Source organism: Delphinus delphis, chromosome 4 (genome assembly GCF_949987515.2).
Source record: "Delphinus delphis chromosome 4, mDelDel1.2, whole genome shotgun sequence".
Taxonomy (NCBI): Eukaryota; Metazoa; Chordata; class Mammalia; order Artiodactyla; family Delphinidae; genus Delphinus; species Delphinus delphis.
Window position 1 is genome coordinate 20,359,811 of NC_082686.1, and position 72,089 is coordinate 20,431,899.

Sequence of the window (72,089 nt, forward strand, 5' to 3'; positions counted from 1 at the left end):
AATTGCACACCTAGAAATGCATATCAATATTTTGATTTTGTGCTGTCTGCAGTTTCAGTTAAGCCATTTTATAAACCATATTCTTGTTTTAATCTCCCCAATCAATTTTTTAATACCTGAGTGAGTATACAAACAATATGTGGAGAAAACCACATGATAACATGTAATTTTTCCATATAAGAATCCCCTCTCCAGGTATTTTAAAAGACGGAAGCCCAAAAGTAACCCCAGATGAGTTGAACCAGATTTTTTCTTGTTTGTTTTGGGGTTGGGAGGGTTACTTTATAATGATCCACAGTTCATTCTGGCTCTCACAGACATTGAGATTCAATATATTAGAAACAGTTTATAGTGTTGGGGAACAAAGAATTTGAAGGCCAATCATTCCAGGACTCAAACTTTAGACTGAGCTTGGCCACTGCTGAGCTACGTCACCTGAAGTTCAGGGTGGATCAGAAACCGTGACTCTCTTCCTCATCCTTATATCTTCAGGGCTGGTCTAAGGTCTGACACATGGTAGGGTTTCAGTATGTGTTTGTTAAGTGAATTAATAAATAAAGGGGTGAATTGCTTTCTCTTTCTTCAAGAGAAGAAACGTTAAGAAAAAACGAAGGCTGTTTGCTACCACATTTTCCTGGAAAGGACACATATTTGATTGATTTAATGAGGACCAATTTTTGAAGGTCAGATTGTCCATTAAATTCTGTATGAGGAGAGGAATTTGGGGTGTCAAATAGGAGTTTGTTCAGGTCTCCAGTGAGCATTAAAAAGAAGGTTGTGGGAGGATTTGTAAGAAGATGATTACTTCTCCTTGATACCTTAGAAGGAGAGTTCAAAAGGAAATTGACTTTGATTTTCTTGATTTCTTGAGGATATAATGCAAGTCTTTTTCCCCCTCTGAGGTAGCGAAATTAGGTTGCAAGTGTCAAAGACAATGATTTATGGTTGTGGTCTTTGAACTAGGTGTCTTGAATTAAAAAAAAAAAAGTACTGCATTTCATGGTCTTTCCTGATAAACTACAGGAAGAAGTCATACTGATTCAATGCAATGTTTTCTGATGGAGTGTTGCTGGGACAAATTTTATAAGCAGATTATGTTCCAGAAGTCTTAACCGTGTTCTGAAAATTATCAAAATTCACTTTCTGTTTGTTTGTTTGCTTTTGTTTTTGAGGTTACAGCCTTGGGATAAGACCATTTATAGGAGAATGTGTTTCTTAGCTCTCCTTCTTAAATATAGCAAGCTTTGTAGTCAGATTTTGTGATCAAGTGTCAATGTGAAATATATTTCTCTAATTTATAGTTTCTGTGGCAGGATTTGAAAAAAAATAAAATATTGTGTTTCTCATAAGAAGTAGTAGTAACTTTAGGTAAAAATGCTTTGTAAGTAATTTGGACAAATTTTGTTTGAGGTAAATCTATTGTTTAGGTAAAAAGTAAAGTTCTCAATAAACTGACAATTTGCTAATAAGTGGATATCATAAGATGTTTAAATACAGCATCTAAATTATTACTCAAATTTTTCCACCTTTTTTGATGGCTTGGAGTTCTATTAAGAGCCTATAAATAGAGTAGTCTGCATTGATTTGGTAGATAATATTTATACATTGTCAATTGAATTGTACAGGAACACCACTAGTGATTTCTTTATATCTTGACTCAAAATCCTTATGGGGAGCTCGATTTGTATGTTAGAAAATATGGTGGCCTACTCACTGTAGGCAGTAATGCAGATTTGCTGTCTATATGCATTCAGCTGAAATTAAACGGTAGGTCCTTGCTGCTCTAAGTGAGATTCGTGAAACTTGTTAGAAAAACAGTAATTCAGGCCTGTCTTCAGATCTACAGAATTAGAATCAGCATTTTGACAAAGAACTAGGCGAATAATTGGATGCATGTTGAAGTTTGATAGCACTCTTCCAGGCTTTTAGAATGTAAAATAAGGCATCCACTGCATAGAAAATCTAACTCACAGACAAGACCATCTTTTCACTATTGTAAGATTAGACATAAGGAGCAGCATTAGTCTTGGGTTTCTCTACTAACAATTTTAAACCTGTTAGAATACCTAAATTAATATAATCAAATACAGTATAATCTTATATGATATCACATCATATTTTTACATTAGAATTGGATCAAAATTTCAGAAAGTAGATGCCAGTGTTTTCTTTCTACAGGTAAAGTATCTGAGACTTGAGAGGTGAAATGGCACACTCAAGCTTCCACAGCTGGTAAGTGGCAGAGCTCTGACTACTGTGAAGGTTTCTGGAATCCAGTCAAGGACTCACCAAAAAGAGATGCTTTCTTCACTCTTCAAATTCACTAAATATCTTTATACAATTTTTATTTTGAATTTTAAAAATGTATACCTGTCATTCATAAGCAAAAACTATCTGTGCATAAATATGTGTATATAACACATACTATACCAGTATTTAATGATGGTTATATAGAAGAAAAGAAGTTAAGGGTTATTTCAGTTGGTAGAATGAGCAAATATACACAATAAAATATTTGCAACTATTATATATTAAAAAATCAGCTGTGAGTGATATTTTTATGTGGTGTGTGATATATGATCTGACTTGTATGTATATGCATGGTTGTGTGTGTGTGTGTGTGTGTGTGTGTGTGTGTGTGTGTGTGTGTGATAGAGAGCTTAATTCTTATCTTCCATTATAGTAAGTCAATATAAAATGGCTAATTTGACAAAATGAGGGAGAAAGAGAGACAGAGAAAGAGAAACGGAGTAATAAGCATATTACTTAGAAATATAGAGGTAGCTTACCAAGGTGCAGCTAGAAGACATGGACTATGTTGCCTCTGGAAACATAGGTGGACAAGGATGTTTTAATGGTTGGCCCTTTTCCATTAAAAACCTATATTTTGGTAAACCTACCTATCGTCTACCAAGAGCCTGTAATAACTTTTAAACATAGGTTTAAACTTTCAAAAGGAGAGAAAAAAAGGAAATACATCATGGTTCACCTTATGTACAGTTCAACAAAAGAATTCAACAAAACACATGCAGATCAATTGATTCTGAAAGTAGTTGATTCTGAAAATAGTGCACTGTGTTTAACTGGCAATTTCAGTTGGGTTGCAGGAATCTGGAAGTATAACCTGAACTCACTTCTGTTTAGCACCTTGGCAAAGCTCAGATGAGTAAAACAATGTTATTAGAAGATTGCCATAATTACCATAGTAGAAAAATATTTATCTAAAAAGAATACCAGAAAATATAGCTACAAAAAAACATTTCTTGAGTATCAGTAAAGGACACTAAGATTCCACTGAAAGGAAATTAATAACCCTGGAGCGGTCATAAATTGTTTTCTTACTTTAACTTTAAAGGGAAAACATCATAAACTCTATGCTTTAACTTCAGTATGGGGGGGTGGAAATGCTTTTCCTCTTAACCCTTTTAACGCGAAGATGTATTTAACTATTTTCTTTAACTGGAAATTTATCTATTTTTTCTCTTGTTTCCACCTCTGTCTGGTGTGCTTCTTATACAGCATTCAAATACAATGCTAGTTTGCTTACTTTGTCAAAAATAGAGCAATTGGGTTTTTCACAGATAAGTAAATTCCTAATAAATGACCTTCTGCAAGAAGCTCTTTTAAAATGAAGCAAGGGTGTGTTTACTGCAAGTTGGAGCCAAGAAGGAAACTGTATGAACAAAAATAAGATTTGTACAACCAACCCTCCTCACCTGCCCCCAAAATAATGAAAACATCATTCCTCAACTAGGACCACACTAAAAATAATTCTAAATATGAGAAGAAACTAAAACAAAAACATGTTTTGAATGGCCATTTAATATTAAGCTCACAGTTAAAGAAAAGATGTCTTTTAGACATGTGTAATGTCCACAGAGGACATTAGAAAATTAGGGAAAAAACAACATAGGTAAACTATGAAGGGGTGAAACCATATTGGTGGATTTTCATGTCTTCTTCAATACTGATTCCTTTAAATATTAAGAAAACATAAAAACTCTAAATTGCCACCCTAAATTAGAAATAATCCCAGAAAAGAATCAGGGTTATCTGGAAGCAAAAAAGCAGCTTTATTGTTCCCAAGGTTTGCAAACCAGGGATACAAAGGCTTCCTCAGTAACTGAAAGCGTGTTTCTCCTACTTTTTACCCTGTGAAGGGGGTGAGGGATTTTTAAAAGCAAAAACCTCGAAAGTCACAGTTGGGAGACTTGTAAGGAGGTTGGATGGTCCTTGCAGTCTGACCACAAGTCCTTGCAACTAGACCACAAGTTTTTGATGGTTGCCTGTCATCCGAGCTTCTCCTTAGGGACTTTATCCAGGTAGGACCCTTAGCAGCATCATCAGAAGTCCTTATAGTTTTTGTTCATGGTTTTTTGTAAGAACACAGGGTACGTGACTGAAGTCCAGGTGTGTCATGACTGCCTGGCTCCATTTTGGGTCGCTTTTGGCCACACCGGGTTAATTTTCTATGTTCTTTCCATAGGGCATTTCTCTCATTTTTACCTTTCTTTAGGGGATTTTATTTTATTTTTACAAAGTAGAATAATTTTGAAGTATATTGCTAACGGGTGTTCAGTGTAATATTTTGGACCTAGCTGTATATTTTTTTCCCGTATACTTTTTTGTGTTTGTAACTACCAAAAAAAATAAAAATAAAAACACAATTTAAAATGTAGGCTTTCATGTTGGTTACACTGACCATATTTTTAGGTAATTTGTGGATTCCTAATGAATGGCCTGAGAAATGGCATTGCTAATGGATTTATGCTGATTTTGCTTATTGTATTGTAGATCTAATAAACAAGGCTCAGATCATAGAATTGTAGATCTGTGAAGAACTCTCTCAACAACGCTTTTATTTTACAAATGAGAAATCTTTAAGTACAGAAAGGTCACTCAGAAACCTTTAAAAACATAAGTGAATTATTTGCCTTTGTAGCAAAACTGGAAGAAAATTCCAAGTCTCCTGACTTCAATCCAGAGTTACTTCTTCAGGCCATGCTGCCTTTCTGTGTGAAGAATAATTGATTCACTCTCAGAGTAATAGATTTCTTTAGCAACGATTTGGAAAACAACATGAATCCTAAGGAAAACAAGTGAATGTTGATCTTATCTGCATTTGGATAAGCGGCATTGTACTTAGAGGTAGAGGATATTATATGTTGATACAGAAAAATGGATTTCTAAGACCATTAAGGAATGACTCAAAGAGCATGTCACTTATTGGATTCTTTTATTGGTTTTGTCTGTGAGTACAAGTGAAGTGTTGTTCCAAAGAAGCCATATCAGAAATGAGGAAAGATCTCCAGCAAGGACAGATACTTTTAAATAAGACTGATATTGTTTTGTGTCAGAACTCTTAAGAATAGCACAAAAATGAAAACCTCAGCTCTAAACCTAAAGCATATTCCCTCTCCACCAGTAACACAATTTGAGTTGTGTGCCGTGTTTGCATTTGGCTGACTGTGCTGGTTCAGTCCATTTTTTCCCTCCTTCTCTTCAATATAATTAAATCAAATTTGTATGCTGAGTCTGTGATGACTAAGTCTGGCTGTTCGCTGCCAGTAAAATGTTTTGCTCTCTACATTTCATGTTGGTTCTCTTTCTATTAACAAAAATGGAATTTTCAGGCTTCATTACAAGATTAAACTTCTGATAGAATTAAAGATTATTGATTCTTTCTTACCAGTTCCAAAGCAATTTTCCTCTAGGGACCTACCACCCTGAAAACAAGAACCCTAAAACACAATTTCTCCAGGGATACATTTTTTTCTGCTCAGCAGGGAATAGTTTGGTAGTATATTATCAAACTTGGCAGAGGAGTTAAACAATGTAAAATAGAATGATTTGAAATGAATGAAAAAATCTGATATAATTGTGTGTATAACCACCTCAAAATACTTATGAGATGAGCTGCACCTCATTACCTGTGACTTCAGAGACACAATTGTTTAAGATTTTTATAAAATAACACAGAATGCTGTCCCTTTTAAAACAATAATTGTTTTCTTTTGCCTTTTGAAATTGAAGATGTAGTGTAAATTTTCAAGAGGCTAAAAGACTGGTTCCCTTCTCCCTCAATGCAAATATGTTAAGATAGTGTTAATTTTCTTGTTTACACAAGAATTAAGTTTTCAGTCTATTTTTTGTCATGTCAGTAATAGCCACTGATGATAATAAAAGCAATAACTAAATAACTAGATAAATAAATGAAATACTGTTGTCTCTCCTTTCTCTTGTTATTTTGTTCTTTCTTTTCATTTTCCTGTTTATATGAATGAAAAGAGACAGCCTGATCTCTTTTTCAAGGGAATGTTTTAAAATTTCATGCTTAAAACTATGTCTGGAGAAGACCTTTTATCTTACTTAGCTTGAGAAAAGAGTGTTTGCTAATCTAAATGGAGAATATTTATTTCTTATTGTATAATTTCAGTTGAGTGATTTTCTCAAAAAGCTTAATATTGGGCCTAAGAATTGCCATTAGATCAGAGAACTATATGCAGATAACTGAAGACATTCCTCCCCAGCCATCTTCATTTAAGCTTCTTCTTATCAAAGAATAAAGAGCCAACTTAGACCATTATCTGTTATACGTATTCACTGTACATAGAATGCTTTGTTAAACCTCACAATCTGAGGTCAAACTATATATGAAAATGAAATGATTTTGTATATAAGAATGCTCTAAAGAATCCACACAAACAGCTAGTGGAGTTAATAATCAAGTTCATCAATGTGGTAAGATATAAGATCAATAACAACAACAACAAACACCCACATTTTGTCTGTAAGATAATTGAAAACTAAGGCTGGATTGGGCATGAAATTAAGCTAAAGCCACACAGTAGTACATTGCAGAACAGAGTTCTGAGTTCAAATAAGTCTGACTTTAATACACGTTTTTTTTTCCACCCTCCCTCCAACTATCTCACAATTTCTTCTGTGTTCAATTCAATGACTCAATGAATATTTTGAAATAAATGGAAGAATTTTATTAAATAAAAATTACCCCACTTCTGGGCTTCCCTGGTGGTGCAGTGGTTGAGAATCTGCCTGCCAATGCAGGGGACACGGGTTCAAACCCTGGTCTTGGAAGATCCCACATGCCACGGAGCAACTAGGCCTGTGAGGCACAACTACTGAGCCTGCACGTCTGGAGCTTGTGCTCCGCAACAACAGAGGCCACGACAGTGAGAGGCCCGTGCGCCGTGATGAAGAGTGGCCCCTGCTTGCCGCAACTAGAGAAAGCCCTCACAAAGAAACGAAGACCCAACACAACCGAAAAAAAATAAATAAATAAATAGTGTTCCCTTAAAAAAAAAAATTATCCCACTTAAAACATTTGTATGCCATTATAATAAAAAGAAATTTCCATTTATTCATTGTCTGGATCAAAAAAAAAAATTGGAACTCTCTTTGAGGCTAATAGCATAATAAGTGTTGCCTTTTGACCTGTGTGACACTAAAGATATACAGCAAACTCTAAACAAGGCTTTATCCCCTTGGGACACAAGGGATGCTGGCTGCAGTTTATCTCTCAGATTTGGCAGCATCTCTGGTACTGTAACTCTAGGGCAGGCTCTCATTGCTTTTCCTTACCTTTGATTTCTGGTCTTGCTGTCTCTGCTGTGAGTTAGCAGAAGGATGTTATTGCATTAAAGGTGGAGAACTTGAGCTAGGCTGGAAGAAAGTTGGGTTGCAAACATTCTTGGAATCATGAGGAGTTTTGAAGCCAGGTCCTAAAGATAATATTGAGAAAGAGTCAGGAGAAAGTAAAACCAGTCTCTGGGAAGCATAATGGGAGGACAGGAAGGAGGGGTAGGGAATCCAGGATTGGAAACTAAGGTATTATTATAGCTCAACTACTCACTGTATGTGCACCTCTGGTTCTGAAGGCTAAAAAGATAAAAATAAATTTCACTAAAATTTTATCAATGCATACTATAATCAAGCAAAATAATGATCTTTCTCCCTTAAAAAAACAGTATGTCACTTATAACATGTCCTAGGGATTTAAAAGGTCTGGCTTCTACATCTCCCAGCCATCAGTTGTTTGTAATGGCTTAGTAAAGGAAATAATTTTGTTTTAGTTTACTAGATTTATACATTCACTCTCTCTTAGCTGAAATGAAGGGTGGAATTTGAATTCTAAAAACATGCACTTCGTTCCACAAAGTAAGTTAATTTTCAAGTTCATCAGATGTGTATTTATATAGTGATTGTATCTGTCACATAAACATTTTGTCAATCACTGCCTTCCTTCTGTTCTGATACACTATAAATTCCATCTAAAATGTAACGAATACTTTGCTTGTTCTAAGTATAAATTGATTGTGGCAATGACAAGCATTTTGCCAAATCGCATATGCTCTATTATTATGTTGAATTAACCAAAGTAATCATTGAAGTTTTAAATTAAAAAAAAATGTATATCTAAGTCAAAATTAAATCATGAAATGATTTTGCTTTTGCCCTTTAAATTCTTTTATCTTTTGAATAAACACTTGCTTAAAACAACTATAAATATATAAACTAACCCAAGATCTTAAATTATAAAACAAATCAGAATGTGTGAAATAGCAATAGAATCTAATGAATAAATCAAGTTATCCTTCCTTTTTTTGTACTGGTATTTTGCTTGGTTATACTATGTATGAAAGAGATGAACTTTTTCCTTTAAAAGATAATGGCACATCACTCTTGGCAGTCATCACAGTAATAATTCCTTTGAGCAAAAATCACCAGTGAATGACAAAATTAGTGAGCAAAAGTTGAAGTGAAATTAGAATATTTATATGGTCTCAAAGTATCTCTGCTTAAGTACTTATTAATTACAAGAGTATAAATATTAACTTTACAGTGGAGAAACCTAGCAGGCACAGCCTTAACCAAGTGATCAACATTAACATCACCTTAATGGGACAAATTAACATTATATGCCTCTTGACATGATACACTGAGAGGAACACCTATTATTTCTTTGGTATTATTGCCAAAAGTATATAACCTGAATCTATGAAAAACATCAGACAGGCCCACACTGAGGGACATTCTACAAAGTAACTAGCCTTAACTCTTCACAACTGTTAAAACAAAAGCAACCCTGAGGACCTGTTCTATACTTAGCAAACATGGAATTAAATATGTGTGTTGCTATATTGGATCATGAACAGAAACAGACATCAATATGTAATTTTATGACTTTGACCATCATATATTGTTTATATAAGAGAATATCATTTATCTTAGAAAATATACAGTGAAGTATTTAGAGCTAAAAGGACATATCCCTGTAAATTATGCTCAATATTTCCAAGAAAACATAAAGAATGAAAGAGAATAAAGCAAGTGTGTGAAATGTAAATATATGAGGATTTGAGAAAGCTATGTGAAAACGTTTTTTGCAACTTTTCTTGTAAGTCAGATGTTATTACAAAAACGTTTAAAAAATAGAGTACTGGCAAAAAAATTGGAATTTTGAGATAATGTCAAAGGGAAGAGAACAAATAATTAAAATTTTCCGAGTCCCCAGTGAATGCCTGGAGTGTCCGAACCTGCCTCCTGGGTTTCAGCAGCAGTGAACCGGGCAGCGGATTTCAGATACTCAGACTCCACCTTTACTTTCACCTGCATTGGCGACCCCAAAAGTGACTCTCAAGGCTATTGGAGCTGCTACACCAGGCAAGACCTTCAAGATAGCAGGAGAGTAAAACTTGGAGATCACCTTCCTCCCCACAAATACGTAAGAAATATATCTACATGTGGAATAACTCCTACAGAACACCTACTGAACGGTGGCAGAAGACCTCAGACTTCCCAAAAGGCAAGAAACTCACCACATGTCTGGGTAGGGCAAAATAAAAAAAAAGAAAAAAACAGAGACAAAAGCATAGGGATGGGACCTGCATCAGTGGGAGGGAGCTGTGAAGGAGGAAAGGTTTCCACACACTAGGAAGCCCCTTCACTGGTGGAGACAAGGTAGGCAGGGAAGCTTCAGAGCCATGGAGGAAAGCTCAGCAGCAGGGGTGCAGACGGCAAAACGGAGAGATTCCCACACAGAGGATTCGTGCTGACCAGCACTCACCAGCCCGAGAGGCTTGTCTGCTCACCCACCGGGGCAGGCAGGGGCTGGGAGCTGAGGCTCTAGCTTCGGAGGTCGGATCCCAGGGAGAGGACTGGGGTTGGCTGTGTGAACACAGCCTGAAGAGGGCTAATGCACCACAGCTAGCCAGGAGGGAGTCTGGGAAAAAGTTTGGAACTGCCTAAGAGGCAACAGACCATTGTCTTGGGGTGTGTGAGGAGAGGGGACTCAGAGCACCGCCTAAACGAGCTCCAGAGAGAGGCACGAGCTGCGGCTATCAGCGCAGACACCAGAGACGGGCATGAGATGCTAAGGCTGCTACTGCAGCCACCAAAAAGCCTGTGTTCAAGTGCAGGTCTTCTCTACACCTCCGCTCCCGGGAACCTGTGCAGCCCACCACTGCCAGGGTCCCATGATCCAGGGATAACTTCCCTGGGAGAACACACAGCACGCGTCAGGCTGGTGCAATGTCATGCTGGGTTCTGCTGTTGCAGGCTTGCCCTGCATCTGTACCCCTCCCTCCCTCCAGCCTGAGTGAGCCAGAGCCCCGTAATAAGCTGCTACTTTAACCCCATCCTATCTGAGAGAAGAACAGACACCCTCAGGTGACCTACACGCAGAGGTGGTGCCAAATTCAAAGCTGAAACCCGGGAGCTGTGTGAACAAAGAAGAGAAAGGGAAATCGCTCCCCACAGCCTCAGGAGCAGTGGATTAAATCTCCAGAGTCAACTTGATGTACACTGCATCTCTGGAATACCTGAATAGAGAAGAAATAATCCCAAATTGAGGGGGTGGACTTTGGGAGCAATTATATATATATATATATATATATGTATATATATATTTTTTCCTTTTTTTCTTTTTCTGAGTTGTATGTGTACACTTCTGTGCATGATTTTGTCTGTATAGCTTTGCTTTTACCATTTGTCCTAGGATTCTGTCTGTCCTATTTTTTTCTTTTTTTTTTGTATAGTTTTTAGTGCTTGTTATCATTGGTGGATTTGTTTTTTGGTTTGGTGGCTCTCTTCTTTCTTTCATTCTTTGTTTTTTTTTTTTTTTACTTTTTACTATTTTTAATAATTATTTTTTATTTTAATAACTTTCTAAATTTTATTCTGAGCTATGTGGTGCTCTGGTTAGGTGTCAGGCCTGTCCCTCTGAAGTGGAGGAGCTGAGTTCATGACAGTCATCCAGAGACCTCCCAGCTCCACATAATAACAAATGGCAAAGATCTCTCAGAGATCTCCATCTCAACGCCAATACCCAACTCCACTCAAGGACCAGCAAGCTATAGTGCTGGACACCCTATGCCAAACAACTAGCAACACAGGAAAACAACGCCACTCATTAGCATGAAGGCTGCTTAAAATCATAATAAGGTCACAGACACCCCAAAACACACCAATGAATACGGACCTGACCACCAGAAAGACAAGATCCAGCCTCATCCACCAGAACACAGGCACTAGTCCATTCCGCCAGGAGGCCTATAAAACCCACTGAATCAATCTTAGCCACTGGGGGCAGACATGAAAAACAACAAGAACTACGACCCTGCAGGAAAAGGAGACCCCCAAAATAGTAAGTTAAGCAAAATGAGAGGACAGAGAAACACAGCAGATGAAGGAGTAGATAAAAACCCATCATACCGAACAAATGAAGAGGAAATAGGCAGTCTACCTGAAAAAGAATTCAGAATAATGATAGTAAAGATGATCCAAAATCTTGGAAATAGAATAGAGAAAATGCAAGAAACATTTAACAAGGACCTAGAACTAAAGATGAAACAAGCAACGATGAACAACACAATAAATGAAATTAAAAATTCTCTAGAAGGAATCAATAGTAGAACAACTGAGGAAGAAAGGATAAGTAACCTGGAAGATAAAATAGTGGAAAAACTACAGCAGAGCAGAATAAATAAAAAAGACTGAAAAGAATTGAGAACAGTCTCAGAGATCTCTGGGATAACATTAAATGAACCAACATTCAAAATATAGGGGTCCCAAAAGAAGAAGAGTAAAAGAAAGGGACTGAGAAAATATTTGAAGAGATTATAGTTGAAAACATCCCTAATATGGGAAAGGAAATACTTAATCAAGTCCAGGAAGCACTGAGTGTCATACAGGATAAATCCAAGGGGAAACAGGCCAAAAGTCATATTAATCAAACTATCAAAAATTAAATACAAAGATAAATATTAAAAGCAGCAAGGGAAAAAATAACATACAAGGGAATCCCCATAATGTTAACAGCTGATCTTTCAGCAGAAACTCTGCAAGCCAGAAGGGACTGGCAGCACATATTTAAAGTGATGAAAGGGAAAAACCTACAACCAAGATTACTCTACTCAGCAAGGATCTCATTCCAATTTGATGGATAAATTAAAATCTTTACAGAAAAGCAAAAACTAAAAGAATTCAGCACCACCAAACCAGCCTTACAAGAAATGCTAAAGGAACTTCTCTAGGCAGGAAACACAAGAGAAGGAAAAGACATACAATAACAAAACCAAAACAATTAGGAAAATGGTAATAGGACAATACATATCGATAACTACCTTAAATGTAAATGGATTAAATGCTCCAGCCAAAAGACATAGACTGGCTGAATGGACAAAAAAACAGCACCCATATATATGCTGTCTAAAAGAGACCAACTGCAGACCTAAGGACACATACAGACTGAAAGTGAGGGGATGGGAAAAGATATTCTATGAAAATGGAAATCAAAAGGAAGCTGAATTAACAATTCTCATATGAGACAAAATAGATTTTAAAACAAAGACTATTACCTGAGACAAAGAAGAACAAATACAAAAATGTATTAAAGACCTAAATGTAAGGTTAAACACTATAAAACCCTTAGAGGAAAACACAGGCAGAACTCTCTATGTCATAAATCACAGCAATATCCTTTTTGACCCACCTCCTACAGAAATGGAAATAAAAACAAATATAAACAAATGGAACCTAATGAAACTTAAAAGCTTTTGCACAGCAAAGGAAACAATAAACAAGACCAAAAGACAACCCTCAGAATGGGAGAAAATATTTGCAAATGAAGCAACTGACAAAGGATTAATCTCTAAAATTTACAAGCAGCTCATGAAGTTCAATGTCAAAAACACAAACGACCCAATCCAAAAATGGGCAGAAGACCTAAATAGAGATTTCTTCAAAGAGATATACAGATGTCAACAAAAGCATGAAAGAATGCTCAACATCATTAGTCATTAGAGAAATTCAAATCAGAACTAAAATGAGCTATCATCTCACACTTGTCAGAATGGCCATCATCAAAAAATCTACAAACACTAAATGCTGGAGACAGTGTGGAGATAAGGGAACCCTCTTGCACTGTTGGTGGAAATATAAATTGATACAGCCACTATGGAGAACAGTATGGAGTTTCCTTAAAAAAAAACTAAAAATAGAAGTACCATATGACCCAGCAATCCCACTACTGGGCATATACCTGGAGTAAATCATAATTCAAAAAGTGTCATGTACCACAATGTTCACTGCAGCTCTGTTTACAATAGCCAGGACATGGGAGCAACCTAGTTATCCATCAACAGGTGAATGGATAAAGAAGATGTGGCACATATGTACAATGGAATATTACTCAGCCATAAAAAGAAACAAAATTGAATTATTTGTAGTGAGGTGGATGGACCTACAGTCTGTCATACTGTGTGAAGTAAGTCAGAATGAGAAAAACAATATTGTATGCTATCACATATATACGGAATCTAAAAAGAAAGAAAAAAATGGTTCTGAAGAACCTAGGGACAGGATGGGAATAAAGATGCAGACCTACTAGAGAGTGGACTTGAGGACATGGGGGTGGGGGAAGGGTAAGCTGAGATAAAATGAGAGAGTGTCATGGACATATATACACTACCAAATGTAAGTCAAAACTAGTGGGAAGCAGCCGCATAGAACAGGGAGATCAGCTTGGTGCTTTGTGACCACCTGGAGTGATGGGATAGGGAGGGTGGGAGGGAGATGCAAGAGTGAGCGGATATGCAGATATAGGTATATGTAAAACTGATTCACTTTGCAATACAGCAGAAACTAACACACCACAGTAAAGCGATTATACTCCAATAAAGATGTTATTTATTTATTTTTTTCTATAAAGAAAAGCCCAAGCCTAGATAATGTCACTGGTGAATTCTTCCCAAAATTTAAAGAGAACTAAAACCAATCCTCCACAAACTCTTGCAAAAATAAAACTAAAAAAAGAGGGACTATTTCCCTTCTCATTCCATCTGTCCATTATTACCCTGATTTCAAAACTATACAAATATATCACAAGAAAAGAGTATTACAGAACAATATTTCTTATGAATACTGACACTAAAATTTCCAATAAATAGTAGCAAGCCTAGTTCAGCAACATATTAAAAAACAAACAAAAAAATGATAACACAATGCCCAAGTTGAGACTTATTCCAGAAATGTAACTTTGGTTCAAAATACAAAAAAAAAAAAAATCAGTGTATTATAATGTATTAATAGAATACAGGAGAAAAACACATAGTCATCTTAGTAGAGCAAGAAAAACAACTGATAAAATTCAGGATATAACATTTTAACAAACTAAGAATAGAAGGAGACTTCCTTAAGGTGATAAAAGGAATTTATTACAAAAGCTTACTGCTAACTTCATTCTTAATGGTAAAATATTCAATACTTTTCCCCAAGATAAAGAACAAGACAAAGAAATTTGCTACTGTCATTTTACTCAATATAGAAGTTATAGACCAGTTAATTAGGCAAGAAATTGAAGTGAAAGACCTTCAGCTTGGAAAGAAAAAAGTAAAACTACCTCTGTTTGCAGATGACATGATCTTGTATATAGAAAACCCTAAGAAATACACATAGACAAGTACACACACAAGTATGATGATTAAGTGAATTCAGCAATGTTGCAAGTTACAAAATTAAATAAAATAATTAAATGTACTTCTAAATACTAGCAATGAACAATTCAGAAATTAATAGAGCACTTCCATACAACAAATAAAATACTTAAAAATTAAATTAACAAAGAAATGCAACACTCGTGCAGTGTAAACTATAAAACATTAATGAGGGAAATTAGAGAAGACCTGTATAAATAAAAGATATCTTGTGTTCATGGATTAGAAGACAATATCGTTAAGATGATTGCAATAATTTCTAAATTGTGCTATAGATTAGACATCATTTCTACAAAATCCTAGCTAGTTTTTTTTTTTTTTTTGCAGTAATTGGTAAGCTGACCCTAAAATTCATATAGAAATTCAAGGCATTCAAAATAGCCAAAATAAGCTTGAAGCAGAGGAAGAAAGTTAGAATACTCATACTTCCCAATTTTAAAATTTAATACAAAGCTACTGTAAACAAGACAATGTGGTGCTGGCATAAGCATAGACATATTAGACCATTTGAAAAGAATTATGTGTCTATAAGTAAACACAATCATTTATCACCAATAGATTTTCACCAGGGTGTCAAGATAATAAAGCAAGGGAGAAAGAGTCTTTTTAACAAATGGCACTGGGGCATCTGAATATCTCCATACAAAGAGTAAAATTAGCTCTCTATCTTACAGCATTTATAAAAGGTAGATCAAAATGGATCAAAGAACCAAATATAAGTGATAAAATTATAAAAAAAGGAAAACATGTAAACCTTTGTGACCTGGGATTAGGCAACAGTTTCTTGTAAGTGAAATCAAAGTACAGTTAACAAAAGAAAAAAAATACATAATTGACTTTATCAAAATTAAAACCTTTTGTACTTCAAAGGACACTATCAAAAAAACTGAAAAGACAATCTGCATAATGGGAGAATAAATTTGCAAATCATATATCTAATAAAGGTCCCCTATCCAGAATACAAAAGTAATTCTTTCAACTTAACAATAAAAAGACAAATAACCCAGTTTTGTTCTTTTATTGAGTTGAGTTGTAAGAGTTCTTTATATATTTCTGGAGACAATGAGTAGTGACCTTGAGCATCTTTTGTGTATATATTATTCATCTGTATATCTTCTTTGAAGAAGTGTCTATTAAAACCCAATAATTAAAAATGGGCAATAGGTTTAAATAAACATTTCTCCAAGGAAGATATCTCTATCTATATATCTATATCTATCTATCTATCTATCTATCTATCTATCTATCTATCTATCTATATATATATATATATATGTATCTATATCTATATAACCTATGAGCATGTGGAAAGATACTCAGGATCATTAGTCATGAAGAGAATGCAAACCAGAACCGCAAAGAGATACTACTTCATAGTCACTAGGATACCTGCAATCAAACACTAAGTGTAGACGAGGCTATAGAGAAATAGGAATACTCATAAAATGTAAAATGGTTTAATGTCTATGGAAAACAACTGGGCAGTTCCTTAAAAACTTAAACATGGAGGTACCATATGGCTCAGAAGTTTTATACTAATTTGTATACCCCCACAAAAATCAAACCCACAAAAAATCTGTACATGAATGCTCATAGCAGAATTATTCATAAAAGCAAAACAGTGAAAACAACATAAATACGAATTAACTGATAGCTGGGTAAACAAAATATAATATAGCATATGATGGAATGTTACTCAGCCATAAAAAGGAATAGAATACTGATACATGCTACAATATAGACCAACTGGGAAAACACTATGCTAAGTGAAAGAATGACAGAGGAGACCCAACAAGGCCTTGCTTCACAGTACAATTGGGTAGAAAGAATGAAGGCCACAATAACAAACCAGTGCAGGAGGAAGGGTGTCTCCTTGACTCAAGAAATTGGGTACATAATGTTTCACAGATCCAACAACACAGCTTCGAGGCTTGGAGCCACAAAGATTTGGGACCTTGGGTCACTCTTGTGTCCTAAATGGACAAGACTCCGTCTGTTCAAGCAAGGCCCAGCAGTTTCCCCAAGTAGAATGATAGAGTGGTCAGCAGCCTACCTATGTGTGATTTTCTACTTGAACTTGATATTGGAAGAGAAAAAGTGTAGAATAATGTTCCACATTTGTTGAATAAGAAATGCGCACTACTCTTTGAAGATTTGGGGGCCATTTGTAGAAGGTCTTTTTGCCTATGAAAAAGCTCTCAAACTTTTCTGGAAATTTTGCATATTAGACCATTTTGCTATATCTACACATTCTAAATGTAAGCAGGTTGCTACCATATAATAACATCAAGTTATAAAATCACACATTGTAAATGTCCTTCAAAGATCATACAAGAGAAATGTCTTCTCAAAAGAACTTTTGGAAATGAAATTGTTAGAACACCACTACTATAAATAATACCAGAAGCATCATACACAGCTGTGTTCAGTGGGCTGGAAAGGTGGAGTAGTTTGTCAATTACAGTCCATGTTTACCTCCACTAGTACTGGTTCCCATGGAGGTTTCTTCTCGTGAATCTCAGTTTCAGTAAGCCATGACTTCCCGTATTTGCCTGTCTGTCTCTCCAGCCTGGGAGATAGCAGTTGGCCCTGTGTCTTTATCTCTCTTATGAATCCAAGAAGAATTGTTGATTTTTCAGTCTGTTTAGCTTTTTAACTTGTTAGAATGGAATGGTCACTTCTAAGCTCCTTACATGTGGAAACAGAAACTCCAAGTTCTTGACATTTTATGAATATTTCTAAGAAGTTATATGAATTGAATGCTGAGTAAATGCTTTGAGCTTTAGATCTCAAAACTGTATAAAATAATGACCTAGATAAACTATCCTGAGAAAGCTAATCATATACACTTTACTCTGGTTGACTTAAAATTTTCTGTCTCTTGGAAATGTTCTTCAGTCACTAACATTGTACTTAACAACTTACAGAGCTTGTCTCTAAATTGTTGCTTAGTGCATGCACTATGTTGTGATAGACACATAAAGCAGCTGGAATCTTTAAACCAAATGACACAAAACATGATCCCTCATCTAGAAATTTTGGCAAGTAATTAACTGACTTCTTTGTGGGAATCTCCATCCATCAGCTAGATCTTTTAGAGACCTTGTTGATAGACAGATAAAATAATTTTTCCGAACACTCAAGAGGTAATAAGCATAATTTTTGAGTCAGGAAATAAAGAAATAGGACTTTTCTTAAATATATGCCATAAGAGAAATATGCACATTCATTAAGATGTAGCAGAATACAATTTGCCTCTAAAATAAACAGTTTATCTTGGACCATATGAAATTGCCATATCTGACCAGTTTTGACTTATGAAAATGTGTATTTTATGCAAAACCTAAAACATACATAGGAAAGCTAACGTAAAAATTAAAATGTATTTTTCTACCATACCAACAATAAAGGAGTTTCCTGTTAATGTTAGAATCTTCTTAAAATATATTAAATATATTAAAATATATTAACTACTGGATTTTGAAAAATATCATGCACATTAAAAAGAAAAATTGGGGCTTCCCTGGTGGCGCAGTGGTTGAGAGTCCACCTGCCGTTACAGGGGACACGGGTTCGTGCCCCGGTCCGGCAAGATCCCACATGCCATGGAGCGGCTGGGCCCGTGAGCCATGGCCGCTGAGCCTGCGCGTCTGGAGCTTGTGCTCCGCATCGGGAGAGGCCACAACAGTGAGAGGACTGCGTACCGCAAAAAAAAAAAAAAAAAAGAAAAGAAAAATTGACAAAGTAAAGATAGACTCTTTAAAGTTATGCAATGGTATTTCCATTTAGCATTTTGACTCTGGGAGAAAGAGTACACAGAGATATAATAGCCACCAGATGATGTTAGTGAGATGAAGGCATTCAAAATAAACTCAGACATAAATAGGTAATCTATGCGTAAGGTATGGGGGCAGAGTGTATGAATGCAATGGAAATCAGCATAACGTTTTCTTACAAAGAGTACAAAATTCCACCATATTGCCTCAGCACACCATAAGCATTACCAAATTTTTTATGGTATTTCTAATTTTAATGTAGTTTTATCGAGAGAAATACACATACATTATTGATTCAGTTACATGAAGTATCTGAAAAGTGCTTCAAAAGTAGATGTAATTTTTTTTAATTATTTATTGGCAACATATGTACAATTTCTTAGTAAAAAGATTTCTTAGTAAAAAAAATGAGGACAACAAGAATGACAATAAGGTAATCTCCAGCTTGAAACGAAGGGTAAAATACAGAGGTGAATTTAACAAAAGTCAACTCATAATGTGCAAAATCAGGTGGCAAGACAATGAGCAAAAGTCCCTATCTGCCATCCCAGCCCCAAGATTCCCTGATATCACAACATTTGTCTTCATGGGAAGCAATGTGGATAACAGACCATGGTCATTGCTTTTTTAATTAAGAAAAGTGTGCCAAAGCGTCTGTCGACTTTCTACAAAATAAGCTGTGTATCCGCAAGAAAAGAGAAACAAAAGTCATGTCTGTAGACCATTATCATATCTTTTTGTTTAAACTAACATTTGATTTTTTTTTTAATAGAATATTTTGAAACCTTCACCACCCCTGTCAGTTAGAAACTCAAAAGAGACAAGGGGAATACTTGATCAGTCATTTCTGTTTTGAACAGAATAAGAGGAGAACACCAGCTTCGCTCTTTGTTGGAAGCTGCAGATAAAAACCTCTGTTCTTGACCCCAGTTCTCACTATAAGCAAAGCTATATCTTAGCTTAGGGATGTTATCTGCCTTAAGAAGAGATCGAAGCATTGCCTGACACTGCATTTGGTATGGAATTCTGTATTTGAAATTTTTAATCCCACTTTAGTTCCATTTCAGTTTCATGGTTTCCTGAAATCTCTGATCTATTTTAATTTACTAAGAACAACAAAATTAAGTATGTTCTGGTGCTCAAGGTAAAGCAACCCCTAAGAACTTATTCTTAACTCATGGCATATGAATTAACTTCAACATATCTGTCAATGATTTTAAAGAATATGCAAAATTTGTGTGGATGTAATATGTTTATTTTTCTAGAGAAGAGGCCAATAAAAGGAAAGTTTCAAGATAAAAGGAAGATGTACTTAGGTGGTCAGTGACAGGAAATTTATAAAATAAATGAACAAATTTGTAACAGATTGTACTGTTCTCTGTCTGAAGAAAATCTGTGTTACTGTTCTTGAAAGTGGAATCAAACAATGCATAATTGGCCAGTAGATCTCTAGCAAGTCTAGGAGAAAGCAGACCCTAATTCAAGGACTCAAAAATCTATTTATAAATGGTTGCATAAAACTCTTTGTTTTATAATGCTAGACTGACCGCCTAATTTTTGCCCTTCTGTGTCAATACTTACCAAAAGTTCTTCTGTATGTTCCGTTTTATCAAAATAAAATGATGCAAAAGAAGTCATGAAAATAGTAATACAATTTATAGAAAGTTTAGAATGTGTATAAAACATGTAGACCATATACTATATTTTTACTATATTTGACTACATTTAACATAGTTATCAGATCTGAAGAACATATGGCCTCTGATGTTGAAAGAAAGAGTCCTAGTAGATTAATCTACAATTAATTGAATAAAAACTTTTTTATCTACTCTGAAATTTCTCGTGATTCAACAGAAGGTATTTACAGGGAATTGTCAGATATCTCTAAGACTCCATAAAATCTTGATTTTATATGTATTCTATATATATAGAGAGAGAGAGAGAGAGAGAGAGAGAGATAAAGTGAGGGAATACTAACTTCGGCTGAATGCCGTGAGTTTTCAGTTATTTGAATAAAAAACAAACAAACAAAAAGTGTTCCCTGTGGTAGTGGAATTTAGTAACAAATTTAATCACGTGCAGATAGCAAGGTAGAAGTAAAGCTCAAGTAGGCACATGTGAGACAGCAAGCAGAGTCTAGTGACTACTACAGTACTACAATAGGACAAGTTTGTGCTGTGTCTAGTGGATGTCATCTTAAAGTACATAAAGTGTTTGAGAAGAAAATAAATTCCTGTTTTAATGTGGTTGTGATAGAACATGTATCTATTTTAGATTTTAAAGAAAAACCTTATCTCTGACCTAGTTTCTAGGATTTCCTCAGAATATTCCTATTGACCAGATTTTGATTACTTCAGTTTGGTTAATATAAAAATTTAATGAACTAAAAATTAAGGGAGCCATTTTAACAATAAATATGCAAATAAAAATCCAACATCAATTTCTTAGGAAACATGTTTAAATTCTTTTTGTTTGTCAGTGTCCCACTTTTATTTTCTGCATTTGCTTACATTTGAAGAGGAGGTGTAATAATGACATAAAAATGTCACATAAGTTAAAAATCATGTGGTCAGTAATGGACCCCATTACAACTTTGGCATCAGTTGGAAAAATCAAGTATTTCCTATTCTCCATATGTTTACAATATTGTCTAGTTATTCTTACATGGTGATAGTTGCTAATAGTAACTTTTATATGTATTGAAGTGTAAAATATACCAACTCATGCCAATTTGATACCATTATGTTTAAAATATATCATAGTAATATTAAGATTATATAATTATTTAATATCAAATAATTTTGCCTGTTTTAATCATTCAAAACCTATACCTGGGTCCCTAATATATATTTATTTGGGGTACCTGAAAACTGGCTATTTGGAGAGCATTTTTTTAAATTTGCATGAATTCCTTCAAAGAAAAAATAGTTCCTGTGATATTTGGGCTGAAGAAGACTCTTCTGTAAAGCTTCTGAATGTTAATAAGTTCTCAGTCTCTGAGTGGCAGCAAAAGGAAAGAAGTGTCTGCCTTATGGATGGAAAATAAAGTCACACTCTTGGATCATGATCCATTATGAGAAGGGTTAGGAAAATGAAATATCAACTATGTCCACCACCTGCTAATTTTGTAGCTACTTCTTTCATTCAAAAGTTGAGTTTCATCTTCTGTTCTGGAGTCAGTAGTAATAAGGTCATCAGCCATGTGAAAGAATGATGATTTTCTGAAAGAATAGGTGAATAAAATGTGGAAAGGGAATGAGACCTTAACCTGAACATATTTATTAGGTTATTTTCAATACACTAATACAAGTCATTAACTCAATTATTCAACAGATACCTGTTGAGATCTAATTATACAGAAGGCTCACATCCCTTGAGTTATTAATTTCTAGTGGGTAAGTTCAAGAAAATCCCATTTTGCAATGACTGGTAAGTTATCTCATACAGTTTTATTGATTATAATGATAAAAATCATGATGCAAATTGCAAACATTAAAGATAGTGATTTTCTTTCATCCATAATGTAAAATGAAACAGAAAAGAAAGTGAAAATAGATATCAATTTTATATCATTTTTCAAGAAAGGAAATAATTATGAATAACTGATAGATCATTTATAACAGTAGAAATCTTTAACATCAACATTCAGAAACTCTGCAGAGCTCAACATATGTGCTTAGCATGTCCACCCTACGTGATTCAATATGTAATTTTCCAAGTATTTGGGCATAATTTACTTACCTGGGGGCTAACCTTCTCTGAATTTGCTTCTCTTCCAAGAGTTTTCTCCTATTTTCAACTGATGTGCCAGCCTCAAACACAATTTCTGAGTTCTTATTTTGGATAAGCCAGTTATCAACACAACTTAACTTTCACACCCTATAATTAAAAACAAGTATCTTACCATGTCCCGTTACTATAGGCAAACTTTGAAAGACAGAACAATTTTTATTAAAGATTCAGTTAAGAGCTTATGGCTCTCCATTGAGATTACCACTTAGTCAATTTAATGGTGATATCAAAAATTAAACTTGAAAATTTTCTTCAAAAAATATCTTCTAATATCAAATGTTCTTCAAAATTTGAATATAGCATGACTTTAAGTGAATAAATGCTTGACCTATTTTTGTACCTATATTTCTATCTTTCATGTTCTAGTTCACTGAGAGGGAGTTTAGGAACTTAAACATGAAACATGAAACTTATGACAAGAAAATTGGAAAAAAAAATCACCAGAATTCTTGCCACATTAAGCAGCACAATTGTTAAAGATAATTATGGCAGGCTGGCTCAGGAACTAGCAGAGTTTGGCTGTAGCATTCTAACAAGAGAAAGAGAAGATATCTCTCACAATGTAAACTTCTGTCAACAAAGACTTTTAAAATATTTTTTCTATATTTGTAAAATCACAGATGCAGATATACAGAAGCTATGGAGACAGGAAAAAGAGCCAAATATATAACTTTAATCTAGTTTCAGAGATTGAGAACTTCAACATATTTTCAGTTGCATTTCACATAATGCCATTCTGTCACAGAGAAAGCAGGCAGCACTGACATATGAGCTTCACATCACATCACACAAAGAAGTGGAGAATTTGAAGGTCATTGAGCACTGAATTTTCCCATTGTACTGCAATTACACCTGTGCTACTTAACTGTGCACAGAGCCCCATGAAATACAATGTTCCAGAACTGTCAAAATGTCTCATTTCTTGCCTTCGATGAAGAGGCCTAATTGTGCTGGATCTGGCTCTTGTGTTGGGCTATGTTTCAGTTACAGTCATAAAGAAGAAGATCTAATGATTTTTAATTTAACAGAAGATGCAATTGTAAACATTCAGCTTTGTACCATTCTTTAAATAATGCTTTTGGTTACTTATAAAGAAAAATATGGGACTGGCTGTGATATAAAAATAATACTTAAATCATGAGAATGTTTTAACAGAGCTATTGATCTGTAGTCATCTGTACAGCAAAGTTTATATATATATATATATATATATATATATATATATGTATATTCTTTTTCATATTCTTTTCCATTATCACAAGATATTGACTCTAGTTCCCTGTGCTATACAGTAGGACCTTGTTGTTTATCCATCTTATTTATACTAGTCTGCATCTACTAATCCCAAGCTCCCAAATGTTTCTATATTTAAATAAAAATGTTTAAAAGTTTAGAACTTCGTGAATTATTAAAAGGCAAGTACACTTTTAACAGCTACTAGATCAGAAAATAGAAATTCTTCATATATATTCCACTAGCCCCTTCCAGTTGCATGCTGGCTTTTATGATAAACACTCTAATGTTCTTTAAAATAACTTTATTATTCCATAGTTTTGTTTCTTTTCAATTTTTTAAAAATCTATGTGTTCCTCCTTGATCTCTTTTATTGTTTAATTTGCTACCTATTTGTCTAAAAAGTCAAATAATTTTTTCTGAAGTTTCCCACAATCCAGGTTTTGCTGGTTGGATCACGATGTTGTAATTTAATATGTGTCTCTGTCGTTTGTAATTTTTGTTAATGGATAATGGGATCCCTTGTGTAATTAAATTTAGGGTGAATGTTTTAGCAAGTCTACCTCATAGATAACATGTTTACTTCAGTTAGGAAGAATATACTATTTGATTATCTCTTATGTTGTGATATTAACAGCCATGAATTTTCAATTAATTCCCTAGGGATTGCAAAATTAATTTGTTCTCATTCTAAAATTTCTTCTTTACAAAACTAGAATATATTTTTAAATATATATTTCATTTCTTCCATGTCTTAGCTACCTAGTGACATAGTTAATATAAGAAAGGCAGAATAGATTTTCTCCCTTCTTTACCAACTGTTAAAGAGTTGATTTTCTAGAATCCTCAAAAGATAAGCAATTAGGTTTTTTTTAAGTGTTATTTAAAACTGGTGAACTTAAGTATATTTGATGTGGTTTGATATATTGTACTTATTATCCTTACTGATGTAAAAATTTGTCCACATTTGGCCATTCTACATCTGAACTGGAAGCAGGTAATTCACCTATTTATTTATTTTGGTGGGAAATTGATTCCAGGACCTCAATCTGGATATTAGGAGTGGTCATTGTTTTTAGAAATATGAATATAAATCCCCAGGAATTCTTACTGACTGACATTTTCCTTGTTTAATCTCCAGATAATTGTCTTGAATTATAATTTTTAGTATTTACTTTATTCTCTTGCTTTGGTGTTCCTTAGCAAACTTATTTTACATAAGCTGTATCTTCTTTGACTAGTTTCTATATTTATCACATTCTCTTGATCCATTTGCATCCTTTTCTTCATTTCTTTTGGATTAATTTTTTACATTATTACTCAGAAGGCATTATCTATTTTGTTTGTTTTCCCTGTCTTTATTCTGATCTTCTTATTTTGTCTTCAGTTAAGAAATATGTTTTCTTTAATTTTATTGGTTCTGAGTTTTATCCCCTCACTTCTTAGCTATAAAGTTGTGTCTATCATATATGTATTATTTGTATAATTCTTTTAGCACATTTAAAAATGTTATAGTTTTTTTTTTTTTTTGTGAGTGTTTCTTTCTAGCATGCTTTTTTGTCTCTAGGAGTTATTCTAAGGCAACCAGTATTTTTAATATTATATTTTAAATGAGAAGAGTGGTTCAAGATTGCTTTATAGCTCAAGATATCCCTTTAGTTCAAAAGAATGGCATCCTGCTTTCTTAATTCTCTTATATTCATTTTATACTTTTATCTGGACTTTATTATTTTTTCTATTTTCCTTTTATGCTCAATATAGACTTCATTCTAAGAAGTTTATCCTGTGTGGGGCTTTGTTTGGCTGCCTAGTTTTGAGAGTTCAGAGGGCTTAGACTTCCCAGCCCTTTTAGATCTCAATATGGAGATATGTTTTCACTTAGCATTACGGTGAGTAGAGCCCCACTCTTGTTTCAGATGATCTCAGATTGACCTGTTGAGTTTTCAAGGAAGTGTGGCCCTTTTGAATTTCACAGGTATGTAAGGCATACCCTTGCTTACTTCTACCCTCTGCATAGTGCTAATACTACTCAGATCAAGTGGCAACCAATGGTTTGTCCACATTCACTCATATTTAAGGATCATCTACATTTATTGCACATGTTGCTCAGGAATTTTTAGTTTTGCTACCTAAATTGCACTGTCAGTGATTCAGGGGGAGAGGGTGGTAGATTTGGGGAATACTTGAATGTATGTCTCCAAACATTCTCCTAGAATCCTTCTCCAACCATTTTTGACTATAGAAATCTCACCTATAAATCACGCACATTAATTATTCATTTACAGCAAGAATCTGATGACCACAATATAAGAATCCTGAAATAAACAACATAAACCAAAGAAATAGATCTGATTTTTCATTAGCTTGAAGGAAATATCAATTTATTTATTTAATGTAGGGTAATCCATGTAGACTGATTTGAAAGTCAAAGTTAACTATATAAATGCTAAATGAATTATTTACTTTGTCCTACATGGACACAAGTAATAGAATAAAGAATATTATTTTATTCAACCTATGTTAGCCTATTTGGGTGACTTGATTACAAAATTAGATGAGATTGTTAGAGGATATATAAAGAGCGTGTTCATTCATAAATACACCAAACATGTTGAATCTTTACTCTGAGTTAGACACTTTCAAAGTGAATATATTGGTGTGCTTGCTTATATCAGTATCTGTAATCCTCATTATCAGGATAAAACATAATATATGTTAAAGATCAGTTATGGGACTTGTTCTATATTAGGAAATTTTGTATATCTTTTTTATTTAAAAAAAATTAACGTCTATTGAATTTGTTATAATATTGCTTCTGTTTTATGTTTTGTTTTTCTGCGAGGCACGTGGGATCTTAACTCCCTGACCAGGGATTGAATCCGCACCCCCTGCATTGGAAGGTGAAGTCTTAACCACTGGACCACCAGGGAAGTCCCTGTATATCTTTTAAACTTAATATTTACAGCAGTTCAATAGACATGCAGTATTATTCACTATCTAATTTAAGGAAACAGAAGCTCAGGAAGTTAATAAAACTTACTGACTAGGAGAGTAGAAACAGGATTTGAACCCAGGATTTCTAGTAACAATGTGCATGTTCATCCTTAAAACTAAGTCTCTCATGCTGAAGTATAACTTAGCTTTCTCTGCCTTTATTTTATCATAGTAATTATCATTAATTCTACAGACAAGGAATGTTACCTGTGAACAGTGTTAGTTAGCTATTCCTACGGAAATGTAATATAGCAAGCAATCCAAATATCTCAGTGGTTATTAACAAAACACATTCACTTTTTGTTGTCCAGGGGTAACTCTCATCCATGCTGCATGTTGAGTTCTTTACCAGAAATATGTCTCTTGTTTCAAAGTCTGGTTGAAGAACTTGAGGCTACCTGGGCATAGTCTTGTCACTTAGTGTAAGAGAGGAAGCTATCCATGAGAGCATTTGTAAAGTCTCTTGTTAGAAATAGTATGCCTATGTACACTTGCATTCTTTAACCAAAATAATTAGCATGACTAAGCCCCAAGTCAATGGCACAAGAACAGAAGAATTAATTGAGAGAAAAGTACAATAAATCACATGCAATGAGACTGAATTCAAATCCCAGCTGTTATTCAGTAGTCACATGACCTTGGGCAAGATATTGAACACCTCTGAATCTCAGTTCCCTCATTAAGAAAGAAAAAGAAAGAAAGGAAATTTGATTATTTTCCACTGTATGAGCTTGTTATGAGAATTTAAAATGAGGACAAATTTAAATGAATTGTCATTGTTCCTAGTGGAAGCTAAATATTTAATAAATATATGTGCTTGGACTCACAGGATAATATATATATATATATATATATATAGGAAATATATAATTTATATGATATAGGTTACATATTAAATGTAATATAAATAAATGCATATTATATAATTTAACATATTATATGTGCATATATTTTAAAATATATATAAAATACATTCTATTTGGATATGTATACCCACCCCACCCTGTCATTGTCCATTCCATCCTGTTGTGGAACGAGTTTATACTTCTTAGAGAAAAACTAGAACAGGGTCTGTGAAACTTTTTGGCTTTCTGTAGTTACAAAAAAAAGAGGTCCTCCTCTATTCACTGTAATAATTATTTTAAAAAAATCCCTCATATCAGGGATTGATATATCTAGAATACAAAGAGTGAGGAGGGAATTGTAGATTATGTCTGGGAAGCAGTGGGAGGAGAGATAATACAGGGGTTCATAGCAAAGTTGAACATATAGATTGCCATATATGAGAGTTTTTCAGTAAAAGAGTCACTCTATCTGACTTTGGGTTTTATAGCATCCCTCTAACTGCAGTGTTGGGAATACACAATAGAAAGTCAATTTATGAGTCTATTGAAATAATACAACTAAGAGATTGAGGTACTTAGACCACTTAGTTGTGGAAATGATGTAGAATGTTTGGAATTTTGATATATTTCTAACACAGGCTACAGGAAATTCTGATAAATTGGACTTGTGGTGTGAAATAGAGCAAAAGAGTAAAGAGGACTCCAAGTTAGGGGTTGACCAAATGCAAGAATGACATTTATAAACATGAGGAAGCCTTGGGAAGAGCAAGTTCAACAAGAGAAAGGAATAAATTATTTTGGATATGTAATATGCTTATTAGACATTCAAGCAGAGATGTTGAGTAGATTGTTGGAAATATGAATCTGTGGTTCAATTTGAGATGTTGGGACTGGAAGCACAAGTATGGGAAGTGTCAACATACAGATTTCATTGAAAGAAACTGGGCTATAAAAGATTTAAATGTATATATTGAAAAAAGGAAGAGGGCCAAGAACTGTAATTGGGACTCTCAAACAGGTAGAATTTGGGAATATAAGGAAGAATGAACAAAAGCAATAGAAAAAGAATTGGCAGCAGTTTTGTCACAGGAGACACATGAGAGAGGTTATCTAAGGAGTCAGGTGAAGAAAAAATATTTTAAGAAGGCTTCCGATTAGCTGTGACAGATGAAGCAAGAAGAAAGCTGAGAATGGACCACAAACTTTGACAATGAAAATGTAGCAAATGATTTTGATGGAAACAGTTTCAAGGGAGAAGAGACTGTGGAAACTTGATGATAAAAAACAATAGTGAAAGAGTGGAAAAATGGAGATAGAATACAGAAAACTCTCTTGAAGATTTGGCTGGAAATAGTGAAAAGAAAGGTCACTATCAAGAAGTTGAATAAGTAGAAAATATTAACATGTGTGCACACTAGTGGAAAAGTTCCAGCAAAGATGGAGAATTTGATAACACAGAAAACAAGAAGGAACAATTACAGATGCGGAGTCCTTATGTGAATGGGATGGAATAAATCCAGGGCATAAAGAAAGAGCCTACATATATGCAGATGCACATAAGCTGATAACATTTGATGTGAAATTTCTCTAATGGCTCCTATTAAGCAAACTTATCAACTGAGTGAAGAGTGTGAGGATGCAGTGTGACTTTAAAGAGAGAATAAAAGATGTGAAATTGCTTAGGAAGGTACAAACTAAATTAACTAAAAATAATAAAATAAATAAAATCAGGTTTGTAAGGCAAGACTAAAAGCCCATCATTGTGTGTTTTCTCCTGTCATACTCAACACAGGTAAAAGTAGAGAGTAGGTGGGATACTGTATTTCAACAACATTGTGTTTTTGCCTAGAGAGTGAAACAGGGAGAAAATCACAAAGAAGGAAAATATATGTAAGAGGAGTGGTGTTAATTACTGCTTATAGGGTAAAAGTTAAGTAAGAAGAGAAGAAAAGAAGAGAAGAAGAGAAGAAAAAAAAATAATTGCAGCTCTATTTACAATAGCCAGGACATGGAAGAAACTGAAGTGTCCATCAACAGATGAATGGATAAAGAAGATGTGGCATATATATACAATGGAATATTACTCAGCCATAAAATAAGTGAAATGGAGTTATTTGTAGTGAGGTGGATGGACCTAGAGACTGTCATGCAGAGAAGTAAGTCAGAAAGAGAAAAACAAATACCGTATGCTAACACATATATATGGAATCTAAAAAAAAAAAAAATGGTCATGAAGAACCTAGGGGCAAGATGGGAATAAAGATGTAGACCTACTAGAAAATGGACTTGAGGACATGGGGAGGGGGGAAGGATAAGCTGGGACAAAGTGAGAGAGTGGCATGAACATATACACTACTAAACGTAAAATAGATAGCTAGTGGGAAGAAACCGCATAGCACAGGGAGATCAGCTCAGTGCTTTGTGACCACCTAGAGGGGTGGGATAGGGAAGGTGGGAGGGAGATGCAAGAGGGAGGGGATATGGGGACATATGCATATGAATAACTGATTCACTTTGTTATAAAGCAGAAACTAACACACCATTGTAAAGCAATTATACTCCAATAAAGATGTTAAAAAAGAAAGAAAGAAAGAAAGAAAGAAAGAAAGAAAGAAAGAAAGAAAGAAAGAAAGAAAGAAAGAAAGAAAGAAAGAAAGAAAGAATGAAAGAAAGAAAGAAATAAACAGAAATGAGGCTGATGGGCAGTCCTGGGAACCAGCCCAAACACTAACCCAATGGTGCAGGCTCCAGCTACTCATCAGAAAACTCACGAAAGAAAGAAAGGAGGTCCTCGGAGACAAAAAGGATGGTGGTGGTAGATTGTGAGCCAGACCAGAGATGCCCAGTGAAGATCCCCATTCAATAATCTTTATTGAATTTCATTGTTATTTAATAGTGTATCTATCTTGAAATCCACACAGACCCTGGCATCTGGGATATTGGCAATATTGATATTACCTTTATTAATAAAAACAAAAAGCTAACCTTTTATATATATATATATATATATATATATATATATACACATATATATATATACATATACTGTTGATATTCAACGAGTAATATCACAAAAACGTTATATATGTGATTTAGTTATATTAGGCTTTCAATTTTAGAGGATCAAGATGCCTTATTTTAGTGTTTAGTGATTTAAAACCACAAGCTCCTACATTTGCTAAATTTATTTTCAACATTCTGTGGAATACATGATAGAATGTATTTGAGTATGATTACACAGTGGGTTATCATTTTTATGGTTTTAATGATAGCCTGTATAATGATCAGGACCAAAAGAGACATTTGGAGATTTCATCTTATGTACTATGGGAAATTAATGTGCAGAAAGTGATAAAATCACTGTGCTCAAGGATTGCTTTGAAAAGCTATTCATTATTGGGCATAGCATAACTTTCAAGTAAGAATGGTTGATTGGCTTTAAGATCTTCTATGTAAAAATAAGATATGACATAAATGATTCTTCTTTTCTCTTTATAATGCACACATTGCTTCTCTTAAGCCCAATGAAAATTATTTAAGCTGTCACTGTCATCATTAACATTTGACAGGTGTCTACCATGTGAGACAGATATTTATTCCACTGAAGTCCCCATGGTGCTTTCTGGTATGCAGGTGTTTTATTGCAGTATTGAAAATGTTAGACACTCTAACTTGGAAAGTTAATTTATTTAAGAACCCTACAGTGGTTTTTCCAGTATTCAACACTTTGCTCCTTAAACAAGATATCTGAGGAACTCTGCTCTGGTATTTTCCATTCTGCCATTCTCCCACTGATAGGGACGTTAGCAACCAATGCTAAGACCCTCTTGCTAAAATGGTTTTAAAATAGTAAATATAGCAAAATATGATTTTATCTTCTAGGGCTGGACTATGTGTCCTTACTCCTGAGTTTCCACTTTCTTAAACTTATATCATAGCTGTCTAATACCTTTTACTTTCCAAGTTTTGGACACATAATTTTCAGTTTATTCTGCTCGCCAATTCCTACAAACTAAAGTGATTAAAAATAAAATATGCCATCGATTATGATCTCAAAGTAATTTATATGCAGGGAGAAAAGAGTTAAACACAATTGGCATGTATTCAATATATAGAGTAATTTAAAAAAATAATTTCTATTCAGTAGAAAGGAAAATTTTAACTACTGGCTAGCTAGTTAATAGCCAGCAAATCAAGTAAGACTTCATATCAAAATGGCTTTCAGCAAAACAGATGAAAGTGAAAAGTTCCCTAATATGGCACTGCTGGGAGAGTAAGAAGACTTATGGAAATTTTTAGGTTTCTTTCTTTTATTTATCTATTTATTTAAATTATTTATTTAATATTCTTTTATTTATTTATTTTTTATTCTTTCTTTTATTTATTTTATTTTATTTTTCTTTCTTTTTTATTTCTTTCTTTTATTATAACATTTGTAAAATGTTAAACACGTGACCTATATAAAATTTGGTAAGTATATTTCAATACCAGAAACAACCATTACAATAGTATACTAAAAGATATAATCAAAAGTCAACAAACAAATTAAAATGGAATTTGAAAAATTGAAATAACCCAAAATGCCTCACTGCCCCAGGTGTCCACAAAGAAAAATAAAAGAATGTTGGCGAGAAATTTTTGATAGAATTAATCATTCAAATGTGATCAAATTATGTCTAAGTATTGGTGCATATACTGAGGGTTCCTGTTATGAGCTGAATGTTCAAGTTCCACCCCTCTCCCACAAATTCACATGTTGAAGTCTTAACCCCCAATTTTTCTCCAGAAAAACATATGCATTTACTTTAAAGAATTGGCTTATGAAATTGTAGGGGTGGAAGTGTCCAAAATTTTCAGGGCAGGCCACAGGTCTAAAAGTGCTGGAAAGAATTGTTGTAGTCTTGAATCTAAAGACAGTCTGGAGGCAGATTTTATTCCTTTTTGGGGGACCTTAATATTTTCTAGTAAGGTCTTCAACTGATAATAGTCATTATGGAGATTAATTTGCTTTACTAAAAGTCTAATTTTTAAAATGTTAATCACATCTAAAAAAACTAGCTTCACAGCAGCATCTAGACTGGTGCTTTAGCAAACAAATAGGCACAATAGCCTAGCCAAGTTGAAATATAAAATTAACCACTATAGTGAGAAATACTTTTAGATGTTTTTTTTTTTTTAATTTGAATGTTAGATTCTGCATTTTTGGTGTCAGTGTAATTGGGTTTAGTTCCATATATAATAATGAATGATTATGGAATGCGACAGCATTGAAATGTCTTTGACCAAATCATATATATTGCTCTTGGATTAACATATAACCTATATTTGATGTTGGGGTTAAATGTAAATGAATAGCACTTGGTTAAAGCTCATAAGCAGATAATATAGACAAAAAGAATATTTGATTTAAAATATTCTCCGTTGCTACCTGTACAAGAAGGTATTTGAGCCAGTATCCTTCTGAAAGTTAAGGTATCTTTATCTGACATGTACTCTTCATTGGAAAATTCCATAGTTCCCTACAAATGGCAATACTTGTTACTGTTCATTCATCACTGAAGGAACTGAACACTTAGATAAAAGTTATCAAGGCTGTATAATTAATTCATGATATTTGTGTGTTATTTTCCATAAAGCTGAAGCCAGATTCAATTCCAGAGTTTGCTGTGAAAACAATATTTCAATCAGATGGTTGGGGAAATATAATCCCAAAATGTAAGAAACCACATATTTTTTTCTTTTTTTAAAATTTTATTCTATTAATTTATTTTTTATACAGCAGGTTCTTATCAGTTATCTATCTTATACATATCAGTGTATATCTGTCAATCCAAATCTCCCAATTCATCCCATTATCTTGCACCTGCTTTCCTCCCTTGGTGTCCATATGTTTATTCTCTACATCTGTGTCTCTATTTCTTCCTTGTGAACCAGTTCATCTGTATCATTTTTTTAGATTCCACATATATGTGTTAAAATACAATATCCGTTTTTCTCTTTATGACTTACTTCACTTGGTATGACCATAATTCAATTCAGTCTCTAGGTCCATCCACGTCTGTACAAATGACCCAATTTCATTCCTTTTTATGGCTGAGTAATATTCCATTGTATATATGTACCACAGCTTCTTTATCCATTCATCTGTCAATGGACATTTAAGTTACTTTCATGACTTGGCTATTGTAAATAGTGCTGCAATGAACATTGGGGTACATGTGTCTTTTTGAATTATGGTTTTCTCTGGTATATGCTCAGTAGTGGGATTGCTGGGTCATATGGCCAACTAATCTATGACAAAGGAGGCATGGTTATACAATGGAGAAAAGACAGGCTCTTCAATAAGTGGTGCTAGGAAAACTGGACAGCTACATGTAAAAGAATGAAATTAGAACACTCTCTAACACCAAACACAAAAATAAACTCAAAATGGATTAGAGACCTGAATGTAAGACCAGACACTATAAAACACTTAGAGGAAACATAGGAAGAACACTCTTTGACATAAATCACAGCAAGATCTTTTATGACCTACCTCCTAGAGTAATGGAAATAAAAACTAAAATAAACAAATGGGACCTAAGGAAACTTAAAATTTTTGCACAGCAAAGGAAACTATAAACAAGATGGAAAGGCAATCCTCAGAATGGGAGAAAATATTTGCAAATGAATCAACTGACAAAGGATTAATTTCCAAAATATATAAACAGCTCATGCAGCTCAACATTAGAAAAACAACAACCCAATCCAAAAATGGGCAGAAGACCTAAGTAGACATTTCTCCAAAGAAGACATACAGATGTCCAAGAAGCACATGAAAAGCTGCTCAACATCATTAATTATTAGAGAAATGCAAATCAAAACTACAATGAGGTATCACATTACACCAGTTAGAATGGGCATCATCAGAAAATCTACAAACAACAAATGCTGGGCAGGGTGTGGAGAAAAGAGAACCCTCTTGCACTGTTGGTGGGAATGTAAATTGATACAGCCACTATGGAGAACAGTATGGAGGTTCCTTAAAAAACTAAAAAGAAAAAAAAAACTAAAAACACATTTTTAATGAAATGTATGAGACATATCATTATAGCTATTATCTTTTTACACTCTAGACTTTAATGTCTATACATTGAGATCCTGTAAGAAAGGTCATGAAAACATGAAAAAACAAATCCTGGGAGTTCTAGAGTATTGAAAGCTAATCTTTTAGTTTTTTTTATTCTCTCTCATTTCTAAATTGCTTTTCCTGTTTTTCGTTTCCAATTATATTTGTGGAAACAATGTCCTTGTATACTGTTTGCTCAGTGGATATTTATCACTGTGAACAATAACTTGAGAATTATTGTATTGCTAAATGGCTGTTCTGTAGTTTTGCTTTTAATTGAGTTGCAGACATTAAGCCTATGAAAGCAATAATACTTCCATTACATTCCATGAATGTGTTCTAAATGAGAAAAGTAAGAACTTGGTATACAAATTTGAAAATGAAAAATAAGATTATTTGTAATAGATAAATATGTGTATGCATATATATACACACGTGTGTGTGTGTGTGTGTATGCATACACATATATTTAAATAACTACAATTTTGGCATCTTACACTGTGATGGCTCTTAAAATTTATGTGTCAATTAAGAGTTCTTAGAGGCTAGATTAGAACTTCCTTTATATATATATTTTATTCTTGCTAATATTATGAAGAATCATCAATAGTAAGGTCTATTATATACATTTTTGTAAAACTTATAATTTGCTTCCTGAACTTATCCTTCAATGTTTTAAATACACTTAAATACATGAAAAAAAATTGGGTTGCAACTCTTATTCTAGCTTCTGATGTAGCAGTTGCTTATGAACAGACTGTCCAAGTTTGCACTAGTTCATATTACAAGGTTTCACTTAGACCTACCTAGGCCTTTTGCCTTTATTTCCTACCAAGGGACTTTTTTTTTTTTCAATTTTATTTTATTTATTTTTTATAGAGCAGGTTATTATTAATTATCTATTTTATACATATCAGTGTATAAATGTCAACCCCAATCTCCCAACCCATCCCACCACTACAATACCCACATGTCAATTTCCCCCTTGGTGTCCATATATTTGCTCTCTACAACTGTGCCTCTATTTCTACCTTGCAAAACCAGTTCATCTGTACCATTTTTCTAGATTCCATATATACATATTAATATACAATGTTTGTTTTTCTCTTTCTGACGTACTTCACTTGGTATGACAGTCTCTAGGTCCATCCACGTCCGTACAAATGACCCAACTTCATTCCTTTTTATGGCTGAGTAATATTCCATTGTATATATGTACCACAGCTTCTTTATCCATTCATCTGTCAATGGGCATTTAGGTGGCTTCCATGACCTGGCTATTGTAAATAGTGCTGCAATGAACATTGGGCTGCATGTGTATTTTTGAATTATAGTTTTCTCTGGGTATAGGCCCAGTAGTGGGATTGCTAGGTTATATGGTAATTTTATTTTTTAAAGGAAACTCCATACTGTTCTCCATAGTGGCTGTATCAGTTTACATTCTCACCAACAGTGCAAGAGGGTTGCCTTTTCTCCACACCCTCTCCAGCATTTGTTGTTTGTAGATTTTCTGATGATGCCCATTCTAACTGGTGTGAGGTGATACCTCATTGTAGTTTTGATTTGCATTTCTCTAATAATTAGTGATGTTGAGCAGTTTTTCATGTGCTTCTCGGCCATCTGTATGTCTTCTTTGGAGACATATGTCTTCTTCTCATTTAGGTCTTCTGCCCATTTTGGGATTGGGTTGTTTGTTTCTTTAATGTTGAGCTGCATGAGCTGTTTATATATTTTGGAGATTAATCCTTTGTTGGTTGATTCATTTGCAAATATTTTCTCCCATTCTGAGGATTGCCTTTCCATCTTGTTTATAGTTCCCTTTGCTGTGCAAAAACTTAAGTTTCCTTAGGTCCCATTTGTTTATTTTAGTTTTTATTTCCATTACCCTAGGAGGTGGGTCATAAAAGATCTTGCTGTGATTTATGTCAAAGAGTGTTCTTCCTATGTTTCCTCTAAGAGTTTTATAGTGTCTGGTCTTACATTTAGGTCTTTAATCCATTTTGAGTTTATTTTTGTGTATGGTGTTAGAGAGTGTTTTAATTTCATTCTTTTACATGTAGCTGTCCAGTTTTCCTAGCACCACTTTTTGAAGAGAATGTCTTTTCTCCATTGTATATCTGTGCCTCCTTTGTCATAGATTAGTTGACCATATGTGCATTGGTTTATCTCTGGGTTGTCTATCCTGTTCCATTGATCTATATTTCTGTTTTTGTGCCAGTACCATATTGTCTTGATTACTGTAGCTTTGTAGTATAGTCTGACATCAGGGAGTCTAATTCCTCCAGCTCCTTTTTTTCCCTCAAGATCGCTTTGGATATTCAGGGTCTTTTGTGTCTCCATACAAAGTTTAATATTTTTTTGTTCTAGTTCTGTAAAAAAATTCCTTTGGTAATTTGATAGGGATTGCATTGAATCTGTAGATTGCTTTGGGTAGTATAGTCATTTTCACAATATTTATTCTTCTAACCAAACAACATGATATATCTTTCCATCTATTTGTGTCATCTTTGATTGCTTTCAGCAGTGTTTTATAGTTTTCTGAGTACAGGTCTTTTACCTCCTTAGGTAGGTTTATTCCTAGGTATTTTATTCTTTTTGATGTACTGGTGAATGTAGTTATTCCTTAATTTCTCTTTTTGATATTTTATTGTTAGTGTATAGGAATGCATGAGATTTCTGTGTATTAATTTTGTATCCTGCTACTTTACCAAATTCATTGATTAGCTCTAGTATTTTTCTGGTGGCATCTTTAGGCTTCTCTCTATATAGTATCATGTCATCTGCAAACAGTGAAAGTTTTACTTCTTCTTTTCCAATTTGTATTACTTTTATTTCATTTTCCTCTCTGATTGTTGTGGCTAAGACTTCCAAAACTATGTTGAATAATAGTGGTGAGAGTGGACATCCTTGTCTTCTTCCTGATCTTTGAGGAAATGCTTTCCATTTGTCACCATTGAGAATGATATTTGCTGTGTTTGTCATATATGGCCTTTATTATGTTGAGGTAGGTTCTCTCTACTCCCACTTTCTGGAGAGTTTTTATCCTAAATATGTGTGCATATTTTATTCTCAATTTGTTAATATGTTTGTATCACTTTGATTGATTTGCATATATTGTATAATCCCTGCATCCCAGGGTAAATCCCACTTGATCATGGTGTATGATCCTTTTAATGTGCTTTTGGTTTCTGTTTGCTAGTATTTTGTTGAGGATTTTTGCATCTATATTCGTCAGTGATATTGGTCTGTACTTTTCCTTTTTTTTAGTGTCTCTGTCTGGTTTTGGTATCAGGGTGATGGTGGCCTCTTAGAATGAGTTTGGGAGTGTACCTTCATCTGCAATTTTTTGGAAGAGTTTGAGGAGGATGGCTGTTAGCGCTTCTCTAAATGTTAGATAGAATTCACGTGTGAAGCCATCTGGTCCTGGACTTTTGTTTGTTGGAAAATTTTGACTCACAGTTTCAATTTCATTATTTGTGATTGGTCTGTTCATATTTTCTATTTCTTCCTGGTTCAGTCTTGGAAGATTATACCTTTCTAAGAATTTGTCCATTTCTTCCAGGTTGTCCACTTTATTGGCATAGAGTTGCTTGCAGTAGTCTCTTAGGATGCTTTGTATTTCTACTGTGTCCGTTGTAACTTCTCCTTTTTCATTTCTAGTTTTATTGATTTGAGTCCTCTCCCTTTTTTTTTTTTTTTGAGTTTGGCTAAAGGTTTATCAATCTTGTTTACCTTCTCAAAGAACCACCTTTCAGTTTTACTGATCTTTGCTACTCTTTTATTTGTTTCTATTTCATTTATTTCTGTTCTGATCTTTATGATTTCTTTCCTTCTCCTAACTTTGGGTTTTGTTTGTTCTCTTTCTCTAGTTCCTTTAGGTGTAAGGTTACATTGCTTCTTTGAGCTTTTTCTTATTTCTTGAGATAGGATTGTATTGCTATAAACTTCTGTCTTAGAACTTCTTTTCCTGCATCCCATAGATTTTGGATTGTCGTGTTTTCATTGCCTTTTGTCTCCAGGTATTTTTTGATTTCGTCTTTGATTTCTTCAGTGATCTCTTGTTTATTTAGTATTGTATTGTTTAGCTTCCATGTCTTTTTGCTTTTTACAATTTTCCCTGTAATTTGTTTCTAAACTCATAGTGTTGTGGTCAGAAAAGATGCTTGATATGATTTCAATTTTCTTAAATTTACTGAGGCTTGATTTGTGACCCAAGATGTGATCTATCCTGGAGAATGCTCCATGTGCTCTTGAGAAAAAAATGTAATCTGCTGTTTTTGGATGGAATGCCCTATAAATATCAATTAAATCTATCTGGTCTATTGTGTCATTTAAAGCTTGTGTTTCCTTATTAATTTTCAGTCTGGATGATCTGTCCATTGGTGTAAGTGAGGTGTTAAAGTCCCCCACTATAATTGTGGTACTGTCAATTTCCTCTTTTATAACTGTTAATATGTGCATAATGTATTGAAGTGTCCTATGTTGTGTGTGTGTGTATATATATATATATATATATATATATATATATATATATATATATTTGCTATATCTTCTTCTTGGATTGATCCCTTGATCATTATGTAGTGTCTTTATTGTCTCTTGTAACATTCTTTATTTTAAAGTCTATTTTATCTGATATGAGTATTGCTACTCCAGCTTTCTTTTGATTTCCATTTTTATGGAATATCTTTTTCCATTCCCTCACTTTCAGTCTGTATATGTCCCTAGGTCTGAAATGGGTCTCTTGTAGACAGCATATCTATGGGTTTTTTGTTTGTTTGTTTGTTTTTGTATCCATTCAGCAAGGCTGTGTCCTTTGGTTGGACCATTTAATCCATTCACATTTAAGGTCATTATTGATATGTATGTTCCTGTTACCATATTCTTAATTATTTGTGGTTTGTTTTTGTAGGTTCTTTTTTCTCTTCTGTTTCCCACTTGGAGAAGTGCCTTTAGCATTATTGTAAAGCTGGTTTGGTGGTGCTGAATTCTCTTAGATTTTGCTTGTCTGTAACACTTTTGATGTCCCTATCAAATCTGAATGAGATTCTTGCCAGGTAGAGTAATCTTGGTTGTAGGTTCTTCCCTTTCATCACTTTAAATATATTGTGCCACTCCCTTCTAGCTTGTAGAGTTTCTGCTGAGAAATCAGCTGTTACCCTTATGGGAATTCACTTTTATATTATTTGTCATTTTTCCCTTGCTGCTTTCAATATTTTTTCTGTGTCTTTAATTTTCTTTAATTTGATTACTTTGTGTCTCAGCATATTTCTTCTTGGGTTTATCCTGCTTGGGACTCTCTGCACTTCCTGGAGTTGGGTGGCTATTTCCTTTCCCATGTTTGGGAAGTTTTCAACCATAATCTCTACAAATATTTTCTCAGGTCCTTTCTCTCTCTCTTCTCCTTCTGGGACCCCTATAATGCAAATGTTGGTGTGTTTAATATTGTCCCAGTGATCTCTGAGGCTGTCTTCATTTCTTTTCATTATTTTTTCTTTATTCTGTACTGTGGAGGTGAATTCCACCATTCTGTCTTCCGGGTCACTATCCATTCTTCTGCCTCAGTTATTCTGCTATTGATTCCTTCTAGTGTACTTTTCATTTCAGTTATTGTATTGTTCATCTCTGTTTGTTTGTTCTTTAATTCTTGTAGGTGTTTTTTCTATAAGTCTTCTAGGTCTTTGTTAAACATTTCCTGCATCTTCTTCATCTTTGCCTCCATTCTTTGTCTGAGGTCCTTGATCATCCTCATTATAATTATTCTGAATTCTTTTCCTGGAAGGTTGCTTATCTCCACTTCATTTAGTTGTTTTTCTGGGGTTTTATCTTGTTCCTATATCTGGTAAATAGTCCTCTGCCTTTTCATTTTGTCTGTCTTTCTGTGAATTTGTTTTTTGTTCCACAGGATGCAGGATTGTAGTTTTCCTTGCTTATGCCCTCTGGTGGATGAGGCTATCTAAGAGGCTTGTGCAAGCTTTCTTATGGGAGGGACTGGGGGTGGGTAAAGCTGGGTGTTGCTCTGGTTGGCAGAGCTCAGTAAAACTTTAATCTGCTCGTTTGCTGATGGGTGAGGCTGTGTTCCATCCTTCTTGGTTGTTTGGTCTGAGATGACCCTGCACTGGAGCTTACCCAATTCTTTGAAGGGGCTAATGGTAGACACTGGGAGAGCTCACACTAAGGAGTACTTCACAGAACTTCTGCTACTAGTGTGCTTGTCCCCACAGTGAGCCACAACCACCACCACCCCAGCCTCTGCAGGAGACCCTCCAACACTAGCAGTTAGGTCTGGTTCAGGCTCCTATGGGGTCACTGTTTCCCTCTCCTGGGTCCTGATGTGCACACTACTTTGTGTGTGCCCTCCAAGAGTGGAGTCTCTATTTCCTCCAGTCCTGTCAAAGTCCTGCAATCAAATACCGCTAGCTTTCAAAGTCTGATTCTCTAGGAATTGCTCCTCCTGTTGCTGGACCCCCAGATTGGGAAGCCTGACTTGTGGTTCAGAACCTTCACTCTAATCGGTGGACTTCTGAGGTATAAGTATTCTCCAGTTTGTAAGTCGTCCACCCAGTGGTCATGGGATTTTATTTTATTGTGATTGCACTCCTCCTACCATTTAATTGAAGCTTTTCCTTTGTCTTTGGATATGGAGTATCTTTTCTGGTGAGTTCCAGTGTTTCCTTGTTGATGATTGCTCAGCAATTAGTTGTGATTGTAGTGCTCTTGCAAGAGGGAGTGAGCTCACGTCCTTCTACTCTGCCATCTTGAACCAATCTCCTCCATCCCAAGAGACTTTTCTAACCTAAGAAATTGACATCGACATCCTTGTTAGAAACCAACCTAACATTCAAACATGTGAACCCAGACATGAAAGTAATTAACCCTCATGGATCCATCATTGACCTCTTAGGAATAGATGTTGGGTGGATAAATCTTCCCCCTTCAATGCTGCAGGTAACCAGTTCTAAGAGGCATTCCATAAGGCTCTTCAAGAGGTCACAAGTAAGATCTAACGCTAGTCAACCTTTGCAGTGACCAATGCAGTAACTCATCTTGAGGTAGGAGATAGATGGGTCCCAGGCTGAACAGCTGCAGTTTGTCCCCTGTGGACAGAAACTCCAAGATGAAGAGGAGGAGGAGCTAAGCCCTGCCCAGATAAGAGACCACACATTTTTCATTCTCGAGGTCAAGGAGAGCTTTCCGACTACACATGCACAGAAAGGCTCCTTGGAGCTCAAAAAGGGAAGGGGTGCCACTCCATAGTAAGTGACGTCAACTATCCATAGGCCCGTTTGTTGGAATCCATCTTGACTAAGAGATGCACATGCATACATGAGAGGACCCTGAGACAAACCAAATACAGACTCAGAACCAGGCAAAGCAAGATGATTGGCCAAAGGAAACCCTGAAGAAATGGCCCATATAAATGATTCAAAGTACCGTGAGGGCACGACCCTCTCTCTCTGAGTCCATCCATGTGTCTATCCACAGGTACCCTTTCTCCTTCTAATAAACACTTTACTTGTTTCACTTATTTCCCATCTCTATGTGGAATTTCATTTCTACACAGCTGATGGGCCAGGGCCTCGTCAGTGGCCACTGGTTCCTGGTGGTCTAGTAGCTAGGATTTAGCACTCTCACTGCCTTGGCCTGACTTCAGTCTCTGGCTGGGAACTGAAAACCTGCCTCAAGCTGCTGCAGGCCAAGGTCAGCCAAGATCAATACTTGTAATGTTTTTCTCTTATTCCCTGTCCCTCAATCCTGTTTTTTGTGATGACATTCCAAATATACTTCCTGTACTACAAACCTTTGTTTTTGGCCCCCTTTTTTTTTTTTTTGACCAAAACTATACGTGCCTTCAAATACTTTAGCAGATACCATATATTAAATATCTTTCAGAGAATTCATAGGACACATTTAGCATAATGGGAATTTTAAGAAGTCCAACAGTTAGTAAATATGTTAATTTTTAATTTACTTTGTTTAAACTTGAATTTTCCTACCTTTTTTAAATCACAAAGCCTTCCTTTCCTTGACATAATATCTTTCGACATCCTAACACTAAAAACATGTTAATGACCAGGAAACTGACCATGTAGTTCTTTTATCATTCCATCATATTATTCACTGAGCCATGAGAAGTTTCCTTCACTATCTTAACTTTTATTATATTATTGAGAACCATGATTTTTGCTGTGGATTAAGCAAATCCACTCATATATCCTATATGTCTTTAAGGACATTATTTGAAGGCTTTCATAATTCTACCTTTAGTTGCAAACACCAGCTTCAAAACCTGGGAGAATGGGCTTCCCTGGTGGCGCAGTGGTTGAGAGTCCGCCTGCCGATGCAGGGGACACGGGTTTGTGCCCCGGTCCGGGAGGATCCCACATGGCGCGGAGCGGCTGGGCCTGTGAGCCATGGCCGCTGAGCCGGCGCGTCCAGAGCCTGTGCTCTGCAACGGGAGAGCCCACAACAGTGAGAGGCCCACATACCGCAAAAAAAAAAAAAAACCTGGGAGAAGATGATAAGAATTAAAGTTAATTTAAAAAAAAAAAAGAAAAAAGGGAGATAGTTGAATGATTATTATATGTAAGGTCAATTGGACAAATTAAAAAAAGAAAAAAAAAAAGATCATTTCTTTCCCCAAGAAATCACAAATATTAAACAAACTGTCAAATTTATGTTCATTAGTATTAGATGTTAATAATCATGTTTCCTTTTCTCCAGACAGCTTAGCCTTTCATGCTCCTTTGGAATTATGTGATTTGCTTTGTCAATGAAATATGAGTATCACTGATATACCTTATTTTTCTCCATACTTGATAATTGTGGAGCACAAGTTGATATGAAGGAGTTATATGACTGAAACAGCTTACATCAAACAAACAAACAAAAAAGCTTTCGTTAAGTCATTAAAATCCTAACGCTAGTTATTGCAGCTTGACCTAGCCTATCTTGATCTATGGAATAATTTGAAAGTATGATAGAATAAATGCCACCAGCTTTAACCTGAGGTAACTTCTAAATAAATTATTAATTCCTTCTCATGAAAATATTTTTCGAGTGTTAATTATGAGACAGGTCCTCTTGTGAGCACTGTAGCTTGATTGGAGATCAAAACAATGTTTCTGTTCTCATGCAGTTTATTCCTTAGAGGAACACAGACAATAAACTAATAAATAGACAACCACCAACAAGGTGGTTTTAAATTACTTTTGATTATTAAGAAAAATAGCAGCAGGGACTATAATGGAAATGCTGGGGGTCCAGAAGCAGGGAACTTCAGTTACTCCTGGAAGGTCTCCTGGAGAAGAAGGTGTGATCTGAATGATAAGAAGTGATATTCTCCTCTGAAAGAAACTACAACTCCTAGGAGAAATGGCTAATTCTAGGGCTGGAGCAAGGGAAATACAAGATGTGTTTAGAGCCTCATGTAGTACCTCAAAATAAGGAAGTGCTCAAAAAAATTTTAAAGGATGAAGACATTCAAAGAGTTACTGGAGACAGTCTGAAAGAGTTCCCAAGCTTAAAAAGATTGAGCAACAAATAAATAATGTAGTACTGGATTATAACTTAAGGTGTAAGTTACTTATTGAATCCATAATGGTGTAAAAAAATGATTGAATAAATAGAGAAGGGAAATATTTTCCTTACAGAAGAATTCTACATGATAGAGAGATAGTGTTATGGTCTGAATTGTGTCTCTCCATAATTTATATGTTGAAATCCTAGCTTTCAGCATCTCAGAATGTGACTGTATTTAGAAATAAGGCCTTAAAGTGGTGATTAATGTAGGGGAGGAAAAAAAAAATCTCTTCCTCTCTCCTCTTAAAACCAATGTCTGTGGCTAGCAAATCAAACTGATAAAAGATTAACAAAAGAAAAACAATGTTATCTATACAGATTCTCATGGGAGTATGCAAAGTAAAACATAACTCAAGGAGGCAGCCAGCTTATATAATATTTTAGTGTAAACAAGGGGAAATGGAATTTGGGGCTTTTGGGTTGAGAAGGCAAATTATGGGAGGGTGAGGGAAGGAAATCTATGGTAAATAAAGGTTGTCTTGAAATTTAGATTAGAGTCTCTTAGATGACATGAGGTGTCCCTGGACTAGCCCGTTTTCCTGGTATAGAGATATCTTTACAAATAGAAATTTTCCTTATAAATGTAAATTTATTTTAAAAAGGAGACATTTATAATTTATTTTTAAGTAGTTGGGGAGAGGTAAATAACTTTTGCTGTGTCTGCCGGTGCTCAAATGATTTTATCTCCACATAATTCATATGCTAAGGATGCATATTTTGGGGTGGGATATTCAAATACATTTCATTAAATTAAAATGAGACCTTTAAGGTGGCTCTTAATTCAATATGACTTTATTAAAAAAAAAAGAGTGAGATTAAGATACACAGAGAGAGATATCAGGGACACAGAGGAACAACCATGTAAAGAGGCAGCAAGAAGGTGTCTATCTGCAGGCCAAGGCGAGAGACAGTCTCAGGGGAAACCAACCCTGCCAGCACCAGCACCTTGACCTTGGAATTCCAGCCTCCAGAACTGTGAGAAAATACATTTCTGTTGTTTAAGCCACCCAGTCTGTGGTACTTTGTTAGGGCAACCGTAGAAAATGAACATATATATGTATATACATAATTTTATCTATATCAGTATCTATCTATCTATATCTAATCTAAAAAGAGACAGAGGGACAGAGAGAAACAGAGAAAGAAAAACAATTCACCTCCCGGAGGCAGAACTTAATCTTCCACCCTGAATGTGGGGGGAAATTAATAGCTTGGTGCCACAAAAGAGAATATCAAAAGGAAAAAAGAAATAATAACTTTACCATGGAGAAACCTGACAAACACTACCTTAACCAAGTGATCTAGTTTGACAGCACTGATAGTGTTGTGTTGTTGACACATATCTACTGATCGAGGTAATGAAAAGGATACTTCATCTCTATTCTTTCCCCAAACCCCCTAACTCCTGTCTAATAACGAGAAAAACATCAGACAAATACAGTGAAGGACAACATACCTGAACAGAACTCAAAACCACCAAGGTCATCAAAAGAAGAAAACCTATGAAATCATCATAGACCAGAGGAAGCTAAGGAGACATGATGAATAAATGCAATGTGGTGTCCTCAATAGAATTCTGGAACAGAAAAGGGAAATTAATGGAAAAACTGGTGAAATCTAAGCACATTGAAAAGTTTAGTTTATAAAAATGTATCACTGTTGGTTTCTTAGTTGTGACAGTGTAACATGGTTACATACAAAGCTATATGCAATGACACAGTCTAGTCAAATTCTGACGTCCTCCAGATAGAATCATAATTAATTATGGCTAGGTTTGAGCTGGTGATAATTTATAGAAAAACGTATTATTTGCTGATGACCAAATGATCAATATCTTTCTAGTTCAGATCTCTTTTCTGGAACAAGAATCTTGTATGAGAAAAGTAGGTATTTTGCTTCTATATTTACTGAAATACTCTACTGCAAAGAATTCTGTATTCAGGAACATCTGGTGCAAAAGGACATCTTGGTTCAAGATTTCTCAGCCTTCATCACATTTTGTTACTTTAATAAAATGAAGTATATTCCTTTGTCTTCCTCTCAATATTCTGCCTAATCCAAAAATGGCCCTCTAGCGCTTCACTGGCTGAATAGAAATACCATCATTTTATTCAGAATGAACATAGGCCAATGGTTGTACCTCTCGTTACATATGATCTTTGGAATGACTGGTGAGAGCCTAAGAAGTAATATATCTTTATCATAACTAGTCTGAAGATACGTTTTCATGTCCTTGGTCCAATAATTCTAATAGATATATCACTATTTCCCACTCATTCAAACTCAAGCATGAATCTCATCTGAACCCCTTCTTATCCAATGACCCATACACTTGATTCTTCACTTCTAAATATTCCTTCTTGTATTTATTGAAATAAGTAATTTATTTTCTTATTCAGTTCCTCATTTCTCATTTGCCAATATGTTTTTATTGAAGTGATGTATGGATGTGTGCACGTGTATATGCTTGTCAAAAGGGTTAAATTTAAATAAATAAATGTTGGAGATCGTACGGAGATCGTACAGACTCTATGATCTAACATATTAATATAAAATTTGAAGCTTTCTCTGCCCCTGTGCTCAGAACAGTATGAACGTTCAGCTACTGTGACAAGATTCTAATTACCTGTTTGACATTCCCAATGTTTTAACACTGGGCTACTATTTTTTTTTTTTTTTTTTTTTTTGCGGTACGCGGGCCTCTCACTGTTGTGGCCTCTCCCGTTGTGGAGCACAGGCTCCGAACACTCAGGCTCAGCGGCCATGGCTCACGGACCCAGCCGCTCCGCGGCATGTGGGATCTTCCCGGACCGGGGCACGAACGATGCCCTTTGCATCGGCAGGCGGACTCTCAACCACTGTGCCACCAGGGAAGCCCTAACACTGGGCTACTCTTGTAAGGCACTTCAACAAATAGAAGTATCTACACATACGGCTCAGAAATCCTACTTTTATAAATGGAAGAATAGAATTAATTTTCTTTCCTGCTCAAAAATTTACTCCTTCCATGAAATCTACACAGGTATCTTTTATTTAGTCCCTGGAGGATATCTATCACCTCTCCCTGCCCATCAAGGAATCTGAGATCACTGAGTTTTTCCTGAAAGTGTTCCTGAAGGAGGAGATTCTGAAGAGTATACCTGTGCAAAAGCAGATCTACACTGGCCAGCAGACCAGGTTCAAGGCATTTATCACCATTGGGAATTACAACAACATGTTATTCTGGGTGTTAAGTGCTCCAAAGAGGGAGCCATTGCAATTTATGGGGCCATTATTCCAGCCAAGGTCGCCATACTCTCTGTGCAACAAGATAGTGGGGGGACGAGATTGGCAAGCCCTGCACCGACCCTTGCAAAGTAACCCACTGCTGTGGCTCTGTGCTGGTATACCTCTTCCCCACCCACAGAGGAACTGGAATAGTCTCAGCCCCTGTGCCCAAGAAATTGCAGTTGATGGCTAGTATCAATGACTGCTACATCTCAGCCAGGGGCTGCAGTACCACCATGGATAACTTCACCAAATCCACCTTCCACGACATCTCCAAGACCTACAACTATCTCATCCCATCCTCTGGAAAGAGACTGTGTTCACTAAGCCTCCCTATCAGGAATTCACTGACCATCTTGTAAAGACCCACACCACAGTTTCCACATAGAGGACCTAGGCTCCAGCTGTGGCCACCTGTAATAAACTATATGGGAAAAGAATCTGAAAAAGAATGGATATATGTATATGTATAACTGAAACACTTTCCTGTACACCTGAAACTAATACAACATTATAAATCAACACTATTCCAATATAAAATAAAAATTTAAAAAAAAAATCATGCCATAAACAAAATATTAAAATGTAAAATAAAACGAGTTTGGTCTTTTGCTCACTTTAGGCATTATATTTAAACAGGAGTATGATTCAAATTAACAAAAATCTAAGATAAATTGTCTATAAACAAAAACCAAAGAATGTTTGGCAAACTAGTAGGTTTAGGCTATTGGGGAGAGAAATTAAAAATTTAAATCGTAGTGAGCAGAACCTAATTTAATGTAAGACAATATTCAAAATTGGCTTTCTGGGCCCTTAGGGCTGTAACTCAAATTTGTTTTGGCATTTCCAACACTGTGTAACCATATTTTTCATATGTTTAGACAGTGAAATTTGGCAAATAATTGATAGTAGGTACGATTGATTTTAAGGAACCGTATGGCAACATACCAATAATTTTAGTCCCAATAAACAGAATTTAAATAAGAGATAATGGACTTTCTCCTCTGTGGATATTAATCCCTTTCAAATCAGTTAATTTTAGGGAAGTCTTTAATATCTTTGTTAATCTTCTGGACATTGTCTCCAGCATTTTCTATATGATAAGAATTTTGATGACAATATAAAACTCAGAAGCATTAGAAATCTTTTCACTATAAACTACTAATGTTGGCTTCCAAAATAACAGGAATTGTACTTTTCTACATATTCCCTTGCTTATAGAAGATTTCAATCACACAGAAATCATCTAGCAAACTACAATTTTGATGTGTTTATAAAATCTTTATTCTTCCCTCATCCCCACCACTGTTAACACATATGATACACGTTTGCAGAGAAATTAGGATGCACCATTCCTAATTTATGTAGAGAGTGAATTTTCAGATTAACTCTGACATGTACTCTGCATCCATTTGCAAAGTGATGTTTTTAATTACTCAGTTGAGGCAGGGAGCAAGAAGAATAGAATCTAAATAGTTTTCTAGTGTTCTAACTTAAGCCTTAAAAAATTGCCTATTTAATTTGAGCTACTATAAACCCTAAAAAAAATTCAAGCATGTTCAATATAAATATGGGGATACAAAACAAAAATAAAACTAATTTTTGGATTACCTTCTCCTCTGAGTACTTGTACTACCGCAATAAATTCTGAATTATTGACCATAATGAAAATACTATCTGATGGATTAAGACCTAAAATGTCTTAATATTCACTCTATAGATTAAATTAATTTAAAACTTCTCCTTGGTTTATAGGTTTATAGCCACTTTGTAATATTCTTAAAGGATTATAGGTCAACTAAAATGTTGAAGTTTCTAAAGCATATTCCATGAAAACATTTTTTAAAAAGTATTTATATACATGAATAAGCCTTTGTTGGGAAGAATTTGTTTTTATTGCCTTTTCTGTAAAATTATTAAATGTCCTTATTTGAGTTTGAGATAGATTCTCTCTTAAAAACTCAAATACCCATTTAACTAAAATGTATATTTTAATAACTGATATTTCTGATGAACAAGACTGGATTTACAACCATAGACTGTAATCAAAGCCTTGAGAACTCAAACTGAATACTTTTATTCTTACACTGATGAAAAAATCCAATAATATCTTTATCTAATTAAGTATTTACCATGATGATACCTTTCCCATGAGCAAGATGCAATACTTGTTTCAAAGGTAGTGCAGTCCAAATTCTTAAAGTGATAAAGTGATTTTCAATATAGCCCATATTCTTGAGATTGAAATATTTTGGTCAAATTCATTTTACCCAGGGGGTCAGGTCTAGTACATTGTGATTTGTGAGTGTCCTAAATGAAAGGACAGACATACTCAGTTGAGCAACATTACAATTAATTTTTTATACAAAAGATATTCCAGGGATGAAAAGAAACTTACATCCTGAAAACTTATAATTATTCTACTACTTTTGTTTGCCCACTCATTATGATATAATCACAGCATGGGACAGTCTGGACTATAGACTATATTGAATAGACTTTGCACTTTTACAAAGTATCATTTTCCTTAAGCAAAATATTTTAAAGATGTTCTTAACTCAGAAGCTTGTTCATATTTCCTATTAATTAATTCCATTGATATAAATATACATAGATTCTGCTTTTGAAAATAATTTAATTTACAGATATAACTTTTTTTTTCTGTTTATTTTTATTTTTATTTATTTATGTTTTTTCGGTACGCGGGCCTCTCACTGTTGTGGCCTCTCCCGTTGTAGAGCACAGGCTCTGGACGCGCAGGCTCAGTGGCCATGGCTCACGGGCCCAGCCACTCCGCGGCATGTGGGATCTTCCCGGACCGGGGCACGAGCCCGCGTCCCCTGCATCGGCAGCATTGGCGGACGGACTCTCAACCACTGCGCCACCAGAGAAACCCTATTTTTATCTTTTTAATTGTCAGAGTTGGAGAAAATTTTTTCTGTATATTAGCTTCCAGTTTCAAACGGAACATTTGCACAACTAAATGTAGTTTCTGTATTTCTATATAATTCATAACCATTAATTTTATGGTAGTCATAATAAGAGCAACAATGAAGACAACAGGTATTGCATAAGGTTTTTACCATGTGGCAGCTGGTGGGTCACATGCTTTTCATCTTTCTCTTTTAATTCCTATACACCCCTATGAGTAAATTCTTGTTATTCCCATTTTACAGATGAAGGAATTGAAATTCAGTTCAGCTGAACAAGGTTGCAAACCAATAAGTGATGGAGCTAAAATTTGAACCAATGTTTAAACTGCCAAAACTTATGTTCTCAAGCTCTACTGCCTTCCTGATAGAAATCGTCATGGAAGCCATAGCTAGTAAGTACGATGAAATAAAATACATTATAGAATATGGTAGATAAAAGTAGAAAACAGAAGGAAGAACTCCAGGCAGGTTGGTAAAATGGAGTTGGGTTCACTACCAGGGAAGGAAGCCAACACTTATTAGCATCCTGTTACAGTACAGATGATGGGGAGCCATTTCTAGTAATGCTGATTTGCTGGTTCAGTACTTTCCTAGTGAATTAACTTGAAATAACTTCCTACAGAGTCTCAAAAGAACCGATACACAATTGCTTCTCACAAAAGTGTAGAGGTAAAACCCATGCAATTTTAAATATTAAAGAAAATGATATACCTAACAATTGTGTATTAAAAAACTGTTTAGAAGAATAATGGTACAGTGAATACCTTTTATTTTTGATCTAAGTGCCATATATTAAATCATTACTAGGCTCATTTTATTTTTCTATGGTGTTTTATAAATACTTCTAAGCTGAAGAATATAAATTATGTTTTCCTACATAGATTCAAAAATTAAAGGTTATATTTTTCATGCATAACTAATACAATTTCATTACCTTTTAAGGAATCAGAAAAATAAAACTAAAAGTGGCATAGCTTGGAAAAGAAATGTCAAGATGCCAAGGTACTGACAATAACAATACAGTGATAGAATGAGTGACATGTACAGTGCGGTTATCTCAAACTGTCAAACTAACCAACTGAATTACTACCCAGGCCCCAACGTATTGCTTAACCCCTAGAAACACCACAGTGATTCTGTACTGTGTTATGTATTAGGAAAAGAGTGCCACACAATTTTTGATAATTTGGGGAAAATTGCCACACACATACACACAACCTTAGGTATATAGATATGGATTGAATTTAGATAGATTGAGGCCAATCAAAGGAAGGAACCTTAAATTCAATATTAAATCTCTGAAATATGAACAGAGGCAAGAAAATGTTTCCTGATTTCTCCATGTTTTGAAGCAAACTCTTATAAGAATGCTTGCAAAGAAGTGTCTCAGGAAGCGTGCGCCCCTTCTCAGTGGGGTCGGGGCTGGTGCACGTGGCAAATCTTAATGTTGTCTGTTTGCCAGCGCTTCTGGGCCACCAGTTTCCTTATCTTCCACTCTGACTTCCCCAGCCTGCTGTTCCAGGTGTCCACAAAGAAAAAAAAAAAAGAATGTTGGCAAAAAAAAATAAAAATGATAGAATTAATCATTCAAGTATGATCAGATTTTCTCTAAGTATTGGCACATACGTGGATAGTTCCTGCTATGGGATAAATATTTGTCCCCCACCCCTCTCCCACAAATTCACATGTTTAATCCCCAATGTGATCGTTTCTGGAGGTGAGACCCTTAGGAGGTAACTAGGTTTACATGAGGTCATGAGAATGGAGTCCCCATGATAGGATTAATTCCCATATAAGATGAGGAAGAAATCAAAACCCTCTCTGTCTCTATCATGTGAGCGTATAACAAGAAGGCAGTCATCTACAAGCTAAGGAGAGAGCTCTCACCAGACATCTAAGCTACTGGGACCTGGATCTTCGACTTCCCAGCTTCCAGAACTATGAGAAATAAGCGTCTTTTATTTAAGCCACCCAATATATGGAACTGTGTTGTAGCAGTCCCAGGTAACTAAGAAATTTCCCTTCTCTATTCTCCAATGATATTATGGTTAGTTCTCTATGTCAATCTCTCTACAACTAGACCCATAAATACCTTGAAGTCATAAACCACCAGTATATGGCAGAATGAAATCCCTAGAAATATCCTTATATGTAGCCCATTGGATGACAATTCAAATCGCTCACATTTATGCAATATTTAGAATTTCCCAAAGTGCTTCTACATGTTACCTCATTTAGCACCATCACACTATCATTGTGAAAATATTTAATATATCTAATTTCCAGATGAAAACAACTGAGTTTAGATAAGACAAGAAACTTCCCAAAGTCATAAAGCTATGTCATTTGAATTTTTGAACACATTAAATATTCATATACACTTTTTCTACCTTGAGCTTGACATTGATCTTTCTAGTTAATGAAGTTATTCATTAGTAAAATTATCTTTTTGAGACTATGTCCTCAAATAATTATCCAGGTTATTTTCAGAACATTTCACATTTATATCTGAGTGATAATGATCGATTAGTTTAAAAATGTCCACCTCTCCTATTTGTTGAATTTAATTTTTTGCAAGATGTTTAAATGGAATTCTTGCAGCATCTGTTTTAAATTAGGTTCTGCTAGACAGATAACAGCTGCCAGAGTGAGGAAGAAATAGACTTCCCCTTAGGTACAAACTGCAGAAGCAATTTAGAGAAACCTGGATCACCATTCTTGAACCCTTCAGTCCAATCAACTGTGATAGATTGGAAATTGTCCCTCCCCACAAATTCATGTTTTAATATTTGCAATCTATGAATGCAATCTAATGTGATAAAGTCTTTATAGAGGAGATTAAGTCATAGACCTTGAGATGGGGAAATTATCTTAGATTATCTATGTGGCTCCTTATCGCTATCACATGTATCCTTATAAGAAAGAGGCAAAGGTAGATTTAACAGAGGAAAAGGCCATGTGAAAATGGAGCAGGGAGAGATTTAAAGATGTTGACCTTGAAAATTGGAGTGATGTGGTTATAAGTGAAAAATGCCATCAGCCACCAGAAGCGGGAAGACTCAAAGAATGGATTTGCCCCTAGAGACTCCGTATGGAACATAGCCCAGCTGACGCCCTGATTTCAGCCCAATGATATGGATTCAGACTTCTGGACTCCAGAACTTTGAGAGAACAAATTTCTGTTGTTTTAGTCCACCTACTGTTTGGTAATTTGTTACAGCAACCACAGGAAATGAATACTTCAAAAACATATAAAAGATAACAAAGTGGATAACAGTGAATTATGGGCTAATTCTCCCTGTAGAGATTTCCATGGGAGAAGGCAGAGGTCCTGAGTTGAGTGAGATGAAGTCTAATGTGTGACTCATGCCTGAGAAAGACAAGGTATCCATGGAGCAGGAAAGAGGATGCTGCCAGGATTTATGGGGGCAAGGGATGCATGAGTGTTTCTGTGAACTAGATGTGGACCACAAAGGAGGGAATGAGTGTAGATCTACTTAGATCCTTTCTGACATTGGGTAGATAATTTGTGGTGCCCTGTGCAAAATAAAAATGTGAGCCACTTGTTAAAAAAGCAGGATACTTTTCCCTTTTCTTCTACAGTTTCTCTGTCTACATTTTGTGGTAGGCATAATAGTAGTCTTCCCAAAAATGTTCTTCTCCTAACCCCTGGAAGCTGAGAATACATGAGATTATGCAGTAAAAAGGGAATTAACATCGCAAATCAACTGACCTTAAAATGGGGTGGGAGGGTTTTCCTGGCCCAATGTAATGTCAATGATTCTTTTTTTTTTCTTTTCTTCTTTTTTTCCTGTTTTTTTTTTTTTAAATCTTTATTGGAGTATAATTGCTTTACAATGTTGTGTTAGTTTCTGCTGTATAACAAAGTGAATCAGCTATATGCATACATATATCCCCATATCCCCTCCCTCTTGTGTCTTTCTCCCACCCTCCGTATCCCACCCCTCTGGATGGTCACAAAGCACTGAGCTGATCTGCCTCTGCAATGCAGCTGCTTCCAATTAGCTATCTATTTTACATTTGGTAGTGTGTGTGTATATGTCCATGCCACTCTCTCACTTTGTCCCAGTTTATCATTCCCCCTCTCCATGTCCTCAACTCCATTCTCTACATCTGCATCTTTATTCCTGTCTTTTCCCTAGTTTCATCAGAACCATTTTTTTTTCTTTTTTAGATTCCATATATACGTGTTAGCATATGAGATATATATATATATATATATATATATATATATATATATACATATATTTATGATTTACTTCACTCTGTATGACAGACTATAGGTCCATCCACCTCACTACAAATAGTTCAATTTTGTTTCTTTTTATGGCTGAGTAATATTCCATTGTATATAAGTGCCACATCTTCTTTACCCATTCATCTGTCGATGGACACTTAGGTTACTTCCATGTCCTGGCTATTGTAAATAGTGCTGCAAGGAACATTGTGGTACATGCCTCTTTTTGAATTATGGTTTTCTAGGGGTATATGCCCAGTAGTGGGATTGCTGGCTCATATGGTAGTTCAATTTTTAGTTTTTTAAGGAACCTCCATACTGTTTTCCATAGTGGATATATCAATTTACATTCCCACCAACAGTGCAAGAGGGTTCCCTTTTCCCCACAACCTTTCTAGCATCTATTGTTTGTAGAATTTTGATGATGGCCATTCTGACTGGTGTGAGGTAATACCTCATTGCAGTTTTTATTGGCATTTTTCTAATGATTAGTGATGTTGAGCATCCTTTTGTGTGTTTGTTGGCAATCTGTATTTCTTTGGAGAAATGTCTATTTAGGCCTTCTGCCCATTTTTGGATTGAGGTTTTTTTTTTTTTTTTTTGATATTGAGCTGGATGAGCTGCTTGTATATTTTGGAGATTAATCCTTTGTCAGTTGCTTCATTTGCAAATATTTTCTCCCATTCTGAGGGTTGTCTTTTCACCTTGTTTATGGTTTCCTCTGCTGTGCAAAAGCTTTTAAGTTTCATTAGATCCCATTTGTTTATTTTTGTTTTAATTCCATTTCTCTAGGAGGTGGGTCAAAAAGGATCTTGCTGTGATTTATGTCATAGAGTGTTCTGTCTATGTGTTCCTCTAAGAGTTTTTTTTAATATCTGTCCTTACATTTAGGTCTTTAATCCATTTTGAGTTTTTTTTTTTTTTTGTGTGTGTGTGTAGGGGGTTAGAGAGTGTTCTAATTTCATTCTTTTACATGTAGCTGTCAAATTTTCCCAGCACCACTTATTGAAAAGGCTGTTTTTTATCCATTGTATATTCTTGCTTCCTTTATCAAAGATAAGGTGACCATATGTGTGTGGGTTTATCTCTGGGCTTTCTATCCTGTCCCATTCATCTATATTTCTATTTTTGTGCCAGTACCATACTGTCTTGATTACTGTAGCTTTGTAGTATAGTCTGAAGTCAGGGAGCCTGATTCCTCCAGCTCCATTTTTCTTTCTCAAAATTACTTTGACTATTCTGGGTCTTTTGTGTTTCCATACAAATTTTGCAGTTTTTTGTTCTAGTTTTGAGAAAAATGCCATTGGTAGTTTGATAGGCATTGCATTGAAACTGTAGATAGCTTTGGGTAGGATAGTCATTTTCACAATGTTGATTCTTCCAATCCAAGAACATGGTATATCTCTCCATCTGTTTGTATCATCTTTAATTTCTTTCATCAGTGTCTTATAGTTTTCTGTGTACAGAAACAATTGGATATTTGTTAGTAGGTAACATTCAAGAATACAATCACATCCACTATAGTAATTATTAGACAGCTCTTCCTTCAATTATGTATGCATTTGTTCTTTCGCTTACCTAATCATTTATTTTAAAAGAATTATTTAGTACCAATTTTATGACAGATATTGATCTGGGAATGAGGACCACAGAAGTGAACAGGCTTCAGAGAATTCCTGTTCCCATGAAGCTCACTTTCCAATGGAGAAGGGAAGAGATGATTCACAAATATAAGCAAATAAAAAAGTAAGGAAATTTCAGGTAGTAACACATACTATGTAAAACAGAGTATATTATGGGAAATAACTCAGTGTGGGGTGAGGGAAGAGTATTTGAGTTTGACCAATCAAATTGGCATGTTTGACCAATCAAATTGGCATATATGACTATTTGTCTGCATCAATTATATTTCCTTTTTTCTATATTAACAGATCCTTTATTATTATTATTTTTATTGTTTTCTTTTTCAAGACTATAACATGCCCTGCAAAATGTACTCACATCCCCAGATTCCCTTACTTCTTAGAGTGGTCATGTGACATAGTTCTAGCCAAGTGAATGTCAGGAGATGTCCCTATAGAGGGCATATTTTTCCAGATACAGTTTGAAAGCCTTGCTAGGAGAAAGCCCTTTAATCCCTTGTCCTTTCCCTAGTTTCTTCCACAGGTAAATTATTATATGCTGTGTTTCCAATATTTAAAATCTGACTATACCAAACATAAAAATCCCAATTTATTAAAAATTTATCTACCATTTTCCATATGAGTTGGTCAATTATATTTTACAAAAATTAATTTTTAATCTGGATATTTAAATTTCTGCCAAATTTGCTTGCAAAACTCTAATAATAGTAATATATAATACTCCACATATTATTCAGTATCTTCTCTACCTGTTGTTTTAACTCCTTTCTTATTCCTAATATGTATTTTAGTTTCCCTCTTTTATCCTTATACTGATTATCATATGTTTATCAATTTTCTTAAATTGTTTGAATATGTATTCATCTTTCTATTATATTTTGCTTTCTTTTTATTACATTTACTTTTATTTGTAGTAGTTCTTCACTTCAGCATACTTTTATATATTTTTTATATTGTTTTGCTTCAAGGTTCTTAAGTCAAATCCTCACCTTTAAAAAAAAAAAGTTTAGTGGTACAAAAGCAGTTATTACTAAACTTACTTTGAAACATGACTTCAATAATATTATAATTGATTTGAAGAATGATAATGACATGAAGAATTATTTGTCATTTTATTTCTTCCTATAATCCATGTAGGAGTTGAATGGATATTTCTGCTTTTTTGTAATATTTTATTTTGTTATAATTTCAAAAGTAAAGAATAGTGGCTAGAATGTGTAAGAATATTACAAGAAACTCCATTGACCCTTTACCCAGATTCAACAGTTGTTAGCATTTTGCCTCATTCTTTTTTTTTTTTTTTTTTTGTGATACATGGGCCTCCAAGTGTTGTGGCCTCTCCCATTGTGGAGCACAGGCTCTGGATGCGCAGGCTCAGCGGCCATGGCTCATGGGCCCAGCCACTCTGTGGCATGTGGGATCTTCCCAGACCGGGGCACAAACCCACGTACCCTGCATCGGCAGGTGGACTCTCAACCACTGTGCCACCAGGGAAGCCCACCTCACTCTTTTATTGTACATTTTCCACTGTGATACAACTTCTGGGAGATCTTTCTCTCAAATCATACAAAGGGAAATAAAACTGAAGAAGCAAGTGTAAGACTCCCAATAAAGATAAAATTCTTAAATATGATTCTAAGATATAGAAAAAGGATTGAAATCTCAATAGGAAAATATAAACAATGTTGCTTGTAAAGGAGAAGGAAGATAACATGCAGACATTTACCACTTTAAAACTGTCACAATATGTATTATTTCAACAATTATTAATTCATTTATTATTCGTTGCATATCAGGTTATCCAAATAGGAATAAAATGTGATATTAACTGATTTCTAAGCTTTCAACTAAAATATGGAATTATAGAACTTTGGGTGAAATTTTCAACATCATTCCATTTAATGGAAATTATTTTTATTTTATCTAACAAACGTTAATCAGTCATTCACCATAAGAGGTGTAAAATTTATTTGAGCTTATGTAAGTCCTCAGTAATTGCCTTGATAACAATTGTTAATAATAGTAATAATTCATTTATAACCTTAAGAAAGAACAATTTTAGGACTCTGCCTTTCATAAATTCAATCTAAATTTTCTCTTTGTTTGGCTCAAAACACACACATTTTTCAAATTTAAATATCTAACAGTAAATTCTGCCTTTTACAAGTATCATTTCACAATAGGTGTTCATAGTGTTGACTGTTTATAATAGGGACAGCTGCAAAATCCTTGTACAATGAATGTTGAATTTCTATTGCTATCATTTTGAAAAGTTTCTTCAGGTATTGGGCAGTTTTGATAAATAACCATGATGAGGCCAAATCAGATGGGTGATAGATAGCTGTAATACAGTTTTATCAATTGCCTTTTTATCATTATAGTCAATAAAAATCATTAATACAAATAGTAGCAGAAGTGAGTTTGCTGATTGTTAATCATTGTAAATGCTGCACAAGGCTAACTTTGTTAGAAGAAATTAAATAATTAAAATTGTACACTACCAACAAATGTTTTTTTGAAAACTCTGGTCTATATGACTGTTTTATTTATTATTTATTTATTTTTTTGTGGTACGCGGGCCTCTCTCATTGCGGAACACAGGCTCCGGACGCACAGGCCCAGCGGACATGGCTCATGGTCCCAGCCACTCTGCGGCATGTGGGATCTTCCCGGACCGGGGCACGAACCCGTGTCCCCTGCATCGGCGGGTGGACTCTCAACCACTGTGCCACCAGGGAAGCCCCTATATGACTGTGTTTAAAATTCTAAGTGATCATATAAAAGTGAAGTAAAGATGACCATAAGAAACACCCTATTAACTTCAGAAAAATCAAATGTTATATTGACTCTTGCACTATGTAAAGTCAATTAGCTATATCAGCAGTGTTGACTTAAATAAAGAGTGTGTGTTTGTGTTTGTGAATATGTGACTCTTACTGGAAGGTAAAAAAGTCTTAGTACATTTAGAGTGTTGATTTGATTGTTAAATAAATTAACAACCAAGGGAATAAAGCCATATGTAAATTTAACAAAATTGTTATCTTGATTTTAAAAACCTTAAAAAAAATATCTGTGATAGCTTATTTTTTTATTTTATATTTTTTACTCAGTTAATGAAATGGCTGTGGGTCATCAGAAAGCAGAAATTTATTGCAAAAAATCTGTGTTCACTTTCATTTACTACCTACCCAGCATATGATATTACATAATTAATTAACTCAATATTTTAATTGTTTAGAAAAACTTATTAAGCATCTGATCTGTACCAGGCATTTTGATTGAAATGAGGAGATAAAGGAGAATAGTATGTAGTCCCTGAATTTTAGATGTTCAATATCCGGTAAAAATGATGATGTGAAATAAAGTCAGTGGTGACATAAATGCTCTAATATAAGTATGCACAGAGTGATGGGTAAAATTATCTTTGTGAAAATTAGAGAAGAGATCATAAAGGAAATCTCATTTAAGTTGGGCTTTGAAACTAATAGAAGTCTGTCAGAAGAATGTTTGGAAAAAGACTTTCAGGCTTTGGTAATAGAATGTGCAAAGACTGATTTTTTTTTTTCATTTTATGTATTCAATAAGCTTAAAATGATATATACATTGAAAGGTTGTTTTAGCATTAAATGTAATACTTCATGTGAAGACACCTTATAAATTATAAAACACTGTGCTTAAGGTTTTATTAATTATTTCTCTTTGTTAATTAAATTTTAAATGTTTTGAAAGTTTTCTCTTTCAGATTTTGATCTATATCATTTCAAAGTGATTCACTTAGACCTTATATTACTTCATGTCTATGTAAAGCTGTGAAAGATAATCTCAAAAAAAGTAAAATTCTATAATCTACCAATCAGAATACACTGACAATTAAATGTTCTGTTTATAGGACTGTTCTGATAAACTAAAAAATATATATAAAGTCTCTTCTGTTTCAACACTTGTTTAAAATATAATTCTTAATAAAAATTGAAAGTTAAGATTAGTACTTGAACGTTATGATGTATTTATATTAGTATTACATATTCATTCATTCCTCAATGAAGTAGAGCTAGACACTGAAAATTCTTATTTCTCTAGGCCAACATAAATTGATTAGATACAAATCCAGAAGTTATTTAGTCCAGTTCCCTTCTGAATTAGGGAGTCCTTCCATTGTGTATATGGGCAGCATATGATTATTCATCTCCTGATTGAAAATCTCCAAGTCATGTGTGATGATAACGACATTGTATTTTTTTTCTAAAGCACTTTTTTTTAACATCTTTATTGGAGTAAAATTGCTTTACAGTGGTATGTCAGTTTCTGCATTATAACAAAGTGAATCAGCTATACATATACATATATCCCCATACCTCCTCCCTCTTGTGTCTCTGTCCCACCATCCCTATCCCTCACCTCTAGGTTGTCACAAAGCACCAAGCTGATCTCCCTGTGCTATGCAGCTGCTTCCTACTAGCTATCTATTTTACATTTGGTAGTATATATAAGTCCATGCCACTGTCTCACTTAGTCCCAGCTTACCCTTTCCCCTCCCCATTGCCCCAAGTCCATTCTCTACATCTGAGTCTTTATTCCTGTCCTGCCGCTAGGTTCTTCAGAACCTTTTTTTTTTTCTTAGATTCCATATACATGTGTTAGCATACGGTATTTGTTTTTCTCTTTCTGACTTACTGCACTCTGTATGACAGTCTCTAGGTCCACCCACCTCACTACAAATAACTCAATTTCATTTCTTTTTAAGGCTGAGTAATATTCCATTGTATATATGTGCCACATCTTCTTTATCCATTCATCTACGACATTGTATTTTTGTTGGTCATCAAGAAGTAAACAGAAATCTACTTTTCTAATGTTTTTCAAGTTACACTTACATTTACTAAGTTACTGAAGGAATTATTGAGACTTGCTGATCATGTACAAACAGATATTTGGGTCCCTCTGAAAGAGTGCATAATTCTTTCCATTTCAAATTTTTAGAACTGATCAGTCACAATTATGTATTTAACATATGATACGTCATTTACCCTGAAGGGCTTTTTTTTTTCCCCCCTAAGGAAGAGAAATGATAATTAGGGAGGAAGCTTAATACAATGGTAAGGGGCATGGGTTCTCCAGAAAAATTGTCTGTAAATTTGAGAATGTGTAGTGTATAAAAAAATAATAAGCAGAAACCTCAAGTAGAGTTAAGAGAACAGAAGAGTGAGCTCTCAAGCCTTGTGACAGTAGCAGAGCCCAAAAGAACAAAGAAAAACTCCCTTTCTGGCAAGGGCTTAGCCACAAAAGCCATGAAAGGCCATGCACTCTGTTCACTGTAGCTCTCCCAACTTCCTTTTCCCTTCTCTAAAAGAGCTCTTCCTTTGCTGTGGAGACTTGCATGCAGCTTGCCTTGTTGGCAGACCCTAGATTGTAATTCTCTTATGATCTCAAATAAACCCATCTTTGCTGGAGAACTATCTGGCAGTCTAATTGTTTTAAGTCAATGTTTTGGTGTCCTGTACCAGGAGCAGAGAAGGCTCCTGAAGACAGCAGGAGGAGCAAACAGGTGCAGTTTGAAATTGAGCCCTCTGAGTGTACTGCTTTTCTCACTGACCTGGAGTTTGAAGATGTATTTTTCACCTAGATCCAAACTCATACCCTCTGCACTCGAAGCTCTCCAGGTTTTATTTGGGATCTATTTTAAGACTTTGTTATTTCTGGTTAAGGCCTCGTTCTGTATACAAGTGCTCATTTGGATCTCAAAATCAGACTGTTTCAACTGAAGCTGGTTGATACACGTTTGTCCCATTCCTCCTGGAACAGGAACTACTTCATGAAAATGTGTCATTTTTTTTCAGCCTTTGGACCACTCCTTTGGAAGCTGTTCTATAGAAACTGGCTGAGAAGCCTTTGGCCTGGCCCCTCTAGGCCCAAGCTGTTTCCTTAGAACTGGCTGACATTAGCCTCACAGGTTATTTGATTTGCAAGCTGCTTGAATTGAGCTGTTTGTGCTGTACTTTAAGCTGTTTGAAAATTGCTCTTTAACTCTAGAGAAAAACACCTGGGAAATGGGTTCCTAGTTATCTAAGTATTTTGAAGGCCACCCTCCCCACAGGGACTCCACCTGATTTTATATTTAAAAACCATGGCCCTTCCTCATGTGCATTTCTAACTAAATGAACCAATCGAACCGAAGGCAATTTAAAATATCAATGGTCATTATGGTAAACTTTTGAAATCTCAAAACTTAATTTTCTTAAAATCAAATTGGATTGAAATAGATCAAAACATTTCCAGAACCAAATGGAATATTTATTTTGAATAGTATTTTCAGGCTGCCCAGCATTATCAGAAGTCTAGCATTGCCCCTCTACAAAAATAAAATTTTAAGATTAACTGAGGCAAAAGAAAACACATTAAAGAAAGGCAAAATGGCTCCTGAAGCCTCAGATTCTACTTTCTTGGCTTCCTTGTCTCAGATTTCACCTCCAGCTCCATGTTGCTCCATCCATTATATGCCACCAATGCCTTTTCTATCTCTCAATCTTCCCATGCTAATTTTCTCCCCAAACTTTTCCTTTTCTCTGAAACTCTCCCCACTCCCTCATTCTCTGAACTTGTCAGATTGTGTCCCTTTAAAATTCAGCCTTCTGAGGTTCGAGGCTAAACCCTTTATTTCTTAGAATCCCTAGACTAAAGCTGAACTGCAAGCAATAGTCAAAGATTTTACCAAAGTAAATGAAGATGCTCACAGATTTGCTGAGAAACTTAATATAGTCATTTAAACTGATTAGCCTTGTTTCTCTGACTTATCTCAGCTACCTCATATGCTTTTCAGTGAAGGCCAGCCCCAGTGCTGGATGAAAAATTCTAATCAGGAAAATCCTAAAAGTTCTTTAGCATCACAACTGGGAGACCAGTTGACTAACTTATTACATGATTAGGCTCAGACAGTAGCTAGATGACTTCATCCAGCAATTCCTAGGACTTTTCCAAAGCCTGTTGGAATAAATTTCAGGCTTGCAAACAAAAATCTGATGAATCTGTTCATGACTATTACAATCAACTTCAGATTATTTTCTAATGAAAATTCTGATCTTCCTTCAGATGTTGATTTCACCCAAGGAACTTTTAACTCTGTTTATTAGTGAGCTGAACCAGGAACTTTCTCTTTTAGTAAAAAGGACCAGGCTGGGATAGTAAACTATGTCTACTCCAGATTTACTTAATCTGGCAAACTAGCTCTCTCACACTCTGGATGAGTCACCTAAAAGGAAGACCGCCAAAATTATTAATCTTCAACTCCAGCAAATAAAGGCTCCTAAACAAAACCAAAACCCTTTAGTTTCTGCTAAACTAAAGAGCTATTGTAAAGAGCTAGAACATTATTGTAAAGAGCTAGAACATTATTGTAAAGAGCTAGAACATTGGAGAAGAGATTGTTACAAATTTAAGCACGTTAGCCTCCTTCAGCCCTCTCACCAGTCCTTTTAACTTCTTCCTCATTCTCAATAATGGGGCTCCAAGGAAGCACAGGGGCTCTTCCCAGCCCTCCCTCTTAACTGGCTTGGAGAAACAGTCCTCCAGATTGGAGATGAATCCCTTCCCGTCCTAAATGACTCTGAGCCACACTCTTGGTGCTCAACCCCAATAAAATAAAACAGTCCCTGCCTTGGAGTAATAAAACTGTTCAAAGAGTGGAAATCTCTAATGAACTTTAAGAGGTTCCTGTCTCTGAACATATTCCCTTTTGTTTAGGAGCATTGAGAGATACCCACCCTGTTCTTCTTAGTTCCTCCCCCTCACTCCCAGCAATCCATTTATTAGGTCGAGACTTTTTAGAGAAGTGTCATGCTGGAATTTCTTTCTCCCAAAAGAGGAAAATAATTCTAGAATTTGGCAGTAGTCATTATAGTAACTGACCAGTGAATTAAATGACCTTTGACATCTTTTATTTGTTCTGTCTCTGACAGTACTAGAGCTAATTCTGGAAACACTGATCATTCGTGCCTACTGAATCAACTACCACCTTTCTTATGGGCAAAATCTCCAATTGATGTTGGCAAAATTCACAGTGCACCTCCCATTAGATTCAAATGGGAATCTACCCCTCAAAATCTCTTCCCAGAATTCATCAATAACCTATAAGTCAAGAAGGCCTTCAAGGCATAAAACTCATAAAAGAAGACTACAAGGTTCAAGGCTCCATTATTCCTTGCATCAGTCTTGGTAATACTCCTGTTTTATCAGTGAGAAGACCTAAGGGCTGAGGGTGGAGGTTTATCCATGACATCGGAGCAATACACTGTTATTTCTCAACACCCTGTTTCCCCTAACTCTAATATATTGCTAACACCCATTCCTAACAAAAGTAAACTCTTTACTGTAATTGATCTATGCAGCACAATCTTTAGCATTCTAGTTGATGAAGCTACTCAATACCTTTTGGTTTTCACTTGCGACAAAAAGCAGTTCACGTGGACAGTAAGCCATAAGGCTTACAGAGTTCTTCTTATTTCTCATAAATCCTGAAAACTGATCTGGATGATATAAATTTCTCTAAGTGTTCTACTTTGTTGCAGCATGTGAATAATTCTCTTCTTTGCTCTCCTTCTCAAACCTCCTCATAAGAAGACAGCAGCATCCACTTGTTAAAAATTTTAGACTTAATGGGACAGAAGGTTGCCCAAAAAATAAAGAAAAGAAAAGAAATTGTAATTTACTCAAACCCAGGCTTGATATTTAGGACATCTGATGTCAAAACAAGGGCTACACCTATATCCAGATGGATTTCGTGGTGTCCTACATTTCTTAAAACCCAAAGCTAAACACCAACTGGGAGTTTCTTGAGCTAAGTAGTTATTACCAAATCTGGTTTCCAGATTTCTCTCATGTCCAACATTCTGTATGCTTTACTAAATAATAGTAACCCCCACCCTATTTTATGGGGAAAAAAAAAAAAAACAGACAACACAACCCTCAAGGCCTTAAAGGACAGTTTGACGAACACACCTGCCCTTGGGCATCAAAGTTATCAGATTTCTGCTTGATTTGTGTCCTGAAGCTTTAATTCCTTGCCCTACAATGTAACTGTGCCTTGACCACTCTGACTGTAACAGGATGTCTCTCTGCCTCTGTTGGTTTTTTAAATCCACAAAGAGAAGAACATTGCAATACGTTGCAAGCATCTCCTTATCCTAAATGAGGAGCTTTACCCCTTCCAGGTCAAGCTAAGAGATTGCACATCTGTTTGTTTCAATGTTAGTAGGTGTTTCCCATCTGCAGCTTTTAAAATCTTGTACTCCAAGGATAGAGTTCCTTTGCTGAGTTGTTGAAATGGTCTGTGCTCTCTCACTCATGCTGCCTCCTACCTACATTAAAGAAAAGAGTGCTACCCTCTTCCTTGGGCTAAGGAAGAGGAGTTTAAGGCAGGTGGGCACTGGAGTGTGGGCAATGTGTATTCTTTGGCTTAGAGTTGCTTAAGGTCTAGTACAAGGAAGTCTGGTTAAGTCTGTCTGAAAGAGCCAATCAGAGAGAGAGAGAGAAAAAAAAAAAGAGAGAGCATTTTTACTAAGAAGAAAGCAAAAGTCTATGTTTTCTCTGTACTATGTAGATTAAACCATGCTGGATGGAGCTGTCCTCAAGGGCATTCCAAATAAGAGAATTGCCTAAACGGTGAAGCGGCCTGGCAATACAGCGAATGGTCAGAACCTCGGGGACTGAAAAGAAACAGAACGTAGTCAGTGGAGGGGTCACCATAAACCTCATAAGAATTGGAATTGAATTTGCCAGTAAGAAAACTTAGGAGAATCTCACAAAGGCATTCTAGCTCAGTGCTTTCTAAATGTTATTGTATGTACAAACCATCGGAAGAACTTGTTAAAATATAGGATCTGAATCAGTAAGCTGTAGCAATTTCCAAAGTGAGGCTGATGCTTCTGGTCCAGTTTCCACACTTTGGATCAGAAGGTTGGTGAAAGAAAGAGTTGGCTTTGAGTATCCACCACACCCAGTGACCATCCACACCAGAGCCTGCCACTACTAGTATCGTAAAGGCTATGCTTCCCTTTCTGCTGTCCTCTCTCCCCAGTGCTAGACTCCTAAAGCGTGAGAAATTCAAGTTGATGAAGGGTAGAAAGGATAGATGAGGAGAGAGAGAAAATGACCATTGATTTTGTCAAGTTGTATATTTGTCTAGTTGTATATTTCTCTCAATATACAAAGACACAAGAGCTGGACCACATGTAACAATTGACCTCTGACCCACATTAGAAGCCCAGGAAACCAAACCACAACCTCTGCAGCAACCAGTCCAGGAAGCCAAACCACAATCTTTGCAGCAATGGGCTCATATGAGCAGGATTTGGTCGATGACATTGAAGTTCCCATTTTTGTTCCCACTTCCAACTCAAGACCGACCAGACAAAGCCAAATATTTTTTCTAAATCAATCACATAAGATGATCTGCTTCTAGTTAGGCTGCCTTACACTGACCCACAAGTACAACCTCCAATCAGAACATACCTAAATTCTTTATATTTGTGTCAAGTATTATGACAAACTAACAAGGATAAAAGGTAAAGGAAGTTTTAGTACCTGCTATAGATCATAGCAATTAAATCTCTTTCTCCAGAATCAGACTTGGATTTGAGCCCCAAGTCTTCCAAGCATTTCCTGTCCTCTCCTGGACAAGGCATTGAGCCTCTTTGAAATTCAGTTTATTTAAGAAAAACATGGAATAAATAATAGATTTACCTTACAGGGCTACTATGAGTATTAAATAAGAAAATAACTATAAAGTCCCTAGCATGTAGTAAACATACAAAGAATATTAGCTATTGTTTCTATAACATTAAATGATTTAGCATTTGAAATAATATTAAGTTTATTCAAAGTTATGTAAAAACAGATAACATTTAGTTTAACGTGGAGTCCATCTCAAATATTAGTAAATCAGTATTATGAAATGTGGTAGATTCTATATTAAATGCAAATTATTTGCTTTTTCTAAAGAAATATATAGCAAGAACAATTTCTTGTTATATGTTTCACAAATCAAAAGGCGTGTGACATAATGAAATATGTCAAAATAAGACAATTAATAGGTCAATAATGGGTCAAATAGCTCAAACACAGAAGCTAAGATACAACAGAATTTCAATGACTACATGAAAAGAAAAGATGCATCATTGTTACTGAATTTTTATTCATGACATAAAATCTTAAAGTCTGAACATTATGTGTTCATCGATGGTAATTTCTTGTTTAATAGATAATTTCAAACTAGATTAAAGTGAATTAAATTATCCTTGCTTTCAGAGCTTTACATTATTTACAATTATTTTCATTCATTTTTCATATGTTTTCACACTTAAAATTGTACAAAATATACATATTTTAGTCAACATCTTATCACAAGCATTTTCTATATTTCACCATATGTTGTAATTTTTAATTGTGAAAAAAATAACCATATTAAAGTGAAGATAGAAAATAATGCAAAAGAAACTATCCATAATTCTACAGTTACTATAACCACTTGATGTTATTACTTCTGTTAAAATTTCTAATCTTCTCTCACATGTATGTGTGTGTGTGTGTGCAAGAATATTTTATTTTAGTAGAATTATATTGGTAGAGAAACTACAATATATCCTGCTTTATCCAATTGATATTATGCTTGATGTACTGCTAGAAAACAAGTTGATCTTTTTGTTTCTAGCAGTATATAATTTTTATCCCATCTTATCTAACCATGAAATGTTTTTCTAAGGTAACTGAAACAAAAAGTAGGCAAATAAGAAAACAAGTAAATAGTCATCCCTTGTTATTTTAATTTTTATATTTTCAATTACTGGTGATACTAGTGTTATCCAATTAGTTTTCTTGTTTAAATCTGCATTTATTATTTTGTATACTTATTATCTACCCATTTATGTATTATGATTTCAGAAATATCTAAAAATTTTGATATCTCAATTTTTGGAGATATTCTGTATAATAAAATCATAATTTCATTGTATTTAAATATTAAATATTTCTTCTGAGGATATCTTGGGTACAATTCTCATAATAACAATCTTCTAAAACGTTTACCTTAAAATAATTTTCTAGAAATAATATAATATACAAGAGATGGATGTATTGCCATTTTCCTCAACGGATGACTCAACATATGTATATTAGTATCTATAGTGCATAGCAATGGTAGTGAAGTTTATTTTGATTCTTAGCATTATTACCTTAAAGAGTGGGATTTTAAATATCAGATAGATGAAATTTGTTTGTAAGATTTTTCCAGATAAATCCCTCATGTGCATAAAGCTGAAGCAGCAGGTACTAGACTAGATATTTCTTCTGGTTTTGAAATTCATATGACACCTCAAGCCCATTCTTGAAATGAAGAGTGGAATGAAAAACTGCAAAGATTCTAAATTCAGAGCATGCCTGGGGCAAAGATAGAACTTAACTCAGCTGGTTCTGTTATTCATGGTAGACAAAGCTAAAAATTTTGTAGTTTTCTTATAGTGCATTAACTGTTCTCTTTCTTTTATTATTTTTTTTTCATTTTTCATTCTATAACCTGGTTGATTAATGCAGGTACTAGCTCCTAAGTATCTTAAGCCCTATTCACAGATCTTCCCTGTACTTTATTTATTTACATCTTTATTGGAGTATAAATGCTTTACAATGGTGTGTTAGTTTCTGCTTTATAACAAAGTGAATCAGTTATACATATACCTATGTTCCCATATCTCTTCCCACTTGCATCTCCCTCCCTCCCACCCTCCCTATCCCACCCCTCTAGGTGGTCACAAAGCACCGAGCTGATCTCCCTGTGCTATGCGGCTGCTTCCCACTAGCTATCTATTTTACGTTTGGTAGTGTATATATGTCCATGCCACTCTCTCGCTTTGTCACAGCTTACCCTTCCCCCTCCCCATAGCCTCAAGTCCATTCTCTAGTAGGTCTGTGTCTTTATTCCTGTCTTACCTCTAGGTTCTTCAAGACTTTTTTTTTTTTTCTTAAATTTCATATATATGCGCTAGCATACAGTATTTGTCTTTCTCTTTCTGACTTACTTCACTTTGTATGACAGACTCTAGGTCCATCCACCTCATTACAAATAGCTCAATTTCGTTTCTTTTTATGCCTGAGTAATATTCCATTGCATATATGTGCCACATCTTCTTTATCCATTCATCCAATGATGGACACTTAAGTTGTTTCCATCTCCTGGCTATTGTAAATAGAGCTGCAATGAACATTTTGGTACATGACTCTTTTTGAATTATGGTTTTCTCAGGGTATATGCCCAGTAGAGGGATTGCTGGGTCATATGGTAGTACTATTTGTAGTTTTTAAAGGAACCTCCATACTGTTCTCCATAGTGGTTGTACCAATTCACATTCCCACCAGCAGTGCAAGACTGTTCCCTTTCCTCCACACCCTCTCCAGCATTTATTGTTTCTAAATTTTTTGATGATGGCCATTCTGACTGGTGTGAGATGATATCTCATTGTAGTTTTGATTTGCATTTCTCTAATAATTAATGATGTTGAGCATTCTTTCATATGTTTGTTGGTCTGTATATCTTCTTTGGAGAAATGTCTATTTACGTCTTCTGCCCATTTGTGGATCGGGTTGTTTGATTTTTGTTATTGAGCTGCACGAGCTGCTTATAAATTTTGGAGATTAATCCTTTGTCAGTTGCTTCATTTGCAAATATTTTCTCCCATTCAGAGGGTTGTCTTTTGGTCTTGTTTATGGTTTCCTTTACTGTGCAAAAGCTTTTAAGTTTCATTAGGTCCCATTTGTTTATTTTTATTTCCATTTCTCTAGGAGGTGGGTCAAAAAGGATCTTGCTGTGATGTATGTCATAGAGTGTTCTGCCTACGTTTTCTTCTAGGTGTTTGATAGTTTCTGGCCTTACATGTAGGTCGTTAATCCATTTTGAGCTTACTTTTGTGTATAGTGTTAGGGAGTGATCTAATCTCATACTTTTACATGTACCTGTCCAGCTTCCCAGCCCGACTTATTGAAGAGGCTGTCCTTTCCCCACTGTACATTCCTGCCTCCTTTATCAAAGATAAGGTGACCATATGTGTGTGTGTGATTATCTCTGGGCTTTCTATCCTGTTCCATTGATCTATATTTCTGTGTTTGTGCCAGTACCATACTGTGTTGATTACTGTAGCTTTGTAGTATAGTCTGAAGTCAGGGAGCCTGATTCCTCCAGCTGTGTTTTTTGTTCTCTAGATTGTTTTGGCTCTTTGGGGTCTTTTGTGTTTCCATACAAATTGTGATTTTTTTTGTTCTAGTTCTGTGAAAAATGCCAGTGGTAGTCTGATAGGGATTGCATTGAATTTGTAGACTGCTTTGGGTAGTAAAGTCATTTTCACAATGTTGATTCTTCCAATCCAAGAACATGGTATATCTTTCCATCTATTTTTATTGTCTTTAATTTCTTTCATTAATGTCTTACAATTTTCTGCATACTGGTCTTTTGTCTCCTTAGTTAGGTTTTATTATTTTTGTTGCAATGGTAAACGGGAGTGTTTTCTTGATTTCACTTTCAGACTGTTCATCATTAGTGTATAGGAATGCCAGAGATTTCTGTGTATTAATTTTGTATCCTGCTACTTTACCAAATTCATTGATTAGCTTTAGTAGTTTTCTGGTAACATCTTTAGGGTTCTCTATGTATAGTATCATGTCATCTGCAAAGAGTGACAGCTTTACTTCTTCTTTTCCGATTTGGATTCCTTTTATTTCCTTTTCTTCTCTGATTGCTGTGGCTAAAACTTCCAAACTATGTTGAATAAGAGTGGTGAGGGTGGGCAACCTTGTCTTGTTTCTGATCTTAGTGGAAATGCTTTCAGTTTTTCAACATTGAGGATGATGTTGGCTGTGGGTTTGTCATATGGTCTTTATTATGTTGAGGAAAGTTCACTGTATGCCTACTTTCTGCAGGGTTTTTTATCATAAATTGGTGTTGAATTTTGTCAAATGCTTTCTCTGCATCTATTGAGATGATCATATGGTTTTCTCCTTCAATTGGTTAATATGGTGTATCACATTGATTGATTTGCATATATTGAAAAATCCTTGCAATCCTGGAATAAACCCCACTTGATCATGGTGTATGATCCTTTTAATGTGCTGTTGGATTCTGTTTGCTAGTGTTTTGTTGAGGATTTTTGCATCTATGTTCATCAGTGATATTGGCCTGTAGTTTTCTTTCTTTGTGACATCCTTGTCTGGTTTTGGTATCAAGGTGATGGTGGCCTCGTAGAAGGAATTTGGGAGTGTTCCTATCTCTACTATATTTTGGAAGAGTTTGAGAAGGATAGGTCTTAGCTTTTCTCTAAATATTTGATAGAATTCGCCTGTGGAGCCATCTGGTCTAGGGCTTTTTTTGTTGGAAGATTTTTAATCACAGTTTCAATTTCAGTGCTTGTGATTGTTCTGTTCATATTTTCTATTTCTTCCTGCTTCAGTCTTGGCATGTTGTGCTTTTCTAAGAATTTGTCCATTTCTTCCAGGTTGTCCATTTTATTGGAATATAGTTGCTGTAGTAATCTCTCATGATCTTTTGTATTTCTGCAGTGTCAGTTGTTACTTCTCCTTTTTCATTTCTAATTCTATTGATTTGAGTCTTCTCC

At 35.0% G+C, this 72,089-nt stretch overlaps 1 pseudogene; it reads left to right on the plus strand.

Annotated features, from left to right (window-relative positions):
* The first annotated feature begins 9,538 nt into the window (after window positions 1-9,538).
* Window positions 9,539-48,056, plus strand: LOC132424349 (small ribosomal subunit protein uS5 pseudogene; annotated as a pseudogene).
* The last annotated feature ends 24,033 nt before the right edge of the window (window positions 48,057-72,089 follow it).